The sequence below is a fragment of the Macadamia integrifolia genome, unplaced genomic scaffold, assembly GCF_013358625.1.
Source record: "Macadamia integrifolia cultivar HAES 741 unplaced genomic scaffold, SCU_Mint_v3 scaffold1377, whole genome shotgun sequence".
Classification (NCBI taxonomy): domain Eukaryota; kingdom Viridiplantae; phylum Streptophyta; class Magnoliopsida; order Proteales; family Proteaceae; genus Macadamia; species Macadamia integrifolia.
Window position 1 is genome coordinate 46,565 of NW_024868182.1, and position 72,089 is coordinate 118,653.

Genomic DNA, 72,089 nt, shown 5'->3' on the forward strand with positions numbered 1-72,089 from the left:
TCTGATGTCGAGCTGGGCTCCACTTTTGAGGCTGAGCTAAGCTCTACCATGTGATGCCGAGCTGGGCTCAAACCTTGATGTCGAGCTGAGCTCTAGCCTTTGATACCGAGCCGAGTTGTGTACTCTGATTTTTGCTGGTTTCCTTTATGTACTTGATATGTGAATTGTACTTTTATTGTGTAAATATCATGCCTTCGGGCCCACATAGATATAACTATTGTATAACAATTCGGGTATCAAGTATTATGGGAATATTCACAGGTAAACCTAGTCTTCCGCTGATCTGATGAGTTTTTATTAGTTGTGTGTATGCTATGGTGGAATACAGTATCAGGTGATCCTGGCAGGTTTGGGTTAACCGGTGTTAACCTGGTCACTGGCCCGGTTCAGTGTGAACAGGGTGTGACAGCACCCGCCTGAGAGGACAGACCCTCTGGGCCAACCGGTGGGTCCAACCGATGGGCCGATCAGTGGGCTAACCTGCCTATCGGTCTTAGCAGGACCCTAGGACCCAACCGGTGGGCCGACCTGCCCGTCAGTAAGGACCGGTGGGTCTGACTGGTGGGTCATGACTGGTGGGCTATCCGACCCACCCGAGAGGCTCCCAACGTTATTTTTACGTCCGAATGGACCCCAAAACGGACGTGCGACCTCCTTTTAGGATTCTTAACGTGATTTTGTCATTGGGTCGTGTTAATTTTGATTCCAAAATGGTGAAATGCTAACCCCATTCACTTATGTTAGGTTCACCAACACGTACGCTTCTCGCATCGGATCTCACCCGTACCGAGCGTGAGTCCTTGTACACTACAGGTAAGTGGGGAGAGGACGTTTGGCCTTATGATAAGGCTTGTTTCCCATTCATTTAATTGTATCTAGACTAGTAATGTCATCTTGTGAATTATGTGTAACTTAGCCATCCTCATATTATTATGACTTGTGTGTTGTGTTTATTTTCTTAATGTCAAATGATGATGTGAATATGTGATGAATGATGACATCATTGTGCATAATGCATTAGTAGACTAGATGTCGTAGTCGGCTTGGAAACGAGTGCATTGGTGGCCCGTGGAATGGGACGCGGTGGCACTATGCAATCGTACTATGTCATATAGGAGCATGCGGTTTAGGATTATCATCTTCCTGTGCTACGACCCTTCCCAACAGGGGTTGAGCTGTTGGGTTACCATTTGGGGGGAAGCAGTGGCCGTGGTTGTCGGGTCACTGTGGCGGTTAGACATACGCCCGGCTGGTCAATAGGACAGTCGGCAACCCCGGTGGTATATTCAAGTGGGTCAATCGTACTGCTTTTAAATTACTGGAGTCAGCACCTTTATTTCTGTTATTTACTTTATGTTGAGAGATGGTGGTCGGCATGTTTTACTTTTCCAAGTACTCACGGTGGGCCTTCTCCGACAGCCCTATGGGCGTATCGCGGGATGGAGTTTGTGGCTCGTACCCGGAGTATGTGCACTGTGGTTGTAGTAGCACTAAACCAAGGACTTAGAAATGTTGTTTAGGTGGATGTGATTAAAAATGAATGGCATAGCATATAGTGCATATGGTTTTGATTTGTTGTGTGGACTGCTGTGTGGTCCTTCTTTCCACTTACTGAGCTAGTGAGCTCATCCCACGTGTGCACCTCTTTTAGATGATTTTGCAGGTCATCAAACTGAAGAGCACGGGTCGGGCCCCACGATTGAATTTCCTGAAGAGGATTGGTGGGTTCCCATGGAACTAGAGCACGGCACGGATTGCTCGTGCGAGGGCTGTGCTACGGGACTGTAGTTTTGATACCGAGCTGAGCTCTACTGTTGATACCGAGCTGAGCTCTTCTTCTGATACCGAGCTGAGCTCTACCTTTTGATACCGAGCTGAGTTGTACCCTTTGTGTTTTTGATGATCCCTTTTGTGTACTTGATATGTAAATTGTATTCTTTTGTGTAAATATCATGCCTACGGGCCCACATGTACTTAACTATGTATTACAATTTGGGTATCAAGTATAATGGGAATATTTACAGGTAAATTAAGTCTTCCGCTGAACTGATGAACACTCTCTTAGTTATGTGTATGCTGTGGTGGGATACTGTATTAGATGATCCTGGTAGGTTTGGGTTAACCGGTGTTAACCCGGTCACCGATCCGATTTTGTGTGAACGGGGTGTGACAGTAAGGGTGATGGGGGATATGACCGTGGGTGGTATGATGGAGAGCTTGGTGGCGGTTAAGGGGAATGATGAATAGGTGATGGAGGGACATGGATTATATGGGCTTCTGGTGGCGGAGGGCTAGGTGGTGGTTGACCCATGACTCCTAACCATAATTAGCAAAAACGAGAATGGAAAAAAAAAATGGAACACGGTACGGGTTTTAAACAGTAAAAATTTTTGAATGATACGGTCAGAAAATAGAAAAAGGTAAAAATCAGAAAACGGATGGTACGGTTTTAAACATGTAGATTTCAAACAAACGGGACTAAAAAAATGGTAGTATATTTATATAAATTAAATAATTATTATATAAATATCTGCATCTAGTGTTCAAAACAATTACAATATCTAACATTAATGCCTATACATCCCATGTCTCATTATAAGTTTTAAGACATATCATTGAATATCATCCAACATCAATTCTAAATTTATATACCACACATGCGCAAAGTCTTATTGAGCAATGTAACTAATTTATGGTGTTGTTCATTGTTGTAAACATAGTCAACACACTCTCGAAGTGATATATGTTCAGTTAGAGTTAGGAGTCATCACTTTAAAAATATTTTTTAGCAAATACGTCAGTTTATAGCTCAATTTCAGGGTCTATGAATTGAATTTGAGTTGAAGGTAATACCATGAAAAATATAGCCATTGCGTTAGCTTTAATTTGGTGAAAGAATTAGGTCAATCAAATTATGTAATGGATGTCGATGAGGAGAAAGTGGCTCCAGAGGAAGATGAGGATGAGGATGAGGATGATGACTATGTTCCTCCAGTGGATGAGGAAGAAGAGATGGAGGATGAGGTTCCCATTGATGTAGCACCACCATCTCTAGGTGGAGCTTTTGATTTTTAGAGCATGATGGACCGGTTAGGGGCTCTACAGGCAGGCCAAGAGCGGATCTTGAAGAACCAGGAGGAGGGTGTTGCCCGTGAGAAAACACTCTGAGAGACTCAGGTAAGTATGGAGATGGAACTCCAGGACCTATCCGACGACGTGGACTTAGCCTCCAAGGAGATAGCGGAGAGCCTAAAACACCTTCAAAATGATGTGGAATTGGTGAATCGTCATTTCGATTACTATGATCGTCGCCTCAATATCAACTCTAGGTCTCGGGTGGAAGAAGTCATGGATTTAGATGACGATTAATTTGTGGTACAACGAGTTTGAAGGATATTTTCTTGTTTTGGGAATTATTTTTTTTATTCTATTCTTCTTCTTTTCTCTCCTTCCATTATGTTCTTCTCTTTCGTCTTTAACTTTTGTACTCTCCTCTTCATACATGCAACATGATGAAATTTTAACTTTTATATCTTTTCGACTTTATGTGGAATCTTTTATATTTACCCAACCCCAAATCCTATTATAGATTTTACAGGGTTTGAACTTGCAAGCTGTTAGTGATTAGAGCATCACGCTCTGATACCACCATTGTCATGCCCCGTTTCCATTGAACCGGACCAGTGACTGGGTTCCCTCTGGGTAACCCAAAACCACCAAGATCATCTGATACAGTAATCACAACACAACATGCTACATATAATATGAAAATATAATTATTTAATTTAGCGGAAGAGTTGTCATATATACACCTGTAAATTTCTCCACTTACTCTTGATACCCAAATTGTTATACATATTATATTTACATGTGGGCCCATAGGCATGATAATTACATAAGAAATAACAATTTAATTATCGAGACCATAAAAAGAGGAATATATCAAAAAAATAAAAAGGAAGAGCTATGTTTGGAAATAGCTACTGTTGCCCCGTAATGCAACTCTCGCAAGGGCACCCGGCACTGTGCCCAAATCCCTCCGGGACTTAGCAATCTCCCATTGGAGATTCGTTAATGGACCCTGGCTCTTGTTCCTCTACCGGGAGACCTGCAAAATCATCTAAAAAGGTGTACACAAGGGGTGAGCTCACTAGCTTAGTAAATGGAAAGAAAAACTCACACAAGCAATTGCATTTCAAATGATCCTATATGCATGACGTTCGCTTTAGGCCTATCCACCTAGGCAACATTACTAAGTCATAGGTTACGTGCTACTCACAACCACAATGTGTGTATGACCTGGATATGAGACGCATTCTCCATCCCGTGATACACCCATAGGGTTGTCAGAGAGTGCCGGCCATGAGTACTCAAAAAAATAAATTATAGCTGAACCACAGCAGAAATGTAAATCGTGGCCGAGCCATAGCAAAAAATAAATGCAGTACGCTCGGCCCTCTGAATGTATCATCAAGGTTTTCAACTATCCTAATGATCAGCCAGGATTACTTCTAACCATCATGGCAGTCCACGATCGATGCTTCCCCTAGTGATAACCCAATACCTAAACCTCTGTTGGGAAGGGTCATAGCACGAGGAAAATGTCAATCTTAAACCACATGCTCCTATATGAGATAGTACGACTGTATAGTACTTCCATGTCCCATTCCACGGTATACCCAATGCATTCGTTTCCAAGCCGACTACGGCATCTAATCTAGTAATCACATGTCCAACATATCACTATTATCCATCATTTGAAATTATCCACGCTCCTAATTCAAAACCATTGACAAGTATTTGGAAATTCAAAGATACAACAATACAATTCATATATGCATCCTATAGTAGACAAGCAGATGCATGTAAATGGCATTCATAGATGACATGATGATATAATAAGATGAAGATGATGCAATAAACATTCTAAAAATTAAGATCAACGTCCTCCCCCTACTTACCATTTCACATATGAGAATATGCACACACGATACAAATAAAATCCGGTGCGTGAAGACGAGAGTCTTGAAACCTAACATTTAAGGGAAACTTAGAATACGTCCATTCCGAACCATAAAACAATGATAGATGTGGTCACAACATGTTTAATAATGCAAGGAAGGTTATCGATGAATTCGGGCTCGAATAGAGCTCATTGGACCACAGGTGGGTCATAGGTTGGTAGGAGGACCCACCTATGCAAGCTGCCTAGGCAGACAGCACACAGACACACACCGACGGGTGCTACCGATAGGTCTAGGTACTTGTTGGTCCTACCCGCTAATAGGAGCCTAGGGCAAACCCAAAACCAATGGGTCTAGGTACCCGCCGGTAGGACCCTATAGCCTAACCAAGGCCGTTAGATTATACTGATGTGTCTAGGCACCCGCTAGTCCTACCCGTCAGTAGGCTCCGAAGCCCAGGTAAGACTGGGGGGTCACACTGGTGGGTCTGGTTACCTACCGGTGCTACCCAACAGTGTTCAGCGGGTTCTACTGTCCTACTTCTCTTCTTCAACCCACCTTTTGGGAATCCAAGGGGGTTGTTTCCATCACATTTCCCTCACATTTAAGACATTATTCACAAGAACACATCATAGATCTAAGTTTAAATCAAGGTTTTGGGAAAAGAATCATACCTTAGCTCAAGAAACCCTAAAGCTTTAAGATCCTTTCCCCAACTCCAAATATCACAACAATGTTTTCAAATCTTGGTTTCTCCTCCTTTAAAAACCTATAAAGAATGACATAGAGTCTCTCATAACTCTTGATTTAACCACATAGGAGGGTTTTACCAAATCCAAGGGTTTATAGCACTTACCTACCTCAAATTGTAGATCTCAAGGCACCGAACGCTTTTCCGGCGTCTGAATGGCAAGTTATGGCATCAGCAACAAGGGGGAAGCACTTTCCCTTACTCTTCCTTCCCTTCTCCTCCTTCTTTTCTCCCTATTCTTTACTCCTCTCCACTAACCCTTGCTGAAATAATAAATGTGAGAGAAGTAAATGCTATTTATACCTTGGGTTATAAATATATACTAAGGCGTGTTTGGTTTTTCCATTCTTTGGCCTAAATCGCATCAAACCACGATATCGGGTGAAGTAGCCGGTAATATCAGACACACATGACCTCACTACGACGGGGAACCCGAAACATGGGTGCCCACCCAAGTTGGGCTTGCTAGGGCCCACGTTTCCCTACAGGTGGGTCACATTAGGGGGTCGCCCCACCAGTGACCACTCACCTGTTGGCCAAAACATGGCCAACCTTGCTGGATTCCAGTGGGAAATGGGGTTCTTAAAGCGTATCTCGCTCCCACCACTTGTCGTGGACCAAATTCTCATCATTAAATACGATAGCATACCTTCCCTATTCGTACATAGCCTTATGATATGTGCAAGGGCATGGCTTAGGCATGCGAACCACATCACGTACCAGCTCAATCTTGTCTGATCATCTTGCATTTGATGTCACCCTTGTTGTCATATACCATAGGGCATCTGCATCAACTCTTGCCAATTTCGGACCCTACATGACCAAACCGAACCAACCGGTCAATAAATCGAGTTTAGGGAGTTATGCTTTACATTTTATCCTATGCAAATTTAGCTAATTCCATCCTTGAAATTCTGATATAAGTCTAATTAGGGTTGGAATATAAATTTTGCGATTGTGAACACTAGTGTCCGACCCAAATTAAGTGACTAAATAGGGAAATTGATCCAATTATGCAGAAATGACCCAATTCCTATTTAATGTCTGAAATTCCTGTAGAATAGGATGTATAGATTTGGGTTTAGCCAATTTAATCTTAAGGATGGGTCAGTTTAAAGCCTAAACTCTATCTTCAAACTCAATATGCATGAATAGAACCATGGACTGAGAAATTAAATCCAAATCTGGGTTTTGATGTATAATACAGCCCTTGGCAAAATCTGATTCTACAGAAAAGAGGGAACCGACAGGTCTGACTGGCCAGCCGATTGGAGTTTTAGAGCCCTAAATGGCTACTGGTTGGGTCTAGATGCACCCTATACAAGGATGGGGCCAATTGATATATGTTTAGTGAAACTCAACCTTGTGCAGATGACTATGGTAGGAATCCCAGAGCCCAAATCCTATCAGTGAATTGACTAAGAGGACTCTGCCATAGGTAGCGAATGTACATAGGAAGTGTGAGACCATACCCCTTTATAGAAAATAGTACAATAAGGGAGATGACTATATTGGAAATTAGCCCAGTGAGCTGAGGTCTATGATAACCCATGGGTTGCCTTCGATGGGTGTCTAATGACCCTAGCACCATGTGGCTTGGTCTATTTGGACAAATAGAAACCCCGAGATTGTACGGATCTGGTTAGTAACCTACATAAGGGTTAGGCAGCCAAATTAATTAGGTAGGTAAGTTGTTGGGAGAGATGTTGGTCAAGAATCTGTGCCTCTGTCCAACTATTAGTTTAGATTCCGATAAGGGAATTCAACAAGAGTTTAGGAAGTTGGGCTATCCTTGGACAATGAATACTGAAACTAACTTAAAATATTAATTGTTTAAGTAGGCACCTAAGATACTCGGCAAGGATACGCGTGGATGGGAATTCAATGAAAAGGCATCAGATTCAGGAATTAGGTGAGTGGGTGATTTTTTTTACTTTACAAAGCCTTTCTATATACTTTTATGTTCTGCATGCTCATGTGTATGTGATGGAAACCATGTTTTGGATTTATTTTGTATAAAATTATATATAATGCACATGTGGCATGATTTTACTAACTTTGATGTGATCAAGGTTTTACCGATGTGTAGAATTATAGTTATGTGGTGATGGTTGTAACATTGACGGTCTGAGTCACCGTGTGGCCGAGGTTCTTTCTGATACCATGGGCTCAGAGGTCAGTCTTATAGCTATGGCCACAGATGTGTGTATGAATGTTATGGATGCATGTAGATGTATATGGTTATGATCATATGTCACACCCCGTTCACACAAAACTGGACCGGTGACTGGGTTAACACCGGTTAACCCAAACCTACCAGGATCATCTGATACAGTATCCAACCACAGCATACACACAACTAAGAAAGTGTTCATCAGTTCAGCGGAAGGCTTAATTTACCTGTAAATATTCCCATTATACTTGATACCCAAATTGTCATACATAGTTAAGTACATGTGGGCCCGCAGGCATGATATTTACACAAAAGAATACAATTTACATATCAAGTACACAAAAGGGATCGTAAAAAACACAAAGGGTACAGCTCAGCTCGGTATCAAAAGTAGAGCTCAGCTCGGTATCAAAAGGTAAAGCTCAGCTCGGTATCAAAAGGTAAAACTCAACTCGGTATAAGAAGAAGAGCTCAGCTCGGTATCAACAGTAAAGCTTAGCTCGGTATCAAAACTAAAGCTCAGCTCGGTATCAAAGCTGCGGTCCCATAGCATAGCCCTCGTACGAGTAATCCGTGCAGTGCTCTAATTCCTCAGGGACCCACCAATCCTCTTCAAGGAATTCAACTGTGGGGCCCGACCCATGCTCTTCGGGTTGATGACCTGTAAAATCATCTAAAAGAGGTGCACACGTGGGATGAGCTCACTAGCTCAGTAAGTGAAAAGAAGGACCACATAGCAGTCCATACAACAAATCACAACCATATACACTATATGCTATGCAATTCATTTTAAATCACATCCACCTAAACAACATTACTAAGTCTTTGGTTTAGTGCTACTACAATCACAGTGCGCGTATACTCCAGGTACGAGCCGCGAACTCCATCCCGCGATACGCCCATAGAACTGTCGGAGAAGGCCCACCGTGAGTACTTAGAAAAGTAAAATATGCCGACCACCAGCTCTCAACATAAAGTAAATGACAGAAATTAAAGGTGCTGACTCTAGCAATTTAAAAGCAGTACGATTGGCCCTTTTGAATATACCACTGGGGTTGCCGACTGTCTTAATGACCAGCCAGGCGTATGTCTAACCGCCACAGTGACCCGACAACCGCGACCACTGCTTCCCCCCAAATGGTAACCCAACACCTCAACCCCTGTTGGGAAGGGTCGTAGCACGAGAAGATGATAGTCCTACACCGCATGCTCCTATATGACATAGTACGATTGCATAGTGCCTCTGCGTCCCATTCCACGAGCCACCAATGCACTTGTTTCTGAGCCGACTACAGCATCTAGTCTACTAATGCAATATGCATAATGATGTCATCATTCATCACATATTCACATCATCATTTGACATTAAGAAAATACACCCAACACACAAGTCATAATAATATGAGGATGGCTAAGTTACACATAATTCGCATGATGACATGACTAGTCTAGATACAATTAAATGAATGTCAAACAAGCCTTAACATAAGGCCAAATGTCCTCTCCCCACTTACCTGTAGTGTACAAAGACTCACACCTAATATGGGTGAGATCCGGTGCGAGAAGCGTAAGATTTGGTGAACCTATCATGAGTGAATGGGGGTTAGCATTCCACCACTTTGGGGTCAAAACTAACAAGATTTGGTGGAAAAATCATGTTTAGAATTCTAAAATAAGGTCGTACGTCCGTTTTGGGTCCGTTCAGACGTAGAAATCACGTTAGGAGTCTCTCAGGTGGGTCAGACAGCCCACCTATCTTGACCCACCAGTTAGACCCACCGGTCATGACCGATGGGCAGGTATGCCCACCGGTCGGCCCATCGATTGGGCCCACTAGTTGGCCCCGAGGGCTCTGCTAGGATCAGCGGGCAGGTTGGCCTACCCTCTCAGGCGGGTGCCCTCAGGTGGGCCATTTGGCCCACCGGTCTTGGCGGGAAAATGTCATTTTTCCCCAAACTTTCCCCAACCCTTGCAGAATCAAATGGGGCTTTTCCAAACCCATTCTCCACACATTCAAGGTCTCATAAGATGGTTCTAACCTAGATCTAGGTTAGATTTAAGGAATGGAAGCCATCTTACCTTCTTTGCCCAAGAACTTGTTCAAAGACCCCAAAATCACTTCAAATCACCAATGCTCCTCCAACCGTGGAAACACTCCTTCAAATCCTTCAAAATCAACACATAAACCATCTATTAAACCTTAGATTCATCATCTCAAGGGGGATTTATGAGACCTCAAGAAACTCTACCCAAATCAAGGGTTTCATTTGGGTATGGTGAAAGTTTAAGGAACCTAGCCTTTTGCTCACCTCTAAACGTAGATCTCGTATTGGAGATCACTCTTTCGGATTCAGAATGGGAAGATCAAACCTCGGCGCCGCTGAAATCCATCTCTTCTTCCTCTTCCTTCCATTTTCTTCTTCTTTCCCTTCTTTTCTCTCTCCTCTTTACTCTTCTCACCAAACGCCCGAGTGTCATAAATGAGGAAAAAGGAAAAACATAATGATAGCTATTTATACCTTTTATGACATCTTGTAACCTCATGGGTGGGTCACTCAGGTGGGCGGATGTGCCCACCTGTGACCGCCCACCTGAGGGCCGAAAATTGGTCACCAAGTGGGATTTTGATGGAATTCAACTCTTGGCACGAATCTCACTCTCGGCATAAAATATAATATATGTATGTGCTTTAAGATACGGCTACGTACCTGCTTTATCCGTACATGGCCTTATGATATGTGCATGTACACGGCTTGGGTACACCCGTCTCCTCTGGCACTGACTCGGACTTGTCTGGCCAGCTGGTGTTCAAAGTCACCCTTGCCATCATGGTCCACAAGGAACCCGCCTTAACTCTCTCCGGTTTGGGTCCTGCATGGTTAAATCGGGTCAACCGTGTAATCAGACCAGGTTTAAGAAGTAGGGTATTACATTTACCCCCCCTTTCTGAAAATTTCGTCCTCGAAATTGGCGTACCTAGTTGTTCAAAAAGATAAGGGTACTTGGCTTGGATTTCATCCTCTTTCTCCCAAGATGCTTCTTCAAGTGAATGATTTGCCCATCGCACCTTTACGTAGGAAATGGAGCGGTTGCGAAGGGTCTTCACCTTTCGGTCCAAAATTTCAGCTGGTTGCTCTGTATAGGTCATATCAGCTTCTAGATATTCTGGTTCCACGGGTAATACATGAGAGGGATCATGAACGTATCGCTTTAGCATGGATACATGAAATACGTTATGAACATCCCCGAGTGAAGGTGGCAGAGCAAGCATGTAGGCTACTGAGCCAACCCAAGCTAAGATCTCAAATGGGCCAATGTATCTCAGGCTCAACTTCCCCTTTCTATGAAATCTTTGCAACCCTTTTGTAGGAGAGATCTTGAGAAACACCTTTTCTCCTTGCTGAAATTCAATGTCTTTCCTGCGGTTGTCCGCATAGCTCTTTTGACGTGACTGAGCTGCTTTAATCCTTTCCCGAATAACATCAACCTTGTCGCAAGTCATCTGTATCATTCCAGGTCCTAACATTCGGCAATCTCCTACCTCATCCCAATACAGAGGAGTCCTGCACTTCCTACCATATAATGCCTTATACGGAGCCATCCCAATTGTAGCTTGGTAACTGTTGTTATAGGCAACCTCCATAAGGGGTATATAATCTTCCCAACTACCACACATTTCCATCGCACATGGCCTGAGCATGTCTTCTAATAAATGTATGGTTCGCTCTGACTGACCATCAGTCTGTGGGTGAAAAGCAGTACTCAAATTCAATTGTGATCCTAAGGCATGCTGGAAGCTTTTCCAAAATCTGGAAGTGAATCTTGGGTCCCTATCTGATACAATGCTCACTGGCACTCCATGCAAGCGCACTATGTTATCCATATAGAGTTGTGCTAATTTGTCCATAAAGAACTTGGTCTTGATGGGAATGAAGTGAGCAGTCTTAATAAGCTGATCGACTATCACCCATATCGCATCCATCCCCTTAGGTGTACATGGTAGTCCGGTGACGAAGTCCATTGTGATCCTATCCCATTTCCAGTCTGGTACTGGGAGTGGTTGAAGAGTACCATAAGGTCGATGCCTCTCAGCTTTTACCTTCTGGCATGTAAGACAAGTCGCTACATATAGAGCTATTATGACTTTCATGCTTAGCCACCAGTAATTTTGTTTGAGGTCTTTATACATCTTTGTACTTCCTGGGTGGAGTGAGTACTCGGAGCTATGTGCTTCTCGCACTATCTTGTCTTGTATATCCAAATCATCGGGTACACACAATCTGCCTCGAAACATCAATGCTCCATCACTGGCTAAAACAAAATCTGGGTCGTTTATTGTTCGATCTTGAACCTTAACTCTGATCCGTTGCAATTCAGGATCCAAAGATTGTTTCATTATTACCTCTTGCCTAATAGTCGGATGCACCTGTAGAGCCGCCAAGGATACAGTCAACCATTTAAGGTTTTCTGGTTGACGTTCAAACTCTAATGTTGCTCCTTCATATAAGAGAGCTTCATCCATTAGCGTCGCCTCTTGTACAAGTGGTGGGCTGACTGCTAAGTATGAGAGTGACACAGTCTGTGCCTTCTGACTCAACGCATCTGCCACTACATTAGCCTTGCCGGGATGATACTGAATGTCGCAGTCATAATCCTTCATGAGCTCAAGCCATCTCCTCTACCTTATATTCAAATCCTTTTGGGTGAAAAAGTACTTAAGGCTTTTGTGATCACTGTATATCTCGCACTTCTCCCCATACAAGTAATGTCGCCAAATCTTAAGGGCAAAAATGACTGCGGCTAGTTCCAAGTCATGAGTGGGGTAGTTCTTCTCATACTCCTTTAGTTGTCGGGAAGCATACGCTATCACCTTTCCGCATTGCATGAGAACACAACCCAATCCAACTTTGGAAGCATCAGTGTAGACTGTCATTCCACCTGTGCCTTCAGGGATGGTCAACATAGGGGCCGACACCAATCTCTTCTTCAACTCCTGAAAAGTCATCTCGCATTCCTCTACCCAGTCAAACTTCACACCCTTTTTTGTCAACTTAGTCATTGGTGCTGAGATCCAAGCAAAATTCTCAATGAAGCGCCGGTAGTATCCAGCCAAACCCAAGAAGCTTCTAATTTCAGTGACATTTTTAGGGCTTTCCCACTCTACTACTGCTTTCACCTTATCAGGATCCACCTCGATTCCGCCCTTAGACACTACGTGCCCCAGGAATCCAACTTGCTCAAGCCAAAATTCACATTTGCTGTATTTGGCAAACAATTGTTGTTCTCTCAACCTCTGTAACACCATTCTCAAATGTTGAGTGTGCTCCTCTTCTGTCTTGGAGTAGATCAAGATGTCATCAATAAAAATAATTATCCATTTATCGAGGACATTGTGAAATACTCGATTCATTAAATCCATGAATGCTGCCGGTGCATTGGTTAACCCAAAAGATAACACTAGGAACTCATAGTGACCATACCGAGTCCTGAATGCTGTCTTGGGTATGTCGTTGTTCTTTTATCTTGAGCTGATAATAGCCTGATTGAAGGTCTATCTTTGAAAATACCTTGACACCCTGCAGTTGGTCAATTAAATCATCAATGTGTGGCAATGGACACCGGTTCTTAATGGTTAGTTTATTCAATTCCCGGTAATCAATGCACATACGCAAGCTGCCATCCTTCTTCTTAACAAACAATACTGGGGCACCCCAAGGTGAAACACTTGGGCGAATAAACCCCTTCTCCAACAATTCTTACAAGTGCATCTGCAACTCCTTCAGTTCGGCTGGTGCCATCCGGTATGGGGCTTTAGACAGCATCAGATCATCTGGAAAGACGTCGGGAAACTCTTTAACCACCTTTACCTCTTCTAAAGGTGTAATCCTTGCATCAACATCAAGTACCGATGCTAAGTAGCCCTGACATCCATTCTCCAACAATTTTACCGCTTGAAGGGCGGAGACGAGGACCTTTCTCACCCGTTTCATTTTGTCTGCTTAGTATACTAATTCTCTTCCTTCATCATCTGTCACCCTAATCAGCTTTTCAGCACACATCACATTAGCTCGATGAGCCGACAACCAATCCATGCCCAGTATAACATCGAAATTCTGCATATTGAACTTAATGAGTTGTGCATCCAATTTCTTCCCACTGATTTCTACTGGGCACGACCCATACACCTCCTTCAACTGTGTAACTTTACCAGTAGGCATACTAACAATCATCCCATGATCTAGGGTCCTGGATGGCATACCAAGTTTCTCAGCAAATCTCTTAGATACGAATGAATGTGTAGCTCCTGAATCGAATAAAACATAGGCTAGTATGCCCGATATAGATAGGACACCTAGTGTAACAATGCATATAATTTCAGCAGGTCATCAATATTTAACATAAGGAAATTCTTAAATTTAAAATGTACCTGCTACCACTTCCGTGCTGGCCTCAGCTTCCTCAGCTGATAGGGCATACATCCTTCCCTGCGATTGATTCCCCCGAGTTAAGGGAGGTCGGTACGCAGAGGGCTGACTGGAGGGCAAGGCTAGTCTGACCCGACAGTCTTTAGTATAGTGCCCATAAGAATGGCAGTTAAAGCAATGGATCTGAGACACCAAAACTGGGGCGGGGCCCCTCTGCACTTGACCCGTTGAAGATGGAGGTCGGGGCGGCCTCGGAACTGTAGGTACCGCACTAGTGTTCGGGTGAAAAGATATAAAGCCCGAACCACCAGCTGGTCGAGAAGGGTAGCCAGATGGCCTATAGGGCTGCCTGTATGTAGGCCCAGAACTGTACGACCCACGGTATGCCTTGGAGGAGTTGCCCATATCCAGAAATGGATTTGTTCTCTTCCACAGTCCAGGTGTGAGGGACTGTTCTCCCTTCTTCTTATCTTCCATAGTCTTGGCCTTCTGCACAATCTGGCCATAGTCTGTCAAGTCTAAGACCTAAAGTATAGACCCAATGGATGCCTTTAGGCCCTTCAGAAATCTTACAGCCTTTTCTTCAGCTGTCCTCATATGCCTAAGGGCAAAATGGAACAAGATCTCAAATTACTGCTAATACTCAAGGATAGTCTTACCTCCTTGAGTTAAGGCCATAAATTCCATCTTCTTGCAGTCTCTGAAGCTATGTGGGTAATGATTGTCCAAGAACAACTCCTTGAACTGTTCCCAGGTGGGTTCCGGATGTGCGATCAACAATATGGGCTTAAAGGCTTGCCACCAAGAGTTGGCCTCCTTCTTGAGTTGCGACCCCGTACAAATGAGTTTCTATGCATCAGTGCACTCAATCACCTCAAATATTTTCTCCAACTCTTGGATCCACTGGTCCGGCTCCAGAGGATCGCTCCCCATCTTAGAGAATACAGGTGGCAAGTTTCTCTTGAATGACTCCACTACCTTTGATGTATTATTCGTCGGCGGGTAATTGGGAGCATAAGCTAGATAGTAAGGGTATGGAGGGGGCACCACATACGGAGGAACACTGAATGGCGGAATTTGAGGGATACCTCCCATTTGTGGCCCCGTATCAGACCCTACAGGCGGGTCCTGTGGAGTAAGTATCCGGGGAGGTTGACCTATTTGAGAAAGGTCCAATTGTTGTTGTATAGCAGCCATAAATGCTTACTGATGCTGAAGCATTTGTTGCTGGAAAGCCTGTTGTGACTGCTGGATTATGGTATTAACATCCCCCGGAGTAATAACCGGTGGAGGGTCCGGAAGTACAGTCATAGATGGGTCCCCTTGTGCCCCACCCTGACCAAAGGTCTCTGGAGGTTGTGGAAGTGAGGTTTGCCCCACAGAGCGGGACCTTCTGGGATTAGGTGGTCGACCGATCGGACGAGGACCACGCAAGGTACCTCATGCATTGCTACCGGATCTAGTACGTACCATCGTATCCCTGTACTTGAAACATATCATACACCACATTGGTTAAACACCTTAGAATTGATATCGGCACATAATCATATGCCAACGCACAGGGTATTATAGTGTATGAAGGTTTTGCAACTAGCCATAGATTAATCCCGAAATTACGGTGCTAGTGCTTTAACAAGTCGGATGATGGTCCCACTCGACCATATGGTGCTATCCACATACCCCCCCTTTTTTTTTCAGGTATGTTATTACAAGAATAATAATAATAATAATAATACCCCCACCTTTCTCTTTTTATTATATATATATATATATATTTTCAAGTTTTCTCTCAACCGGTGGGCTGCCACCGGCGGGCAGGTTGGGCCGTCGGTCAGCCCGTCGGTCCAAATCTTCAACCGGCGGGCTGACACCGATGGGTAGGTTGGCCCGTCGGTCAGCCCATCGGTCCTACCCAAGCGGAAAATACCAAACGGGCTTTTAAGCCCCTGTTCATCATTTGTTCTCACGTTTCTTCCTCACTCTCTCTCTCTCTCTCTCAGGCGATTTTTGAGAGCTCCTTGACACTTCCACTCGCGATCTCACACAACGATCCGGCGGTTTTTTAGAAGATTCAACTCCTCTACTCAAAAGTAAGTTTCTTCCTCATTTTCTTCTCAGAACATGTACTTTGGGGGTAAAACTCATGAGTAGTCTTAAATCTCAATTCTTTTCCATGTTTCCTTCCATAGAACAGTGATTTCATGTAAATGTGATGTTTTCTTCGTGATTTATCTCTAGTTTCAGGATTTACTTCTCAATTTTTGAGAGAAAACCCCAACCGTGCCCTAGTTTTCTCAAATTTGGGGATTTCTTCAATCTCTGCTCTTTTCTTCCCAATTAATAACTCAAATGCAATACCTTATGTTTGATTTGTACTTGACATGTTGTAGAGATCATAGAAGTCACGTATGCTTGAAATCCCATTTCTTCCCATGAAAATCCATCTCTGTGTTGGGTTTCTTTGATTCTTTCCATCCCTTCATACTTGTGGATTCCTTTCACCTCAATATCACAATAGTAGATGTTTTTGCATATTCTAAATTGTAGAATGATGGCATTTCATCCATGAACATGTAAGCTTCATGCTCCACTCTATTGTGAGTCTTTTCATTTTTTTCCTTAGATTGAACTTGCACAATGAGAATTGGGGTTTTTCTATCATTCTTTACTTGCCATGCTTTATATGCCCTTTCTGTCACATTGCTATTTTGCCATAATCTCTGTCTTGTCACTGGCCAGGTATTTCGTTCATAGACTTTTTATCATTCCTCACTTGTCACATTTTGTCACATTCTATTTTTTCCATGATTTCTGTTTTATCACTTACCATGCATTTCATCCATAGACTCTCTATCATTCCTTGCTTGTCACATTTTCTGTTTTGTGAGAATTGGGTTTTGGGGTTTCCTCCTATTGCTCACCCATCTATTTATTCCCTTTGTTATTCCTTTTTCCTTACTCACCATTCTTTCCTCTTTTCTTGCCAGGATGTCTTCTCGCAAGGGCAAGGAACTCGCATCCTCTTCTACTCGGCATAAGACCACCGCTTCCAAATGGAAGAGTGCGGGGACTAGTTCTCCAGCCCCCCGCACAGGGCGACCCGGACCTACCCCTATTGATCCTTCCGACTATGACGAGGAACTCTTCCGCTGTTCAGAGGTAGCAACCAACTAGCAGGCCTTCCTGAAGAGGTCTGTAATGATGGAGAAGACTGTGGTAGTTGACGACTTCCACAAGGTTCAACTTTAGGAGAGGTTCACCGCATTGGGTTGGCAGTCTATCCTCCACATAGACCGTCCATGCTACGAGCAGCTGGTTCGTAGATTCTACTGTAACCTGGAGGTTTCCTACCAGTACGGAGAGTATGCGATAATTAGTATGGTGAAGGGGGTGGACATTCAGCTGACCGTGGACACCCTGGCTAGTATTTTGGGTATTTCTTCAGCTGGGCACCGTTTCTACAGTCCTCCCAGGAGTAAGCCCATGGGCCCGTTCATGAGTTCGGAGACACCGAACCACATCTATGAGACCATCTGTGGCAGCAGGGAGCGTCCAGATTTCGAGATTTTTCCTAGAGGTTCGTGTGTTTGCCCGTTTGGTCCAGTTCAACATGCTCCCCAGAGGAGGTCACCGAAACCAGGTGGGCTTCATGGCGGCCTTCTTAGACTTCTGCATTTATAAGGCTTTAGAGGGGGGTGACGAGCACTTATGCTTGCCTTACGCCATCCTTAAGACCATGGAGCACCATACTTCTCACCCCGAGGATGGAGGATTTCCATATGGCAGGATCCTCACCAGGATTTTTGAGTTCTTTGGGGTGGACCTGAGTGGTGAGGAGGGGAAGATGCCAGCAGATAAGTTTGACAGGGGGAATCTATTGAGGATGGGTCTCCACACTCTTATGGATGTACCTCAGAGAGCAGGAGCTCAGAGAGGTAGGGATAGGAGGGCTGCCCCTAGGGAGGATGTTCCCATGGAGGAGGAGTCTAGTGAGGAGGATGAGGACTATGTTCCTTAGGGTGGGGAGGATGATTTTGTGGACGAGGATATCCTTGAGGAGGTGCCTCATGAGTCGAGAGGTGCTGATTCTGGCTTCACTAGAGCTGCAGGCCCATAGCATAGAGCCCCACCACCTGAGAGTGGTGCATATGATTTTGAGGGCATGATGTCTACTATGAGGGCTTTGAAGGACGGGCAAGATCAGCTGTTAAGAAGACTACATGAGAGTGCTTCTAGGGAGGAACGCATCCTGGAGAGGCAGGCTACTTTGGAGAATTCCTTTCTCAGACTGGGCCAGGACTTGAATACAACGGCCAATGCCATTTCAGCAGATTTTGGCCGACTTCGGAGGGATGTACAGCTAGTGAACTCGAGGTTCGACTACTACGATCGTCGACTCAACGTTAACTCTAGACCTCAGGTGAACGGAGTAGTAGTATTGGACGATGACGATGACGATAATCAGTGAGGACTTAGCTTGTCCACACCAGCTTCTCACCTGTTTCATGTTGTTGATCTTATTGTATTTTTTTTCTTTTCTCATTCTTTGTACTTTCTCTGTAACTGGACTTATTTGTGGGGTGATGTGTTTTGATGCTGGTATGTGGTGAATTTCTATGTTTGAATACTTGTGTAGTTTAGTTGTGGTGTCTTTTGTTAATTTTGGTCATTGATATTTATATATATGTTGTTTATCAGGTTTTTGTGTGGAAAATTTTTTTGGAAATCTCGTTTTGCACCGTTATGCTATCGAAATTTCGTTAAACTCATACTCGATGGGTTATGACATCTATTAATTAATCTTTCATTTTCTCTCATGCATGCCATGAATGCAATAACTAAATGCAACCATTTTTATTACTTTCTTTCTTTGGCTTTTATCTCTTTAAAGTTTTTACATTAACCCAATCCCATTTCTTATTATAGATTCTATGGGGTCTAATGGTATGCTGTGAGTGGAATAGAGCATCACGCTATGATACCACCGTTGTCACACCCCGTTCACATAGAACCGGACCGGTGATCGGGTTAACACCGGTTAACCCAAACCTACCAGGATCATCTGATACAGTATCCAACCACAGCATACATACAACTAAGAAAGTGTTCATCAGTTCAGCGGAAGGCTTAATTTACCTGTAAATATTCCCATTATACTTGATACCCAAATTGTAATACATAGTTAAGTACATGTGGACCCGCAGGCATGATATTTACACAAAAGAATACAATTTATATATCAAATACACAAAAGGGATCGTCAAAAACACAACGGGTACAGCTCAGCTCGGTATCAAAAGTAGAGCTTAGCTCAGTATCAAAAGGTAAAGCTCAGCTCGGTATAAGAAGAAGAGCTCAGCTCGGTATCAACAGTAAAGATCAGCTCGGTATCAAAACTAAAGCTTAGCTCGGTATCAAAGCTGCGGTCCCGCAACATAGCCCTCGCACGAGCAATCCGTGCCGTGCTCTAATTCCTCTGGAATCCACCAATCCTCTTCAGGGAATTCAACTGTGGGGCCTGACCTATGCTCTTCGGGTTGATGACCTACAAAATCATCTAAATGAGGTGCACATGTGGGATGAGCTCACTAGCTCAGTAAGTGAAAAGAAGGACCACACAGTAGTCCATACAACAAATCACAACCATATGCACTATATGCTATGCAATTCATTTTAAATCACATCCACCTAAACAATATTACTAAGTCTTTGATTTAGTGCTACTACAACCACAGTACGCGTATACTCTGGGTACGAGCCGCGAACTCCATCCCGCGATACGCCCATAGGGCTGTCGGAGAAGGCCCACCGTGTGTACTCGAAAAAGTAAAACATGTCGACCACCGGCTCTCAACATAAAGTAAATGACAAAAATTAAAGGTGCTTACTCCAGTAATTTAAAAGCAATACGATTGGCCCTCTTGAATATACCACTGGGGTTGTCGACTGTCCTAATGACCAGCCGGGCGTATGTCCAACCACCGCAGTGACCCGACAACCGCGACCACTGCTTCCCCCCAAACGGTAAGCCAACACCTCAACCCCTGTTGGGAAGGGTCATAGCACGGGAAGATGATAGTTCTACACCGCATGCTCCTATATGACATAGTACGATTGCATAGTGCCTCCGCATCCCATTCCACGGGCCATCAATGCACTCGTTTTTGAGCCGACTACGACATCTAGTCTACTAATGCATTATGCACAATGATGTCATCATTCATCATATATTCACATCATCATTTGACATTAAGAAAATAAACCCAACACACAAGTCATAATAATATGAGGATGGCTAAGTTACACATAATTCGCATGAAGACATGACTAGTCTAGATACAATTAAATGAATGCCAAACAAGCCTTAACATAAGACCAAACATCCTCTCCCCACTTACCTATAGTGTACAAAGACTCACGCCTGGTACGGGTGAGATCCGGTGCGAGAAGCGAAAGATTTGGTGAACCTATCATGAGTGAATGGGGGTTAACATTCCACCACTTTGGGGTCAAAACTAACAAGATTTTGTGGTAAAATCATGTTTAGAATTCTAAAAGAAGGTCGTACGTCCGTTTTGGGTCCGTTCGGATGTAGAAATCACGTTGGGAGTCTCTTGGGTGGGTCGGACAGCCCACCTGTCTTGACCCACCAGTCAGACCCACCGGTCATGATCGGCGGGTAGGTCAGCCCGCCGGTTAGCCCCGAGGGCCCTGCTAGGATTGGTGGGCAGGTTGGCCCGTCGATCGGCCCATCGGTTGGGCCCGTCGGTTGGCCCCGAGGGCCTGCCCTCTCAGGCGAGTGCCCTCAGGCAGGCCATTTGGCCCACCGGTCTTGGCGGGAAAATGCCATTTTTCCCCAAAATCTCCCCAACCTTTGGGTAAGATGGCTTTTCCAAACTCATTCTCCACACATTCAAAGTCTCATAAGATGGTTCTAACCTAGATCTAGGTTAGATTTAAGGAATGGAAGCCATCTTACCTTCTTTGCCCAAGAACTCGTTCAAAGACCCCAAAATCACTTCAAATCACCAATGCTCCTCCAACCGTGGAAACACTCCTTCAAATCCTTCAAAATCAACACATAAACCATCTATTAAACCTTAGATTCATCATCTCAAGGGGGATTTACGAGACTTCAAGAAACTCTACCCAAATCAAGGGTTTCATTTGGGTATGGTGAAAGTTTAAGGAACCTAGCCTTTGCTCACCTCTAAACGTAGATCTCGTATTGGAGATCACTCTTCCGGCGTCGGAATGGGAAGATCAAACCTCGGCGCCGTTGAAATCCATCTCTTCTTCCTCTTCCTTCCCTTTTCCTCTTCTTTCCCTTCTTTTCTCTCTCCTCTTTACTCTTCTCACCAAACGCCCGAGTGTCATAAATGAGAAAAAAGGAAAAACATAATGATAGCTATTTATACCTTTTAAGACATCTTGTAACCTCATGGGTGGGTTACTCAGGTGGGCGGATGCGCCCACCTGTGACCGCCCACCTGAGGGCCAAAAATTGATCACCATGTGGGATTTTGATGGAATTAGACTCTCGCCACAAATCTCACTCTCGGCATAAGATATAATATACGTATGCACTTTAAGATATGGCTACGTACCTGCTTTATCCATACATGGCCTTATGATATGTGCATGTACACGGCTTAGGTACACCCATCTCCTCTGGCACTGACTCGGACTTGTCTGGCCAGCCGGTGTTCAAAGTCACCCTTGCCATCATGGTCCATAAGGAACCCGCCTTAACCCTATCCGGTTCGGGTCCTGCATGGTTAAATTGGGTCAACCGTATAATCAGATCGGGTTTAAGAAGTAGGGTATTACATCATATCCTAGTGCTATAACCTCTTGTAAGGTATTGGCTAATCCCACTCAGTGGTAAGTCGCAGAGGACTACTACGCTCGGATACGGCGTATTGTATCCTGAGAGGTCATAGCATGGTACGATGTACTCTACGCATAACTGTCAGATAGCATGGGTGTGGGATTCTGGGACCATGGATGTCAGGGGTTACTATTTAGGGTTTGGCTAGTGGATTGAGGTTCTTTCCGGGACTGGTTGAGTCCTACTTGTAGCTAGCTTGTATCTCTGAGGCTCAACGTATTGGGAAGGAGATACCACCTACGTTGCTTATAGCACTTATACCTATACATATTGAGACTTAGTAATTAGAATGGATAATTATAAATAAAATGGATCATGTGGTTGTGCATCTATGGATATTACTTTGAGTGTGTGTTGGCATCATGATGTTGTGTGTACTTGCATGCTCACCTCTCAATGGGCTTGTGAAGCTCATTCCTTGTGGATTTATGTTTTTCGATGGTGGAACCTGAGCTGGAGTGGATCAAGACTCAACAATGGTTGTGAGGTTGTGTCAGTGAGACATGTGGTGGAGAATTGAGATTTCCTTTGCTTTGAGGTTTTATTATTATGCTTGTAAGATGTGATTATATTATGGTAAATGTGAGTTATACTTAAATTGTGTTTGTAATTATTAGTTATCATTATAATTGATCATCATGGGTTATGTAAAATATAAATTTTCCCTTATATGCGTACTCTTATTTTGGTAGAAGACTTTGTACTTGTGTAAATTCATCTCTACATTAGATCCTGGTGGTTCAGGCTGGTTAGTACGGTAAGGTATCCAGTGCCGCATACTTTGGCTTAATGTGAGGCAAGGTTTGACACAAGCTTCCTTTATAGGATCTATATACTCAAGGTACATGATCCTTTTGATATACCTGAAAGTACGGTATCAAAGGGGTAGCGTCCTTGCCCATTACTTGAGATGACACATGAGGTTAAGCAACTAGCTACGGGGGTGGATGGAACCATGTTGTGAGTGTGTACAAAAGTGTAATGCAAAAGGTACTCATGAACGATCTCAGAATTCCATAAGGTGCGGGGACCTCCCTGAGGGTGCTAGCATGATAATGGACATCCTCATCGCACGATTGTGCTTTAAGAATTCTTGTATAGGAAGCTGGTATCATGTGATCTCAGAATACTTAGTACATCATGCATTGACCTCTCTGAGCACGATAGGGAGTATCCTCGCCACATGATTTCACTTCGACCACGATGCACGATGCAGGATGCACGATGTGGTTAGTGAACACAGTGACATACATAGGTTAGCAAACATATTTTCATACAGATACAATAAGAGGAATATTCTTGCATTTAATGATAGCATTTAATGTTGGAAGTTTGGGAATCCCCAATGGAGTTGCCACTATGGAGAGGGTGGTCGAAGCTTGATGCTTGTGCTCTCCTGCAGGCCTTCAAGCCCCATGTCCTTTCCCGAAGACACGTGGGGGACCTATTTCGTGGGGCTATCTGCCTCAGGTATATTCTAAGAATCAAACATTTGGAGTCGCCACCTAGGGTTAGGGCTTATGACCCGTGATGTGGGCCCAGTCCGTTGGGATGGACGAGAGATTGACTCAGTCTGGTCCAAAGATTAGGGCAAGTGCCAAGTTATGAAGTTGGGAAGGCGTTAGGCACCCACTTCGCCTGGTTGAACCGATCTTCCTATTAGATGTTGGTTTTCAAATATTCCCCTTCTATGTCCTAACCACATGCATGACCATACTATACAATATTGTACATGCTATTTCAATGTAATATCTACATTATGACTACTTTGTTTAAAAAATATACCTAACCTCAACCCCTATTCCGGATCAAGAGGGGACGAACCCCGGCTAATGCTCGGCGGCTCTGGTATGGATCCCTGGATCAGATGGTACTGGCCTCGGCTGCTTACTCCACTCCTTCGGGCACCCTTGAATCAATCTTTCAAAATTCTCTCCCAAGCACATCATACAACATGATTACTAATGGAAGTTTCATGCATGGGTCTTTTAAGTTGGCTGGGCAGAAGTAGTTTATATTAAAGTGTGCCCCCATTCCAGTTGTGTACGGAATGCTCGACCTAATTTCTCACTAGGGATACGTAGGCAACTCGACATGTGCGATTGTGCTCTCGACAACATCAAGAAATTTGGGACATTGGTCATAAAAGGAAGGAAAATTTTCTTGTACCACCCCTTATATTTCCATTTATATCTGATGCCACTCTTGTTTTGTAAAAATATCAAGTACATCCCGTTAGAGGGAAATCGTTAAATGATGATGTGGCGTGAATAATATTTCATAATGACAAATTTGCCCTTGAGGAAGGGTAAACTTACTATTTTATCCTTTGTTGTAAAAATCCCCAAATCAACCTCCTTCTCCAGTGCAATCGAATGTTTAGAGCTTCCCTTGCAAAGACCGACAATCACGCCGGCGATGATAGGTTTAGGGCTTCCCTTGCAATCACCAACGATCACGCCGACAGTGATTAACCTTCACCAATGATGACGATGACAACGTCACTATACAACCCCAACGATTTTGCAATCTGAGAAGATTTGGGTTAGTCACTTTCTAACATATCAAATCTCAATAAGAGATTTAGGTTAGTCACTTTCAATTTTAGAATTTCTCCTAAAGCTTGCCATGATATCATCTATTCATTCTCTTTTGGTTAAACATTGTCCTTTTTCTTACTGTGTTCCAAGCTTTAGTCTCAGTGAAGCTTGTTTGAAGAAATTTTAGGGGTTTTATCCTTTAGTGAAATACTTGCTTACTTATTGATTCGGTCATGGACTCATGTGGTCATGAAAACAATTTGAGAAACATAGTTACTATGTGGTCTTAATGATCAAATAGCCTTAGAATGGCGGGTATAACTCTGTTGGATCTTCTGAGGAAAAATCCGTCATGTTTTGGCCTAAACCCTGCATTCTTATGCGTTATTCTCTGTTTATGCTTATGGTGCCATTGCTTCTGTTGCAACTGGAAGCCCTGTTATGTGTTTATATTGAAACATAACAGGGGGCATAAGGGTCTAGGGTTGGCCCCAGGATCCTTGCTCTTCATTTAGTTCTTAGGACATGCTTGGGATGAGACCTAACATAACATGTCATTCCTCACTTATCCGATAACGGTCATTTTAGTCTTGCCCCTAATATTTTAGCTCCTTCAATCCTCGGCCTCTGTTCAACATGGCTATATCCCCTCAAACCACTTTCTCGAAGCTTGTCATTGACCAATGCAACTCCCAAATTAACTTCAATTTGTTCATTCCCTACTTTACCTTCCTAGTTTTGTTGTATTAACTTTAATTTGTTCATTCCTTACTTTACCTTCCAAGTTTTGTTGTACATCCATCTTAACATCCACATCTCAGCTACACATAGCTTCTCTATAACATTTCTTAATTGTCCAAACATTTCACCTCATACATCATAACCATTTGAACAACATTCCTATAGAATTTTCCCTTAAACTTTAAAGGGATACGTTGGTCAAACAACACAGTTAGAGTAGCATTTCCCCAAAATACCAGTCCAATTGCGACTTCAAAACCAAGGTCCCAGCTCATACAAAAATGCATATACAATTGCAACATGTACATTAACACAACTTTCTTTCATTAATAAAAATTCTGAATTTGTAAATTGTAGTGTATAGGAAAATATGGGTTGTAACGGCTAGCTTCCACAGCTAATAATAAGAATTGAAAGAAATAAACCATCTCAAGGAAAATCAATCTGTTCTGGTACTCAAATAGAAATCTCCAGTGGTTAAGAATACGTGTTTCCTCAACTGCACATCCACTGCTGGCTGACCGTCTATACAGTCTACCGAGATCTGTGAAAATACAAAATAAATAAATGGATAAATAAAGCAGTCCTTGCTAAAGAAAGAGGACAGAAGGAATTTCCTGAGTTAAGAATGAGCATCTTAACCAAACCTTATCATTGCCATTTTGGAACTCTGACTTCAGGTTATGGTAATCCCTTGACAACAAATAGATCTGTAAACCTTCTGAAAATTTCGCATTGCCTGCAATCATCAAAAAACAGCTTATAAGGAACAGAGAGACAGTACATCTAAGATTAGGTTGCTCTAATTTTGGCACAGCTGTTGGAAGAAAAATAAGCATACAAACTAAACCTGAATACAATGCAAGAACAGCATCAGAATTGAAATTTAGCGTGGGCCTCGCTAATCTGATAATAAATGATAATCCACACACACCATGGAAAGCCTCCTCGCAAAGCAAAACCTGCATGATTTGAATAATGGGAATAAACAATGAAGTGACCCAAGTCACCCAATTAAAGTCAGAGCCTATATGGAAACGGAAGTGAAAACTGTGTCTAATAATGCTGAGTAATAATTAAATTAAATTAAATATTAAGTTCCCATAACGAAATAGGAAGCAATTATTCCACAAAACTTACGGCAGTGGATTGAGTCTTGAAAGAAGGAAGAAGTGGAGAACCAAGTGTGTCTCTGATATAAGGCTCCTGCACATGGAATGTGTATTTAAAGATTGAATCTATCAGACCTACTCCAACATAGTGATACATAATGTGCAATTGTGATCATTCTGAAGGGAATTCAGTAGATTTTCTTCATGCCCAAACTAACTGTTGTACTTGCATTCCATTGACATTTCTACAACTCCTTCCTTTCAAATAACGAGAAAAAAAAAAAAATTCATGCTTTTACAATGTAATTGGATGAAGCTGTTTTTCATAAATATCCACAATTATCAGATCATGACTAAGGCCCTCTTTGGTATCATTTTTCTTTTTTATTTTTGTTCACAAAAATGGTTTTGGTTGCATTTGGCATCATTTATGGCCCTTGTTTCTATTTAAGAAAAAAAAATTGATAAAACACAAAAACCAAAAAGAGATCAAGAGTCATTTATGTGTTTTGGCCAAAATTAATTTTTAGTTATTTTTGCGTTGAACTTTATTGAGCACGTGTTTATTAAAATCCCAATATGGAGGGGTAAAGTAGTCATTTGATTTTTAATTAGAAATCCAAGCCCCTTGCCCCCTCTTCTTTAGTTCAAAGTAAGAAAGAGAGTTATAAGGAAGATGGGTGAAGGAACATCTCTTCACCCATTTCTTCAAAAAACCATTTTGCACATTGGGATACCAAACCATTTTTATGTTTTAATTAAAAAACCGTTTTTTGTCAAGTAGTTACCAAACCATTTTTATGTTTTACTAAAAAATGGTTTTCATTAATGATTTTGTTAAATAGGTAAAAGTAAAAAAGAAAAATGATACCAAAGAGGGCCTAAATTAGAATATAACAGTAAAAGAGTATTTATTTTGATATCTCAATATAATAATAATTAAAAGTCCCTATCATGGAACTGATTACTTGGTACAGCATCAATAAATTGATATTCTAAATATCAGAAAATGTAGATGTGCATAAAATGGAACCAGTTAATTGGTATAGCATCATTAAATTGAAATTGTCGTCGACTAAGTGCTACAAAGGCAGTAAGTAAACACCATACTTACTTGTGAATTCAAGACATGATGCAGCTTGGTTTTATTGTCATCAAGGGATTCGAAGTACATCTCTACAATGTCTGTCAGTTCAAGCCCAGCTTTCTTACGTAATTTTTGGACTCTATTAACAACCTATAAAGTTGGAAGTTTAGCATAGTCAACACAAAATATGTTAGGCCATTGTATTTCAATGAAAACTGTACATGAACTATTAAAAGAGAAAATAAAGAATTAAATCTCCTAAAAAGCACATTACATTATGCAAAATTCAATAATCAAATTATAAAAAATGTTCAAAAAGTACCTCTAGGAGGTTTATGTTATAACTAACTCTTATGATTATGTTATCCAACACTACGAATATGAGTCAAATTGTAACAATCATTTTTTTTTTCAAATTTGCTGCACATTAGCATAAACCCTACATTCATAATAGGACATTGCAGAAAATAAAGCAATTTTAACTGGTACATGTGTCCCTCATGCTATTCAACTTATACATTGGTACATACAAATAGAGGTTAAAAATTTTCAAGACTGGAGGTTAATGAAAATTTCATAGTGAAATTTAGTTGCATGGCATAACTGAAACTTTGTGAAAAAATTGGTAAGATGTGACTGTTTAAGGTAGGATAGCCAACATCCAATTAGGAGAACCTAATCATTTCCATTGGATGGGGTAATGACTTGTATTAAATATGACACCAGCATACTGTATATACAATAATGAAGAGAAAATTCTAGAGTATTACAAGGACCATTAAACCCCTTAAGACCTAAGGAGAATCTGACACTTTCCCTAAAACTCATTATTACAACACTCCCCCTTAAACTAGTGCATAGATATCACATATGCCCAACTTGCAAATAATAAGATGAAGCATCTTACAATTAAGGCCCATTTAGTAAATACATCAACCAGTTTTTCACTACTAGGAACAAAAGGCAAAGCGATAAAACCCATATCCAGCTTCTCTTTGATGAAGTGTCGATCGATGTCCACATGCTTGATTCGATTATGCTAGACAACGTTGTGAGAAATATTGATGGCAAATTTGTTGTCACAAAAGAACTTCGTAGGAAGGGTACCAAGGACAGCCAAATCTGTGAGAAGACCATGAAGTCATAAGAGCTCACAAATTCCATGGGCCATAACATTAAACTCTACTTCAGCAATTGACCGGGGCAACGGCTTGCTTCTTGCTTCACCAAGTACATAGTTGTCATGGCGTCATGGCGACCCAAGGCGATAGAGGGGGGCTAATCGATTTGGTGGTGAATCGCCCGCTATGGCATTGCCAAATCGCCCATGTGTTATTTTTTATATCCCCTATTTTGTAAAATTAGTTTGTATGTTATAATATATACCCTATGACTTAAAAAAATAATCAACATTAAGCAACATCAAGTTATAAAAAATCAAGAGTCACACTCACATCAAGTCTAAGATTACTCAAATCTAACTTGTTATGACAAATGTTCCGGTCAAACTTATTTTAAAGTGCGCGAATGCTGTTAAATCGCCTGAATGGAAATAATTTTATGGACATCGAAACAAAAGATTATTTTATCGGACTTTTGATTTTTAGCAATGTTCTACCATGATTTTTTTCAAAATTGAGAAAAACCTTAGCATTCGAAAGTTGAAAATCATCCTGCTACAAAAAAATTATATATATATATATATGTTTTTATTCTTGGACCAGGGGTTGACTTTTTATCCTTTTGAAATTTGATTTTTAAACTACTTTTATTGGATTCAAATAGGGGGGTATTTGCTTACTTATGAATAATATCTTAAGTAAATGAAATAACAAAATATAAAATCATTTACTTAAATGGTATTTGGCATAAATAAGTGCAAAAAATATAAGGCGATATACAGTGCAATAAGGCGATAGTCGTGATGCAGTTGCACGATCAACTTAAAAAAATATATATAAAAAAAATAAAAATAAAAATAAAAATAAAATCTTTTGATTTTATTTTACTTTATTTTAGAAATAATTTCCTATGAAATTAGCTAGCTTCTAATTTTAGATTAGTTTCCATTTTCAAGTAGTTTCCATTAATTATTTGATTTTTCCTTTATATTAGTCATGTAATAGAGAAGAACTCAGTTTTAGATTTTGAAGAATAGAAATTTGATTGAGAGTTTTTGGTTTTGAAACCATGGCTGCCGATTCCCCCTTCTTTCTCTGAAATTTTCCCATCTCTTCTCTTCCATTCTTTTACTTCCCCTTTATTTCTTCTCCTTCTTTTAATTTTCTGGTTTTTCTTCCCTTAACCCTGTTCTGGGCGACATTACCATATCTGAAAGGAGGCGTCACTGCAGCTTTGTCTCCAATCGATTGACTCTAGGATTTGGGTCGAAGGTAGCCTATACCTAAGTGACTTACCCCTTGGAGTTCCTGATCTTACGTATCTTCTATGGTGAGAAATCAGAACAACAAACAGACTGAACCCTAGCTTCCGCTAGATTCAGTTGCAGGTTTCACTACAGGTCTGATTAGGAGCTTTTAAGGCTTGTCGAACTTGGGTCTACACTCCTCTTGCTACTGCAATCCATTCCCGGAAACCTGAGGTCGAAATTTATTGTCCAAATCCTTCTTGTTCTACCGCCAGCCCTCCTCTCTTAGCACTGGTTCAATTTATCGTGGAGAAGAAGAAGATCAGTTTTTAAAATTACTGGCTGGACTTTATTTCAGGTTATACTCCCTTTGTTTAAAAATTCAGAATAAGCCCTTATATTAAAGTTTTTAGTTCTAGAACTACCCAACTGCCTAATAATTATTTCTAAGGCCCTGCTTGTTCCTAAATTTACAAGATTGCCCCCCAACCATTAAATTTGAGATTTTGTCATTCTTGTGGGCCCTAAGCGATCCAATCCCTAATTTTGGGAACCCAGATCCGCATCAAGTGGTATCAGAGCAAATTTTCCTGCAATTTTCTAACCATGGCAAATCACATCACCAATGCTGAGTTGCACAAATTGTATCGTGAGTTAGCCGAGAACCAACAGAAGACTGATGCTAGGCTTGAGATGACTGAAGCCAAGTTTGATAAGTTTATGGAAGAGATGATTGCCTTTATGAGGAGGTCCGACAAGCGAGCTGAAGAAGGATCCTCTACATTACCCCCTCAGCTCAACACTTTACGGATCGAAGACACACCTCAGAGGCAGCAATCTGATCCAGTTGTTCCCCAGGATGTTACCCGGCAATTTTCTGACAGAGAGTATGGCATCAAAGTTGAGGTTCCCGAGTTTAGTGGTGAAAAGGGATCTAAGGAATTTCTTGACTGGCTTACCAAAGTGGAGAGAATTTTTGCGTACAAGTCTCTTCCAGACGTGAAGAAGTGTGAACTCATCATCACCAAGTTTATTGGGTATGCATGTTCATGGTGGGATGATGTACTACATGCAAGGTTTGTCAGAAGACTTGGACCCGTTATCAATTGGGAGGTTATGAAGCAGATCCTGACTGAAAAATTTGTTCCCCTTAATTATGAAAAGGTAATGTTCCATAAATTACTTAACTTGCAACAAGGGAACAAAGATGTGGATTCTTACACCCTCGAATTCCACAAACTGTCTTCAAGGTGTCGGCTTCAGGAAACAGACCAGCAACGGGTGATGCGATATATCAGTGGGTTAAGTACTGAGATTCGACTTGAGTTGGCTAACACTGATTTCAGGTCTGTTGATGTGATAGCAGCTCATACGAAGACAGCTGAAGAGAAGTTCATTTATTGGAAGGGTATGCTCAAGACTTCTTCAGTTTATAGACCTCCCCCACGTATGGAGGAAAAGAAGCCTGAAGCTCGCAGAGTCGAAGAAAAAAGGTCAGAGATCAACAAGGACAGTGTTGGGGTGAAGAATATCATATGCCATAGTTGTGGCGAGAAGGGTCACTATTCCAACAAGTGTCCCAATAGGACTCGTTCTGTGAATGTAGCAGAGAAGCAGCCGACAGAGAAGAGTGAAGATGAATCTCATTTATATCCTTATCCCCTCGAGGACGATATTGTCGATTGTGGAGATGAGGATGTAGAAGTACATTCAGCTAGTCTTTCATCTTTTTCGAATAGACTAGTTGATAAGGCTCCTCTCTTCAGACAGAAGGGTACTCTCCTGCACGGCTCCGACCATACAGATGTTCATGCAGTTGTTGATACTGGGGCAGAAGCAAACTTCATATCTGCTGAATTTGTTCGAGCACACCACCTTCCACAGAAGCAGCTTTTCAAGAAGATTCATGTGCAAGGTTTTGGACCCACAGCTCGAGAAGAGGCCACTGCAGTTGTTCGAGTACACTTACAGTTTGGGCCGATACAGTACCATGTCACCTGTTTGGTCACCCCATTGGCACACTACAACATTCTTCTAGGGCGACCTTGGCAGCGACATGCAGGCATTCTCTATGATGGCGCACGGAACACCATCAAGGTGAAGCAAGGAGGTCGTATGTACTTAATGAGGTCACACGCATTATCAGACATGCCACGTCGTCGACTGACTCCTGCTCTAGTGACACGTCAGCCTATCCTCCATCCTCTTGGTGTTATGTTCCCATTTTCTGCTTCGAGATACGTGCCACCTCATCAGCGATCAACTTACAAGGGTATCTTGGGAGCACGACCTAACTCGACGGAGTCGAGTTCTTTTAAGACCGGGAGAGCTGATGCAATTGCACAATCGACTTAAAAAAAAAAATCTTTTGATTTAATTTTATTTTGTTTTAGAAATAATTTCCTATAAAATTAGCTAGCTTCTAATTTTAGATTAGTTTTCATTAATTATTTGATTTTTTCTTTATATTAGTCATGTAATAGAGAAGAACTCAGCTTTAGATTTTGAAGAATAGAAATTTGATTGAGAGTTTTTGGTTTTGAAACCATGGCTGCCGATTCCCCCTTCTTCTTTCTCTGAAATTTTCCCATCTCTTCTCTTCCATTCTTTTACTACCCCTTTATTTCTTCTCCTTCTTTTAAATTTCTGGTTTTTCTTCCCTTACCCTGTTCTGGGCGACATTACCATATCTGAAAGGAGGCGTCACTGCAGCTTTGTCTCCAATCGATTGACTCTAGGATTTGGGTCGAAGGTAGCCTATACCTAGGCGACTTACCCTTTGGAGTTTTTGATCTTACGTATCTTCTATGGTGAGAAATCAGAACAAACAGACTGAACCCTAGCTTCCGCCAGATTCAGTTGCAGGTTTCACTACAGGTCTGATTAGGAGCTTTTGAGGCTTGTCGAACTTGGGTCTACACTCCTCTTGCTGCTGCGATCCATTCCCGAAAACCTGAGGTCAAGATTTTCTGTCCAAATCCTTCTTGTTCTACCGCCAGCCCTCCTCTCTTAGCACTGGTTCAGTTTATCGTGGAGAAGAAGATTAGTTTTTAAAATTACTGGCTGGACTTTATTTCAGGCTATACTCCCTTTGTTTAAAATTTCAGAATAAGCCCTTATATTAAAGTTTTTAGTTCTAGAACTACCCAGCTGCCTAATAATTATTTCTATGGCCCTGCTTGTTCCTAAATTTACAAGATTGCCCCCCAACCATTAAATTTGAGATCTTTAGTCGTTCTTGTGGGCCCTAAGCGATCCAATCCCTGATTTTGGGAACCCGGATCCACATCAAGTCGCCTAGGCCCAAGGCAAATTGCATGGATGCCAAGGCCAAGTAACCAAGTCACCACCAACAAAGGTGCAATAACTAGTAGTAAGCCTGTGATCATCAGGAGAACCAACCCAATCAGCATCCGTAAAGGCCTCCACCCTAAGGTGATCATGAGGGGAAAAAATGATGCCACGTCATGGGGCAGACTTTAGGTAACGAAGAATACACAGTACCACATCCATATGTGTCGAGTAAGGATCATGCATTACTAATCAGGCTGACAGAAAATGCTACGAAAGGGCGTGTATGAGAAAGATAGATCAAGCGCCCCACTCATAGTTGTCACGGCCTCAAATCGATCTAAGGCGGTGGAGGGGTGGCTAATCGATTTGGCGATGAATCGCCCGTTATGGCGTTGCCATGGCGGTCAAATCGTCTATATGTCATTTTTTTTCCCTATTTTTTAAAGTTATTTAGTATGTTATTTTTGTATTTTCCCTATTTTCTGAAGTTATTTAGCATGCTACAAGCCTACAATATATTCCCTATAACATATAAAACCAAAATTAAGCAACATCAAATCATCAAATCATCAAAAATCAACATAGCCCTGTCAAAATAACTCTGCATTTTACAAAAAATCGACCGCCTAGTGAATCAGGCGTACCTGACGTCCATGGCAGTGCCATGGCGATGCCTATCAGCCAATGGCGACCGCCATTTGTGAGTCACATAAATCGTAGCACTGCCATGAACTTCATTTTCAGCCAGGACACCAAATCGCCGCCCTAGGCGTCGCCATGACAACTATGGCCCCACTAATCTCTGATATCTCCCCTTGTCCACATAATCACCTTCCTTGCTACTCAGGTGACTGTTAGATTCAATAAAAGTATCCATCAGCTTGCACTTTAACATTCCTATCTCAGAAAGAAGGTCAAGCACATATTTCTGCTGAGACAAGTAGATCTCGCGAGAAAACCTAGCAACTTCAATGCCAAGGAAGTAATGAAGTTGTCTTACATCTTTGATCTCGAATTCCTCACCCAAGTATCTCTTGATGCTAGAGATCTATAAGATCATCACTAATAACAATATCATCTAGAAAAACTATCAATATAGAAATCTTCCCACCAAATCTCTTGATGAACAGAGTGTGGTTGGCATTGCTTTGAGAGTAGCCTGTAGCAACCATAGCCTTGTGAAAACACCTGATCCATGCACAAGGGGATTGCTTCAGCCATATAATGCACGCTTCAGCTTGCATACCTTCCCTTGTGCTTTGGAGAAAGTGAACCTAAGGGAAATATCCATATACACTTCCTCCTCAAGTTCCCTATAAAGGAAGACATTCTTCACATTTAGCTATTGAAGATCCCAATCTAAGTTAGCGCCACAAGATAAGATAACACGGATTGTGTTTATCTTAGCAACTAGAAAAAATGTCTCCTGGTAGTCAATCACATAATTTTGAGTGAACCCTTGCAAAAAGTCTAGCCTTGTAATGATCTATTGTATCATTAGCCTTTGTTTCACTGTGAAGACCCACTTACACCCAACTGTCTTCTTTTGTGAGGGAAGACACACTAGATCCCATGTTTCATTCTTTATTAAAACTTGCATCTCTTCAACCATAGCTGCTTGCCATTGTGAGTCTACACTCGCTTCCTGCCAGGTACGAGGAATGGACACAAAGGATAGACAAGACGTAAAACAATAATAAGAAGGAGAAAGTGACTCATAAGAAATAGTTTTAATAATAATATGTAAAGTACAGGACCTAGTGCCATTGCGAACAAAAATAGGCAACTCAAGAGACAGATCAACAAAAGGAGAAGGATAATTACTTAGGTCCAAGGGGACAAGATTAAGCTCGAGAGGAGATAACCAGCGTGATAGGGTAGGTGTTGGATGTGTAGTGGTCTGAGTTTGTTGTCTGGGACTATAAACATGCATCTCTGGTTGAAGCCGACCTGAAGTAAAAGAAGTAAGAGAGTCCCCCTCCCCCTGAAATAGGACATCAGCAAAACTAGCAAATTCAAAAGGCAACGACACATCTTCCACAATTGAAGGAGACTACCCCTAGAGAGGTGCCACCGTGTAGTAGGACGCAGATTCGTGGAAGACAAACATCCATAGTCACAAACCAATGCCGAGTATGAGGGTCAAAACACTGATAGCTTTCTGAGTAGAAGCATACCCCATAAAAAAATACATCGGAGACCACGAGGATCAAATTTCCCATTAGGATGATCTCGAGCATAACAGACACTACCAAATACCTTGGGAGGAACAAGAAAAGCAACAGAGCCTGGAGAAGATCAAAGGGAGCAGAAGGTTAGAACCCGAGAAGGCATATGGTTGATTAGAAAGTCTGCAGTGGGAATCGTGACACTCTAGTACTGGGGAGGAACATGTATCTCAAACATAAGAGAGTGGGCTACCTCACAAAGGTGGCAATTCTTCCTCTCAGCAATGCCATTCTAAGCCAGAGTATTAACACAAATGGTTTGATGGATCATCCCATGATATGAAAGGTAAGACTGCAAGGACCCCTCGAAGTATTCACGGCTATTGTCACTTCAAAGGATCTTAATGGTAGCCACACCGAACTGAGTCTAAATCATCCGATGAAACTGCTAAACATAATGGACTGAAAACAATGGAATGTCTCGTCCTTGTTTCCCATCATATAAACTCAAGTGGTACGAGAATAACGGTCAATAAAAGGGACAAACTTATAATAACCATTGACAGACACATAATAGGATGGACCCCAAATATCAAAATGTATCAATAAAAAAGGAGTGGCACTTTTATTTCCAGAAATAGAATAAGTGATCGAAGTTTGTTTAGCTAATGCAAATGCCTCACAAAAAACTGACTTGAAGTACAATGCTTAAAAGATAGAAAAATCCTAGCTAAAGTTCCCAAAGGAGGACATCCCAACCTGCAGCGCCACTGTAGTAACTTAGATATGGAAGGTGACAAAGGATGTTTGAAGAGTGACCAGATATTAACACCAAGTCATTATCAAGCAGATACAGACCACCATGCACACTACCAGAGCCAATCGTTGTCCCTATCACCAAATCCTAAAAAACACAATGAGACGAGAAAATTTTGACTTTACAATTAAGACTGGAAGTAAGACTACTAATGGACAATAGGTTAGTAGGAAAAAAGGGGACATACAACACAGTAGAAAGGGATCAAGGAGTACAGCTAACAAAGCCCTTTCCCAAAATAGTGGAATGAGTCTTGTTAGCTAACTTGACCTTACCATTATAAGGACAGGTAGTGTACTGTGATAAAAGAGAAAAGCATCTTGTCATATGATCGGAAGCCATATAATATATAATCTAAGGGGTAGAAGGGACAGACATAGTACGGCCACTAAAAAGAGATACCTGACTAAGAAGGGATATTATGAACAAAGCTCGCAGTGGCTGATGCAGGAGAGCCCGGACGTGTCAAAAGGCACCAGAGGACAATAAGCTCATCAAATGATAGCGAGGTTGCTGAGGTGCTAGGAGCAAAGTCAGAATCTGGACCTCAATATGGTTAGCCTGATCAGGAGTACCAGCATGACACTTCCCTCGCCCTTTGCCAAATGTATCAGTAGTATGACCATTAAGCTTCTAACAATGCTCCTTGGTGTGACGCTCCTTTCCCACAATAATCGCATTCTAGTGGAACTTTGGTAAAGGAGCCACCAGACTGTGGGACTATGCTGAAGGACTGAGTGCCAAAGACAAGTGCAGATCTCTCGATGGGAGGGCAATATGATGTGAAAGCATAGTGGTACAAATGTCCTCAAGTTGGATCACAGCATAGGCTTGATCCAAGGTAAGAAAGGGAGTATGGCTCAGAAACTGGGATCGCAACTGATCAAACTCTACATTTAAACCTACCAGAAAGTCATATGCTCAGATCTTGTCCTCTCATTTCTAAAATCTGGTGACGTCCGCAGGAGTGGAAGGAGTATACTCCTCATAGAACTCCAGCTCATTCCATAGTGTGCATAGCTCATAGTATTACTGTAATAGTATGACCTCTCTCTGCCTCGGATCCCTTACCTTCTGGCGTAGTTCGAACTTGAGCCTCATTCCCCACCTTGGAGTAAATCTCTTGTACAATCTTCCAAATCTTCCCAGTGGAGTTAAAAAGGAGATAGACACATAAAAGTTGTGGCTGCATGGAGTTGATAAGAAAGGCCATAACTAGAGAGTTGACATACTTCCAATTGTCAATCTCAAAGCTTGTGGTCGAATGCTTCAAGGTTCCAGTGACATACCCATAATAGCCACGAGACTTGATGGAGATGAGGATGGAGCGTGACCATATAAGATCGTTTGTACCATCAAGCATGATAGCACAAAGAGGAAAGGTGGAAGAGCTGAGGTGTCTCCACTAATAAAAGAGCTGGTAGACATGGAAGAGGCACCAACTGAAGGTAGAAGCACCAAAAACTACTAAAAAGCAGGAAAAACCCTGAAAACCCTCAAAATTGATAAAAGGTGAAAACCCTAACAAATCGATTTTGGGGAGATCTGGAACAGAGTCCTGAGATCGTAAAGTGGCTAGAGCATACTGCTAGAAGGATAAGGAGCACCAACCAACATCAAAACGATTAGAGCATCAAATAGGGATAGAGCACCATTGCATAAAAATCAATTTCAAGGGAAAAAGAACCCTAAAAAAGTCAATGTAGATGGGGACTGGGTCTCTCAGATCATTGTGGAAGAGAGTCTGAGAGACCAGAGAAGAAGAAAATGAAGGCTAGTGACTCCCTTGGTGGTCTAAGGAACTACCACAGAGAGAGAAGCAGAAGAAGAAAGATGGTGGGAGGCACGGATGGAGGGAGAGAGTAACATCGAGCAAGAGAAAGAGAAAGAGAAAGAGATGGGAGGTTGGATCCAAATGCTCTGATACCATGTTGGAGGGGGTAATGACTTGTGTTAAATATGACACCAGCCCTCTTAAAATGGGAAATGGGAGAAACCCCTACGGTAAGGATTCTCTCGTTCTTGAAATGTTTGAATCAGAATTCATTATTTTTTGTCAACTACGTTATACCATCTCTGCATTTGATTGTTATTCACTTATTTGTTACTTAATTTTGTCAATTAGGTTGTACCATCTCGTTCTTAAAAAGTTAATTACACTTGGGCACCTTGTCGCCTAGGCTCCTCCCCCCTCCACCGCCCTAGGTTGCCCTTGGCCCAACTCCTTGATAACTACGCATCCACCAAAGAAAAAAAGATTTATGCAGGACCTCCTTTTCTCTTTTTCCTACTTTTTTGACTGGGCCTGGTCTTCGCAATAAGACATATAAGGAAACCTAACCCCCTGGGCATCCAATGCACCTTGTTGCCTAAGTAACACCTTGAAAACTATGATCTGAATTTATATTGGAGGAGTTAAAGAGACATAGACACAAGTGTGTGTGTGTGCGTGCGCATAAGAAAGATAAAAAGAGATGACATGTAATTTACCTCTCGAGCAACTCCTGCATCAGACAATGCCTCATCAGAATGCAGGTCCAAAATCACCAAAACATCACCTAGAGATGAGGAGAAAAGCATATGTTAAAGCTAGTGAAAAACTCAAGCTTATAAGAAAAGAATCTTAGTAATCCCTTACCATCTCCAGCTGCATCAAGCTCCTTTTCCTCATTATCTGGACGCTTGAATTCCCGAATAACCTGAAAGTTGAAAAATGCTTTCCAGTAAAAAACTATGATGATTTTTCAATTGGAATTAAAGTAATGGGCAGAAATTGACAGAAAACATGCAAGGAACTTTTAAGGATAAGTGTTTGGACAGAACTGGCAAGCATGAAATGAGTTGGGGAATTAATGGCTGGTACATAGATGTGTCATAACCCTAGTTGTCAAGGTATTGACTAGGCGTCTAAGGCCTTTTCAAGGTCAAGGCGTGTTGTTGCCTTACCGGATGCAGAAAAGGCAACCGCCTTGGTAACCTGGGCGTCACCTTGGACGCTTTGGCCTACCTTGTGACCTGGGTGGATGCCTTATTGTATTGTGTGCTCTTTTATTTTTTATATAGATTATGTTTTGTAAGTACAGATTCTGTTTTTAACCGCCGTATTGGTATGTGTACAAGATTATGAAACCATAGTTGTCAAAGGCTTCCACCTAGGCATCCAGGCTCTTCATGGGTCCAAGTGGACAGCACGCTTTGTAGACACGTGTTTATGTTGATTTATTTTTACTTTCATTCTTTTAATATGCTTATATTACATCTTATACTTCGTTTACTACATCTTGATTTTCTCATATTAGGTCATTGCTAGCATAATTATATCATATTGCATTAATATGGCTTCTATTTTGCATGTAAACATAATTATATAAAATAATCATAGCTACATTACATCTAGTCAGCCATATACTGCACACCCAGGGCACCTAGGCGCCCCTCCAACGCCTTGGTCACCTAGTTTCGTTGACAACTATGTATTAAACATTGTGATACATTGAATCATGCTTAATGCAAACTTACATGGTCACATGTTCTATAATTCTTTTCTTAATAATATGTTGTTATTTTCTTAGTTTATTGCTTTGTTTTGAGAAATATGCTTATATTATAGGGAAAACCTTGTTGTAACCCAAGCTGGTGAAAATTTTGTAACCTTGAATCAATATAACAAACTTTTTTTTAATGACGGTGAAAATCCTAACATTTCACAAATGTACTCGAAAAACATGCAAGACAATGACAACTTTTGAAAATGACATAATGGTAAGTCACTTTCAAATTATTTTGAAAACCCTTTTTTCACCACTTCAGTTACAACAAAGCATTCATTGGTTGTTATATGCTGATTTCCTCATGTTAGGTCAGTATTAGCATATTTTGCATGTACTATTCAGTACACTGTATTATTTAGGGAATTTTATTTCCCATTCAATGTATTGCAAAAGATTGTTAGAATTGTTGGTGAAAGGATTGCATCAAGTACTAAAGGAACATGTCTCTACTACAAGTCTACAACACAATCAGGAAACGGGAATCATAACATGGAAACAAAACATAATTTTAAGTGACAAGAAAAACCATTTAACATAAAGATCATGATTACTAATTCAAGAGAACCTACCCTTTGGAAGACGAGTGCCAATTATCAAATGCAATAATAATACCATAACAGATCCACTGACAGTTTTCTTCTTCCAAGCTAGAACACAGATTTAAATTCGAAGATCACATGAAACAACTGAAAAATGCTCTTCGTAATAAGGAAGCAAGGCCTATGTTTTGCAGACAGTCAAACAGCATAATGCAATCTTCCACCCCAAAATAGTAAGCAATGTAATCGTTCACATAATTGATAAACAGAGAGGAAAACAGAATGTGAAGAAGCACCTTGATATCAGTACTCTTCAAACAGTGTCCAGCAAATGTAACTTCTCCATGTTGCTCAAATGTTAAGACATCTGCCTGAGACATTGCCTTGATTTCCTTAGCAACAGTTCCCATAGCTTTTCCTAGCCGTTTACCCAATACACTAAAACAAAAATCCAAGAAAGAACAAAGAATTATGCAGGAACTCATGCAAAGGATCATCAATGAAATAAATTCAATGCTGATATACCTGAAATCAGGCTCCGCACGTAAAGAAGCATATTTCAGAGGATCATTGCATGGAACAAGTAACCTAATATTGAGCTCTTCAAGCACATACTGCATTGTAAATGGAACTTCAATTAGTGGAAAAAATAAAAGAATATAAAACATGGAACCCAGTAAGCAAAATAAACTAACAGGAAAATAGAAACATTGATGCCAGTTAGGCGAGGGCTTACTTGGGGTTAATTTGTGAAATTTGAAAATTTATTTATTTCCTTTAATTTAGAGTAGGGTATCGATCATATCGATCAAGTTAGTTGGGTTAGAATCAATCTTTATTTCCATTAGTAGAGTTGGATCTTGATTCTGCTTTAGAGTAGGTTCCTCTTTTGTTTCAGCTTCAATTAGGAAAGTAGGTTTACTATTAGTCTTTAAATATCATCTTGTACCAAACGATTTAGTTGGATTTTGAAGAATTATAGATTGAACGAAGTCTTAGTTTGAAACCATGGTTGCTGTGAGCTTCATACACCTACTCCTCTAATATTCTTCTCCCCTCTTCCCACTATTCTCTTCTTTCTATTTTGTTTCTGATTTTTCTGCTGTTGATCTTTCCCCACCTGTGAATCCCTGTTCTGGGCGGTACATCACAGCCCAAAGAATCGAAGGGATCTCCCCCAACACAAGTCCTTGCAGCTTCAAACTTGGGGCTAGCTTCACCACATTAAAGCAACCCAACTGCAGGCTTTTCTTGGCCAGAAACAGCCTCTACTGTGAGCTAATACTCCAAGACCAGACCTGGAACACTGTTCATCGTTAGACCTGAGTTGCAGGTGCAACAACTCCCCTTTGTGTGCTGTTTTGCGGCACCTATCTGTCGGATTCAAAAGATCAGAGGGCTTCCAGCCCTCGCCTGAAATTTCAGACATAATTGAGGAGAACCGAAGAAGTTGTTTCGCAAGCCTTCAAGCATCGCTGGTCTTCATCCTTGGTAGTCGTAAGGTTGAAGAAGACCTCCCATCTTCACAAATTAATTCCCCTTTTGCCCTTTCATATATAAACTTCTATTTAATTATGGAACTGCCACCCCCTTTAAGACTTTGTTTTATCTACCCTCATGTCTTATAGTTGAGCCATCTAATATTTGTGTGGGCCCATAAGCGATCTGATTCCGATATTGGAACCTGGATGCGTATCAAACATACTAGCTCATGATCACAGAAGACTTTATGGTTGTATTGTATAAACAGACAAACAGTTACAACATAAAGCGCAGAATGATTTCAGCACAATAAGTGATGATAGTAAACAACAAAATAACATAACCATAACAAATTGGTCATGACTCTGCGCCTAAAAATGCTTAATACAAATAAAAAAATAAAAAATAAAAAGAAGGAAAAAGAAAATAACAGGTATAAATTGAGTTATAACAGCCATAATTAATATCACTAGTGCCTTGCAACGGATCAGTAGAATGCATAGATGCACACTCATTACTGTTGCATTGAAACAGCTACTGCTGTCAAAATCAAGCTCAGCTTAGGAATGGTCCAGCAAATCATAACCAATGGCATCAGCATTCAGCAGTTGGTCAATATGGTACTACTAAAGATTTAAATGAGATATTTAATGTGTCAAATCAAATGCCCATATATATAAATGTAGTATATTAGAAAATTTTCCTTGGAAGAGGCAGAACACACCAATCAATAGTGAGGAAAGGAAAAAAGAGAAGATTGGAAATTCCAATGAATTTAAATATCAATCCAAGCAGGGCAAACAAGAAGCAGGAAAAGGATATCAAAAAGGATATTCCACATTTGTCACCTCTTCAGGGACTGGATTCTCTGATGGAGGGACCACCCGCAATAGAGCATGGTCAAACTAAACTTTGACGCATACTCTCTCAGGAATCATGGTCTATCAGAAGTTGTTGGTGTAGGCAAAGAACGCTGCAAGGATAATCTCTTTGGCTGACTCAGGCAAGATAAGGGACGATGACTCAGTGAGGGCTGAGCTTCTTTCCTTACGTATTGGTTTAGATGCTTCTGTTAGAAGAGGATTTAGTAATATCTTGGTGGAAGGTGTTTCAACTGTTGTGATTGGGTCATTATGAAGGATAAAGACAATCCCAGGAGATATCTCACCTTCTTAGACAAATCCGCCATATGAGTCCGTCAGTTAATTTGTCATTTCATAAGTGGTGTCAAAAGCTGAACTGAAACGATGAGACCAACCCAAACCGAACAAAAGCCTTAATGGTTCGGATTGTTCAAGCTATTCAAAGTGTTTCAGTTATGGCTAGGTCCGGGCTAAACCAATAGGCGCTCGATTGGCCCAACTATTAGGACAAACAGACCAAATCGACCATATACCTGAAACTGGCGTACTATAACATGACAATAGTAGTCAAGGCGCTGCTTGGCATCCAATCGGTTAGTTAGGGCCTGGGCCTAGGCGATTGTCGCCTTGGTGTAAGGCACTAGTTAAATTTGAATCTTGGCATAACAAGGTATCGAACCAGGTTTGGCACTCATTTATGCCAAATATCATTTAAGTAAATAAATTATCTCTCCATTTACTTAAGATATTATTCATAAATAAGCAAACAACCTCTCAAATTAATCTCATAAAAATAGTTAAAACTTCAAATCCCAAAAAAGAAGAAGAAAAAAAAAAAGCCAACTCCCTAGTTCAATAACAAAAAATTGAATTTTCAGCCGTAGGGCCGATTTTCAACTTTCAAACGCTAGTTTTTTCTCAAATCTAAAAACTTCATAAATCTTTTTGTTGTAATAATGGGTTTTAGGAAAGTGTCAAATTCCAACAGGCCCTCAAGTCCTTAAGTGGTTTAATGGTCCTTGTAATATTCTAAAACTTTCTCTCCGTTATTACAAATAAAGAAGGCTAGTGTCATGTTAGACACAAGTCATTAGCAAATCCAACATGGTATCATAGGGTTTCCTCCCATCTCCCTTTCTCAATTTTCTTCTCCTGCATTTCTCTCTATGTGGTAGTACCTTAAACCACCAAGAGAACCACTAGCCTCCATCTCTCTCTCCCCTGGGCTCTCAGACTCTCATCTACAATGATCCGAGAGACCCAACTCTTAATTCCAAGGTGCTTTTTACCTATTTGATGCACTGATCGTCTTGATGTTGGTTGCGATTTGTGCTACTGATCCTTGCAGTGGTATATACTAGCCACTTTACCATCTTAGGACTCTGTTCCAGAGCTATCCCCAAAATCGATTTGTCAGGGTTTTCACACTTTATCGATTTTTGGCTTTTTCCTATTTTTTGGTGGTTTTGTGTGCTTCTTCTTCCTCTAGCTGGTGCCTCTTCCATTAGCACAACCCCCTTGAGTTACAACCATGTCTACCAGCTCTTCTACTTTCACTTGTGGATATACCTCAGCACTTCCCACCTTTCCTCTTTGTGCTATCATACCTGATGGTACAAACTACCTTATGAGGGTCACGCTCGATCTGTATCTCCATCAAGTCCCATGGCTATTACGGTAACCTCACTAGAACCTCAAAGCGTCCGACCATAGGTCTTGAGATTGAAAAGTGGGAGTGTGCCAACTCTCTGGTTATTGCCTTCCTTGTCAACTCCATACAGCCACATCTTTCACATAGCTATCTCCTTGACTCTGCTTCGAAGATCTAGAAGTCTGTTCAAGATATTTATTCCCAGACGGGGAATAATGCTCAGGTTTTCAAACTGCGCTAAGCGGTTCGTGACTTGAGAATAAGAGGGCTCACACTGTCACAGTACTATTATGAGAAGCGCACAATCAACTGCACTAGACTTTTATAAGGAGTATACTCCTTCCACTCCTTAGGATGTCACATGATTTCAGAAACAAGAGGACAAGATCTGGGTCTATGACTTTCTAGTAGGTTTGCATGTGGAATTTAATTAGTTGTGGTCCCAAGTACTGAGTCGTACCCCCTTTCCTACCTTAGATCATGCCTATGTTGTCATAGAACTTGAAGACAACCACCATACCACTATGCTTCCATAGCCTATTGCCAGTCCCACTGAGAGATCTGCACTTGACTCTGGCACTCAGTCCTTCAACGCAACCCCACAGTTTGGTGGCTCCAGAGTTCCATGGGGGAAGGAGCGTCACACCAAGGAGCACTGCTGGAAGCTTCATGGCAGTCCTACTGTTACAACTGGCATAAGGCAAGGGAAGGGTAGTGCCAGTATTCCTAGTCAGGCCAACCATACCGAGGTCCCAAGCTCTGACTCTACTTTTAGCACCTCAACATCCTCGCTACCATTTGATGAGCTTACTGTCCTCCGGCACCTTTTGACACGTCCAGCCTCTCCTGGATCAGCCACTGCAAGCTCTGCTCATTCCAACCCTTCTAGGTCAACTATCTCTTTCTGTGGCCATACTATGTGTCCCTTCTACCCTTTGGATTATAGACTACGCGGCTTCCGATAATATGACAGGCTGCTTGTCTTTTTTCACAATACACAATCTGTCCTTGTAATGGTAAGGTCAAGTTGGCTAACGAGATTTATTCCACTATTTTAGAAAAGGGCTCTGTTAGTTGTACTCCTTAATCTTTCTACTGTATTGCATGTTCCCTCTTTTCCTACTAACCTATTGTCCATTAGTAGTCTTACTTCTAGTTTTAATTGCAAAGTCACATTTTTTTCGTCTCATTGTGTTGTTCAAGATCTTGTGACAGGAGCAACGATTGGTTCTGGTAGGGTGCATGGTGGTCTGTATCTGCTTGATATGACTCAGTGTTGGTATCTGGTCAGTCTCTTTAAACATTTTCTACGTCACCTCCCATCTTTGAGTTATTACAGTGGCATCGTCAGTTGGGACATCCCACCTTTGGGAACTTTAACTAAGGTTTTCCCTCTTTTAAAAGTCGTAATTTGAGTTAGTTTTTTTGTGAGGCATGTGTATTGGCCAAACAAACTCGGATCACTTATTCTTTTTTTCAGAAATAAATGTACCACTCCTTTTTCATTGATACATTCTAATATTTGGGGTCCATCCCGTTATGTGTCTGTATCGGAGGTTTGTCCCTTTTATTGACTATGATTCTCAAACCATTTGGATTTATATGATGCGAACCAAGGCGAGACCTTCCATTGTTTTCAACAGTTTCACCGGATGGTTCAGACTTAGTCCGGTACTACCATTAAGATCCTTCGTAGTGACAATGGCCATGAATACTTTGAAGGGTCCTTTCAGGCTTACCTTTCCGCTAATGGGATGATCCATCAGACTAGTTGTGTCATCACTCCGGCTCAGAATGGCACTGCTGAGAGGAAAAATCGTCACCTTTGAGAGGTAGCCCGTTCTCTTATGTCTGAGATGCATGTTCTCCCCAGTACTGGAGTGACGATTCTCACAGCAGCCTTTCAAATCAACCGGATGCCTTCTGGAGTTCTCACCTTCCGCTCCCTTCTGGATCTTCTCCAGGGCTCTGTTGCTTTTCCTTTTCCTCCCAAGGTACACGACAGTCTCCGCTATGCTCAAAATCATCACACTCACGGGAAGTTTGATCCTCGTAATCTACAGCATATTTTCTAGGGTATGATTACTCAAAAAAGAGATCCATCTTTTGAGTTGCCTATTATTGTTCATAAAGGCACTAGGTCTTGTACTTTACATCCTATTGCTAAAACTATTTCTTATGACTCACTTTCTCCTTCCTACTATAGTTTTGTGTCTACTTCTATCGTCTCTGTCCATTCCCTATACTTGGCAAGAAGTGAGTGCAAACTCACAATGGCAGGCACTATGGTTGAAGAGATTCAGGCTTTCAAAAAGAATGAAACATGGGATCTAGTGTCTTCCTTCACAAAAGAAGACAATTGGGTGTAAGTGGGTCTTCACAATGAAAAGGCTGATGGTACTTTGGACCGTTACAAGACCCGACTTGTTGCCAAAGGCTTCACTCAGACTTATGAGATTGAATACCAAGAGACATTTACTCCAATTGTTAAGATGTACACAATCCGTGTTATCTTATCTTGTGCCTCCAACTTAGATTGGGACCTTCAACGACTAGATATGAAGAATGGAGGAAGAGTATATGGACAGTCCCCCTGTGTTCACTTGCTCCAAAACCCAAAGGAATGTATAATGTATGAAGCGTACATCATATGGGCTGAAGCAATCCCCTCGTGCCTGGTTTGGGCATTTTTCACAAGGCTATGGTTGCTACATGCTATTCTCAAAGCAATGCCAACCACAATTTGTTTATCAAGAGATTTGGTGGGATTGTTATATGGATAGTCTATGTAGATGATATTGTCATTATTGGTGATGATCTATGATCTGGTAGAGATATCTCGCCTCAAGAGATACTTGGGTGAGGAATTCGAGATCAAAGATCCAAGATAGCTTCGTTACTTCCTCTTCTGCCATAAAAAAATAATACTTGGAAAGGCAAGCTCCTTTCCATAATACTTGGAAAATGCTCGCTAGGTGCATAACTGTTTAAATGCATTTATGAATGCTTGCGACTATGTATGAATTAGAATATTCAGATTTCCATGGTCTTGAATATGTTTATATGGTTTCCCATTTACTGTAGTTAATTATAGAAATATCCAAAGAACTAATAGAAGATGAGTATGAAGTTGGGTCACATGCTGATGTCTGATGATGGACCCAGATTTCCTGGACTGCCAAAAACAGAATGTACTGTAACTACTGCAACAAATTCAAATATCAGGACAATAGGAAATTCTGTTTGGGATGAATTTAATGTAATTGAAAGTAAAAACTATAACGATGGGAGGAATAGAGAAGAATCCTTAACATGTGAACGAGTCTATAGGGCTGAGAGTAGCATTAATGGAACCTTATGAGACTTTTTTTAGGTAAGTACGAAAATAAATAACAAGGGGAAAAGGGAGAGGGAATAGACAAGACCAGAAGGCCTAGGAAAAAGAGGATACACCCCTGGGGGGGGGGGGGGGAGTCAAAATAGACAAAGGAAGACCTTAGGAGACAACAATGAGTCTGTTCCTTGGGGAATCAACAACCAATCAATGAGGAGACAGCGAGTTTGGAGGAAACATCAAAGTATATGGCATTCCAAATCTTGTCAAATGATCTGGAGTTGGAAATCCATCTACGCAGATTGCGTTCCAATCAAATGTGGGTAATGGTTGCCCCAAAGGTGAGCATCGCAACAATTTCGCAAATAGAGCTATTACCAAAGGTCATGTCAACCCATATCCATTCTCTCTCAAGTGAGAAGGGCCTTCTCCTGGCAGGCCAACGTTTGGCAAGGACACGCTTCCAGATGGTGAAGGTGAAGGAACAATAAAAGAATAAGTGACTAATATCTTCTATACCATTCCAACACAAACAACAAGCAGGGGGAACAGAGATATGGTGATGAATGAGAAAGGACTGTGTAGGGAGGCAATTGAAGAGAACTCTCCAAACAATGAACCTATGCCGAGGCATGTGGGATTTGAACCAAACAATCTTATGCCAAGGGGTGGTGGGACTAAAAGAGTGGACTAGATGCCAAGCAGAGGAAGAGGAGAATTAGCCAGAGGGGGATGGGGACCAAACAATTTTGTCATCTCCACCATCACCATTAGGGGAAAGGGTAGGGAGAGAGGACCAAAGGGCAGAAATGGTAGCAAAAGTAAGAGGAGGAGACCAGGAGCCATTGTAGATGATTGAAGAGACTAAAGAGTCATTTAAAAGATCAGAGTAGTAGACTGCTCTTGGGCCCACTTTCAGGAAGAAGACTCCATCTGGATGCCAATTGTCAAGCCATAGGGAGGTTGCAGAACCATTACCTATGCAAGAGTGAATGGCATCAAAGGCAATAGGTCTGACTTGAAGAATTTGCGCTAGACCCTGGAGACATCTGGGAGAGGGATGGTCCATAAGGAATCTTTGGATAGAATGGAAGAGTAGACCCAAGAAACCCAGATGTGTTTTTCCAGCTTCCAGAAAAGCTTCAGCATACCCACAAGGTTGGCATCTTTGATTCTTTTTTATCCCAGTCCTTCAGATTTGGGACGGCAAATGGATGACCAACGGATTGGATGGAGGAATTTAGCAGAATCAATACCTTTCCAATGGAAGGTGCAGAAGAGGGTTTCAATTGTCTTGATGATTAATTTAGGAATTTGGAAGACTCCTGACCAGTAGATATAGAAGGACTGGAGGACCTATCGGATCAGTTCTAGGTGACCCATGTAGGATAGGAACTTGCCTTTCCAGAGTTGCAGCCTTTTTCTGATTTGGCTCATCATTGGGGTGCAGCGGTGGGCTTCCAACTTGCAAGAAATCAAAGGGAGATCTAGATACTTAACAGGGAGGGATCCAAGAGAGAACCCTGTGAGCTGAAGGAGGCTTGCTTTGGAGTGGTTAGAAACCCCAAATAAAAAAATATGGGATTTGAGGAGATTGATGCGGAGCCCAGAGAGAGATTCAAAGAGGTGGAGGGTGGACATGATTGGTTAGATAGAGACCGGGTCAGTTCTAGAGAAGATCATGAAACCATCAACAAAAGCAAGATAAGTTAGCTTGAGAAATTTGAACTTGAGAATAGGAGAGATGAGGAGATCATCAGTACGGGATTGCATGGATCTAGAAAAAACCTCAAGGTCAAGACAAAATAAAAAAGGGGAAAGAGGACAATCTTGTCGAATGCTGATAGAGGATGCAAAATAACCAGCCGGAGAGCCATTCACCAAAACAAAGAACTTGGGAGAAGATATGCAAGAGTGAATCCAATTAACAAAGATCGGGGGGAAAGACATAGCAAGCAAGACTTTAGAGATAAAGTCCCATTGAATGGAGTCGAAAGCCTAATGAATGTCAATTTTGAGATGGGCCACAGGGGAGTGGGACTTCATACCAAACGTCCTCATAATCTCAAAGAATGATGTTATTAGAGATGCTTCTTAAAAAAATGAAGGCAGATTGGTTTGCACTAACATGGGAGTCAATGACAAGATAGAGGCGATTGGCTAGAATTTTGGTTATGAATTTGTATAGAAGGTTGCAAAGGGAGATGGGTCTGAAGTAAGACTTAGAGGAGGCCCCTTCCTTTTTGGGGATGAGACAATAGGTTTTATTGATCCTATGGACTTGAGAGGGGTTGACAAAAAAGCTTTTAATGGCTTTAGTAAGATCAACCCCAATGATATCCCAGCAGGAGGAGAATAAGCCCCTACTAAAGCCATCGGGACCTGGGGCATCATTGGACTTATGGGAATGAACAATTGCAACTCCGAATCGAAAGGGATTGCCTGTAGAGAGGGGATGAGATTAATGGGGATGAATTTATTGAGAAGCAAGGGGATGGAGGGGTCGGAGGAAGGGGGACAGAAGAGATCCAAGAAGAAACAGCCTCAGCCTTAATGGCATCCGAGTGAGAAAGGAGAGACCCATCTCTGGTGGTAAGGTGAAGGATGGAGTTGGATCTGGACTTCAAGGATTTGAGGAAATAGGCAGAATTCCAGGCTCTAACCATTTGATCCAGGATTTTTGTCTGAGAAATCTTTCTTTTTGGGAAAAGAGGAAGAGGATCAAGGATTAAAGTATCGGTATCAGTCAACGTATCGGTCAGCCAAAATTAAGATATGTATCGGAGGGTATCGTATCTGAGATACGCTAAAGATACGCACATAAATGGATAGAGAACACATTTTCATATACTTTTGCATCAAAAAACAATTAAAAAATGCTATATATAACATGTCGAGGGTATCGCACTGATAGACAAGTATATTAAGTTCAAAATGTTCAAAATGATGAGGTTTCTTACAGTTTTTTCTATTCTCATTTCCATTGCCACTGTGATGAACGTCATGAAGAGTGTCGTGGTGGTTCATATTCATAGCTAGGACCTTCTTCTTGAATAAGAGCAACTAAGATGATGATGTGCACTTGTCAAACATAGGCACAATATTTACCCCAGTCGAAATATCTATTGTAGTGGGACTCTCATTCATGGTAGAATCTTTTGTAGTGCTCTGGAGTGGCCAATGTCGGTCCTGCATAAGTCTCATATCCGTAGCCTCAAGAAGCACCTGAAAATACATGGTGTCCATGTCTGGATGAGGCACCAACGTGATCCGAACAAATGCTCATTGACTCCATGCTACTCCTCAAAGCATGGTTTTGTAAGAACTTACTATTCAAGTTGAATGATCTTAAAAAACAAGGGCCTTCCTCCACTTAGCAAGTATAAATCCACCTAAAGATTTGCTTCAAACGTTGTTGACTTCTTGTTTCCTTCAAATGTTGGAGCTAAGGCTTGAATCAAGTGAGAAGAAGGAGAAACGGAGAAAATTGGTTCTATTTCAGATAGGAGATCAAAAAGAAACTGCTTTCAAGCTTTAGCCCTTTAAATGGTGTATTGTACCGTATCGTACCGTATTGATACGATATAGTACGATACGTACCGATACTTAACAATATGTACGATACGTCACTGGAATTTTAAAGCAGAACCAAACATACGTATCGCGTGTATCATAGTATCAGAGTGATACGATACGATAAGATACGTATCGGCCGATACGAGATGATATCCAAGAAATTCCATGTAGCATATCGATATGTATCGTACCGACTGCTAACGATTCCGATATATATCGGCCAATACGGTATGATACGTACTGATATTTAAAACCATGGGGAGGATAGCTCAAGAGATGTCTCTTTCTCTTTAGAAGCAAGAGAAGGATTGAGGTGGTCAGACTGGAGACAGGATTGGATGGTTTCCAGCCTACTTCTGCAAGAGGAGACACGGGTGGAGATAATGCCAAAGGTGGTGGAGTTCCAACCTTTTAAGGCAAGTTCGACATTCTTGAGCTTCCAAGCAAAGGAGTTGAGAGGGGAGGAGTAGGATTGGACAGGCATATCCTAGGCTGCCTTCACAATTGGGGAAAAACCAATGTCCAGATCCCATATATCAAAGAATTTGAAAGTCTTAGGGCTGAAGGAGATGTAAGGCTGGATGAAGAGGGAAAAGAGACTCTGGTCAAATATTCTCGGAAGACTGAATGTGGCATGGGAGGAGGGGAAACAGGAAAGTCAGGCTTCATTGACTAGCACTCTGTCAAGCTCACAAGCTATGTGGTTGGTGCTAACCCTTTTGTTATGCCAGGTATACTTGATACCTAACCATCTGAGATCATTAAGACTGGTGTCCTCAAGGCAAGAGTTGAAATCATCAACAAAAGTGGGATTTATAGAGGAGGCCCTGAGCTTCACATGGCATGCCTGACAACATTAAAGTCACCTCCCCAACCCCAAAGGAGGAAGCCAACTTGAAAAGCAATAAACCTAATGGCATTTCAGAGGGGGATTCGATCTAAGGCCCTATTAAGGCCATAAAATGGCAAAGAAGAAAAGGTGACTTCCACCACTAGTGTTAGAGACAAAGTAAATGAATTGAGAAGAAGATGAGATTTCTGAAATTCGAATCTTTGCAAGGTTACAAAAAACCCAAATTCTCCCAAAGGGACTGAAGGAATAGTTAGAGAGAAGGGACCAAGAAGGAGCAAAATTGTAGTGGCACTCTGGAGAGCATTTGCTTCAAAAACCCTGGTTTCCAAGAGACAACAGATTATGAAAATATAAGCTTTGAGACGAGCGAATTTTGGCTTGCTTGGCTAAGGATTTTAGCCCACGGCCATTCCAAATGGTCTAACAATTGATATGGGGAGAGGGGGTGGGCAACAAGACCTCAGAAGAGTTGAGGTTGGCAAGACCAAGATGGGAGGGGGGATGACTCTTATTACGCCTTTGGTATTCCTTTAAAGGAGGGGAGCTAAGCATAGTTTTTAAGGCGTTGGTAAGGCGAAAGTGCTGATGCGGTCCTTTGGTAGTAAGGCAGTCCGCCGACTTACGAGAAGTGTGAAAAGGCAGTCCGCCGACTTACGAGAAGTGTGAAAGGCGACCGCCTTATACACTAAGGCACGAAAGGCGACGCCTTATACATGAGGCGGTCGCCTTATGTACTCGCTATTTTAAAAGTAAAATTTAAAATTGTTTTGTTGAAGATTCCAAAGTACATTTTCTCATTGGCAGGTGTATAAGTTTTGATGCACATGTGATGCATTGGATCGAATTTTTTTTTTTTTTAAACACATTATCACATCCGCAGGACTGACGACTGAATGCTTCTTGTCGTATATTTTTTTATCCACGTATATCTTCAATCTATCATAATTACTGGAAACATTTGAAAATAGGTTACCGTGAATTAGAACTTTATAACACCATACGTCAGAATATGCTGTCCCGCAATGCAAGAGTTGACGCACCTTACCTTATCCGGACCAGATCATCGGTTACTATTTTTTTTTTTTAAACAAATTTTAAAATTGCTTGATGATTCCAAATCACATATTCTAATTGGGAGGTGTATAAGGTCTGATGCACATATGATGCATTGGATCAATTTTTTTTTTTTAAACAAATTTTAAAATTGCTTGATTAAGATTCCAAATTACATATTCTAATTGGGAGGTGTATAAGGTCTGATGCACATGTGATGCATTGGATCATTTTTTTTTTAAATAAATTTTAAAATTTCTTGATGAAGATTCCAAATTACATATTCTCATTGGGAGGTATATAAAGTCTGATGCATTGGATCAAAAACCATATAAAAAATAAAAACCCTTACCATAAAAAAAAAATTAAATAAAAAAAAAACCAAAATCAGTAAAAATCGTGCCTCTCAGTCTGCTACTTTGCCTCCAAATCGCAAACCCCCAAGGCCCCAACGTCCGACGATCCTTTCTCCGGCGACTTCTCCTTCTCCTTCTCCTCCGACAGTCTTCGGTGACATCTGGCGATCTCTGACAAAGTGCTTTCATCTCTCTCAATCTCCGCTCCAAATCGCAAAACCCCAAACTAACTAACAGTGAGCCGCGGCAGCCTCCTCCTTCGATTCTTCTCCGGCGGCTTCTCCTTCTCCTTCGACAACCTTCGGCAACCTCCGGCGACCTCCAACGAAGTGTCCTTCCACATCTCCAAGTATGTTTTAGTTTGTATTTTTAATTTCTGATTTGTGCGATTTTCTGTTTCTCTTTTCTTCTTTCTTCTCCCTGCTTCTTCCTTCTTCTTTTCTTCTTTCTTCTCCCTACTTCTTCCTTCTTCGTATGATTAGTTTTTTTTTTTTTCTTCCTACGGTGACTATTGGCTGGTTGATAAGTGCAGGTTCAGGTTTTTTTTTTTTTNTTTTTTAATAACTTTAGGGCTTAACATATTTATTAAAATAATTTTGGAGAAATTAGAAGAAAAAACTTAGTTGTGTAAAGAAAATCTCACACAAAGGCTATGTGAATTTGAGCTTATGAATGAACAGCACAAGTTTTGACTCCACATTTGACTTTAATTTGTATAGATTGCGTTAATCTGAGCACTACTAATATTTTTCCTGGAGTATTTTTTTCTTTTTCTTTTTCTTATTTTGATTTTCCCATATCTCTTTAATGGAGGCATTTTCTTTTATTACCTTATTACCTAATAGGCTAATATTCCCTTATAGTAGTAATATTCCCTTTTATTACCTTTTTCTTATTCTGATTACCTTTTCACATTACAGTCTTAGACAAAGAGACAAGTTGAATCCACTCATCTATGGAAACAATTGGTGGTAGCAGTGGGGTCAAAATACAAGTACTGCCGCTACTGCACAATCAATGATTGATCCAAGCAAAGATCCAAAAAGGAGAGCTAAATCAAATGATCCTGGATGGAAATATGGGTATTGGCCTGACGTATCAGACAGAAATTGGATTAAGTATACCCTTTGTGGGAAGGATGTCAAGGGAGGAATAAAACGATTGAAGCAACATCTATTGGTGGCTATGGAGATGTAGCCAAGTGTGTGAAAACAACTGAAGCAATTGCTAAAGAGATGAGAGATGCAATCTTGAAGAACCAGAGGAAGAGGAAACTTGATTGTTTGGATGATTTGGATGTTAGTGATGGACCTACAAAAGTAACGGGACCACAACAGAATATAGTATCCGATTTGGGGGTCTCATTTCCTATCCCTAGCTCTGGGACAACTTCAAGAAGAAATAAAGCTATCATTCAAACACAATCCAAACAACAAGTAAGGGGTCCCATAGATAAGCATGTGAGGAGGACTCCTGAAGAAGTGGTTGCAGATAGGCGGGATAAAGGTTCATATCAGACAACAATGGAGAACCGAGTAAGAGGAGAAGAAGAAAGAGATAAACTTTGTTCTTACATTGCAAGGTGGGCTTATGAGAGTGGTGTTCCATTTAATGCTTTGAAGTTAAGGAGTTTTGAGGAATTGGTAGAGGCTATTGGTCAATATGGACCAGGTTTCAAGCCCCCTTCAATTCATGACCATAGGGGGCCTCTATTGAAGGCTGAAAAGGATAAAATTGATGAGTTAAAGGTGAAGTATCAAGGATATTGGAGGAAACATGGATGCACACTCATGTCTGATGGGTGGACAGACAAGAGAGGAAGGCACCTAATTAATTTTCTTGTCAACTGTCCGGAGGGGACTTTTTTTTTGGAGTCTGTGGATGCATCTAACCAATCACAAACAGTTGAAATGTTATTTAAGCTACTTGATAATAAGGTTGAAGAGATTGGTGAAGATAATGTGGTTCAAGTAGTCTCTGATAATACTGCCAACTATGTTGCAGCGGGTCGACTACTAATGGAGAAAAGGAAGAGGTTATTTTGGAGTCCATGTGTAGCTCATTGCATAGACTTAGTGAGGGCTAGAGTGACTAGATTTGCCTCTTCCTTTTTAACACTCCAGAGCTTATACAAGCACAAAGAATCTTTGAAAAAATTATTTGTTGATGAATGGTCCCGTTCTAAGCTTGCATCTACAGAGGCAGGGAAGAAAGCTTCTAAGACTGTGTTTGCTACGACATTCTAGAATGGTGTGATGGATTGTATAAGAGCATCACAGCCTCTTCTTCAACTCTTGAGGATTGTAGATGGTGATGAGTTGTCTGCTATGCCTGAAGTATATATGGCAATACAAGTGGCAAAGAAGAACATCAAAAAAAAATTTGGAGACGATGAAAGGAAATGGAAGAAAATCATAGTGATTGTTGATCACCGTCGTGAGACTATGATGAATGGATCAATATATTTAGCTGCTTTTTTCCTCAATCCAAACAAGTTCTTTAAGGCAATAGCAGATAATCCAGATAATGAGTTGGACTTAGCTCAAAAAGCAAGTGATGCCTTCAATGATGTTCTTGTAAGGTCGGTGCCTGATGAGACCTTGCAAGATAAGATCATTGTCCAGGTTGACAAGTATACCACTGTTCAAGGAAGTTTTGCAAAGGACATGGCGATTAGACAAAGGGACAAGTTGAATCCTAGTAAGTATATTTCCTTTTAAAGTTCTAATTAGTTTAGAACTTTTGTATGTTGATTTTTTACTTAACCTATATTTTTATATTATATATTTATAGTCTCTTGGTGGTCTCGACATGGAAGTACTGCTCCTGACCTTTCAAAGCTTGCATTGCGCATACTTGGTCTTTGTTGCTCATCTTCTGGTTGATAGCACAATTGGAGGACATTTAAATTTGTGAGTAATGACTATTGAGTTCTGAGTACAATAGTACATGTACTTCACTTAATATGGTTTTATTGAAGATAAGTAGATAATCTCATATTATTAATGTTTTTCAGATTCACACCAAGAAGAGGAATAGGTTAGAGCATCAGCGGTTAAATGATCTTGTCTACATTCAATATAATCGCCGACTTCAAGCAAGGTTCCAAGAAAGAAAAGAACAATGTAGAAACTACAATCCATTGTTGCTCGATGAGCTTAATTGGAGTAGTGAGTGGATGATTGGTGAATCAGAGGATGAATTAGTTCATCCTGAGAATGATCTCACTTGGAGAGATGTTGATAGAGCACTTGGAGCATCTTCATCATATCAAGGCCACAATAGACCAAGGAGGGCTCCAGCATCTACCAGTGGAACCAATCTTTGCTATACCCGGCGTGGTAGGAGGGTTGAGCTTGAGGATTCGTCAGATGAAGAAGTGGATGAGATGAGTGAAGAGGATATTCGTGATGATGAAAACATTGAGGATGATTATGGCATAGCTCCAAATGATGCAAGCCAGCAACAGAATGCAGATGAAGAAGAAGATTTTAATTTAATTACTGATTTGGATTGAAAGTCTATGAGTCTTAGAACTTTGACGTATTTTGAGTCTTTAAACTTTAAAGTTTTTTGAGTCCTTGAACTTTTAAGTATTTGACTTTCATTGTTTACTAAATTTTTAGCATTTTAGTTTATTTTATGTTTTTTCTTTATTGAAGTTTAAAGTTTTTTAGAATGATTAAGAATCCCCAGGTTAGTCACTTCTCATCCATTTAATTTGGCATCTCGATTTTTACTTTCAATGTATTTTAATTCTAAGTTCTTAATTACTTCTTTGACAGGAGTAGAAATATAGTGGATGACCTTAGGGCTTAGGCACTCATTATGACATCATAGAGGTAAGTATAATAAATACTTGTATATTTTATGTCTTATTTTCTTTATATTTATAATTTTGTTTCATAATTATGTATTTATATTATATGTTAATATGTTATGATGATTGATGATTGATGATTGATGATTGAATATTGATGATTGATGATTGATGATTGAATATTGATGATTGATGATTGATGATGATAAACTTAGTTTATTCACTTTATTGATTTGTTTTCTTGATGAATATCTTACATTGGTATGAATATAAACCTTTAATATTTATTTAGCATATAAGTAATAGGATTCAACTAGGATTTGAGCCAAATAGATTGGTTTTATAAAAAAAATTACACAAGAACGCTTTAGTCAATAAGGCGACGCTTTATGCCCGCCTTATTGCTAAGGCGCTCCGAAAGGCCCTCAAACGCCTCCATCGCCTTACCGTCTTAAAAACTATGGACAGAAGTATGAGGCTATGCATTGATTACCGGAAGCTTAACAAGCTAACCCTCAAGAACCGGTATCCTTTGCCAAGGATAGATGACTTGTTTGATTAGTTGCAAGGTGCCAAGGTATTTTCCAAGATAGACCTTAGATCGGGCTACCACCAGCTTAGGATCAAGGATAGTGATGTCAGTAAGACGGCCTTCAGATCAAGGTATGGACATTATAAGTTCTTGGTAATGTCATTTGGGTCAACCAACGCACTGGCTGCATTTATGGATTTAACGAATAGGGTATTCTAGGATGTCTCAGATAAGTTTGTGATCGTATTCATTGATGACATCTTAGTTTACTCCAAGAGTGCAGTGGAACATGTTGTTCACCTGAGGATAGTATTGCAACGTCTGAGAGAGAAGCAACTCTATGCCAAGTTCAGCAAATGTGAGTTCTGGGTGTCACAGGTGGCATTCCTAGGCCACATTGTTTCAGACAAGGGTATAGAGGTTGACCCAGGCAAGGTGAAGGCAATCCTAGAATGGGAGACTCCCAAGAGTGTGGCAGACATACATAGTTTTCTGAGAATGGCCGAATACTACAAGAGGTTTATTGAGAACTTCTCCCGTATTGGTACCCCAATGATTCGACTTACACGAAAGGGTGTGAAATTTGAGTGGTCTGATGCTTGTGAAAAGAGCTTCAAAGAGCTAAGGCAAAGGTTGGTATTAGCTTCAGTTTTGACTATTCCGACCGATACAAGTGGTATGGTTGTGTATAGTGATGCCTCCAAGCTGGGATTGGGTTGTGTATTGATGCAGCATGGGAAAGTCATTGCTTATGCATCCCGCCAGTTGAAGGATTATAAGAACTACCCCACCCATGATTTGGAGTTGGCAGCAGTGATTTTTGCACTAAAAATCTTGAGACATTACTTGTATGGTGAGAAGAGTGAGATTTACAGTGACCATAAGAGCCTCAAGTACTTCTTCACCCAAAAGGAGGTCAACATGAGACAGAGGCATTGGTTGGAGTTGATGAAGGACTATGACTGTACTATCCACTATCACCCAGGAAAGGCCAATGTGGTAGCTGATACACTTAGTCAGAAATCCCAGTCACTAACTCTTGCATCACTGACCACCAATGAGCATCTTATAGAGGAGGCCAAGAAACTAGACTTAGAGCAATTAGTGGAAGGTGTCACCTTGTCACTATAGGCATTGGTGGTACAACCTAGTCTGGTGGATAGGATCACTGCAACTCAGGGTAATGATGCAGAGTTGTAGAAGCTGATAACAGAATGCAAGGAAGGAACCCAGAAAGACCTGGATTTCTCTGTAACTGAAGGCAGGATTCTCAAGTTCAAAGGGAGGTTATGTGTGCCTAGGGATGGTGATTTGAGAGAGTTTTGAGAGAGGCACAGCTCTCCATACTCCATTCACCCTGGCAGCACCAAAATGTACAAGGACCTCAAGGGCTCCTACTGATAGAAGGGAATGAAGAATGATGTGGCCACACATGTGTCTAGATGCCTCACATGCCAGTAAGCCAAGGCTGAAAGGCAAAGGCCCCATGAGTTATTACAGTCACTACCAATTCCAGAGTGGAAATGGGAGAACATTACTATGGACTTCGTCACGGGCTTACCCTGCACTCAGAAGGGTATGGATGCCATTTAAGTAGTTGTGGACCGCTTGATCAAGGCATCTCACTTTATCCCAATCAAGGTCACATTTTCTATAAACAAGTTGGCAAAGTTGTATATTGACAACATCATTCGGTTGCATAGTGGACCAGTTAGCATTATCTCTGATCGATATCCCAGATTCACTTCCAGGTTCTGGACATGTGTACAGAGGCTATGGGCACACAGTTGAATTTCAACACAACTTTTCACCCACAGACCGATGGTCAGTCGGAGAGGACTATCCAAACATTAGAGGACCTACTTCGAGCATGTGCCTTGGACAAGAGTTATAATTGGGATAAGCATATTTCCCTTATTGAGTTCTCCTACAACAACAGTTATCAGGCCACCATCAAAATATCCCCATTTGAAGCACAGTATACCAGGAAGTGCCTGACTCCACTCTATTGGGATGGGATTGGTGAGCAGCATATTCTGGGTCCAGACTTGATACAGGCCACTAATGAGAAGGTGAATGTGATCAGAGAGAGAATTAAAAGCAGCTCAGTCCAGACAGAAGAGCTATGGAGATGTTAGGAGAAAGCATTTGGAATTTAGGGTTGGAGACAAGGTGTTCTTGCAGATCTCCCCAGTAAAAGGAGTAATTTGGTTCAATAAGAAGGGAAAATTAAGTTCTAGATTTATGGGACCTTACGATGTGCTAGAAAGGATCGGACTGGTAGCTTATAGGATAGCTCTACCACCAGAGTTGGAGGGTACTCACGATGTCTTCCATGTATCCATGCTGAGGAAACACATTCCCAACCCCTCACGTCTTGACTTATATACCCCGTGAGTTGGACGAGGATTTTGCCTACGTGGAGTACCCGGAGAAGATTGTTAACCGGAAGGACCATGTTCTCCGCAATCGCACTGTTTCCTTCGTCAAAGTCAAATGGATGAACCACCCAGAACAGGAAGCATCCTAGGAGTGGGAAGATGAGATGAAGAAGCAGTATCCTGGATTGTTTGGTTTACTAGATACGTTAAATTTCGAGGAAGAAATTCTTGTAAGGTGGGGGGATGTTACAGCCGCGCCCTGACCCGGTCTAATTTTATCTGTTGTGATAGGACTTAGACCGGAAGTGGGAAGTACAGCCGGATTTTGGCTCGCGGCAGCCCATTGCCAAAAGGGAAGAGATGACCCATGTTTGTGCATTGCGTGCCAGTCTAACTAGAGGAGATTTGTACCTTCCGATCCCAGATGGTAAGTGACCCAACTCCCCACACATGAATCCCAGCACATACCAAAATTGTCGGAGGACCATGAGAACGATCGAGGGTAACTACCCGTGCAAGACCAGCTACTAGACAGCAAGCAGTCAAGACAGAAAACTGTCTTGACCATTGGAAATATGCCACCGTAAAAACGCCTGGGCCTGAATCCGTGACCAGTCAGGTTGCTGGTTGGGCTCTGATGCCCGTGGGACCCACCACCCACATCGTGGACAGGCCTGATTGATTCTAAAACCTCCCCCCCCCACACCTTCCTCTTAACATGAGCACTTTATGGACCAAAGTGGTTGGGTCCGCGTTCCCCGGAAGTCAGATTACCTGTATAAACTGGACTAAGACCAAACCAAACAGGCCCTAAGGCCCAATTTGCCATATAAGTGGAAATAAGGAATTCATTTCCTTATTTCTCACTTGTGCAAATCGTGGGAGAGGAAAGGAGAAGAGAAGAAGAAGAAGAAGAGGAAGGAGGGAAGCTTACCTTGGCTTTCGGCTGCCGCCCCATTACCGGAACCCTTGCCGGAGGTAAATGCAACCTCTTCCACCACTCTCTCTCTTCATTTTAACCTAGGGCAAGCCAGGTGTAGGAGTAATCTTGGGCCTATTGAGCTCAGGGATTGCGTGTTCCACCTCCCCATTGCCATTGCCGAGCTCAAACCGAGTCCGGTGAGCTCCGACAACAAGATTAACCGAATGACCACCTAGGGTTTCGATCGTTCGATCAACATATCTCCCAAACGGCTCAGTGGACTCGGGATTTTAATAGCTAAAAATGATGCTAGGAACATCCCCCACAAACTCCAAGGAACAAATCCCGGCGATCAGGCCCGAGCAGGAACACCCCAAATCACACGAGCAGTTGCTGCACTACCAACAAAAAATAGGCCACCGGAAGCACTGGGGCTGTTTCCAGTGGGTGTTTCCTGTGAACACCCGAGCCTTATGAGCTCTCTGCCCGCTTCAATGGAAACAGGACTGATATTTCTGGTGGGTGTTTCCAATGACATTATTATCACTGTGAAACTTTTCCTGTACCCTTTGGGGGTGAGCCATGTGGGCCCCTCCCGATGTTCCCGACACATATTGACGTTCGGCTACCTTTGTGTCTAAGACAATGACGTGCACATACCCTGAGGCCAGAACTGAATCGGACGACCGATGGCCATACTTGAACCCTAATTCGCACATACCTAATTAAGGTGAGGGATGGTTGCTTTTATTTTGGGAATGTTTAATTATTTTAGAATTTGCTCACATGTGTAGGATTATATATGATTATTTAAATTACTCAAATGATAATGATGATCTATCCCATGTTAAACTTTTATGAATATGATATGAAATGTTTATGGATATGTATGGCAGGATACGGTGTGGCCGAGGTGGTACCAGTACCATGATCGCTGCGTGATTGTTGTATGCATGAGACAAAATCCGGTGCGGCCGAGGTGGTATCGGTACCGTGATTGCCGTATGTATGTTGCATTCATGCATTAATTATATGCATTAAAGTTAGTTGTAGTCATGGATTACACTTTGTGGCCGATGTTTACCGGTATCGTGTACTCCAGGACTATATTTGGAAATCGAAACGCTTCGTGGCCGATAGACATACCGGCGTTGCGTAGTCCATACTCAACTATTATTATACATGCTAGATTAGGTAAACAGTAATGGGTTACACTTTGTGGCCGAGGTGTTACCGGTATCGTGTACCCTAGGACTGTATTTGAAGATGGATTACACCTTGTGGCCGACATGTTCCCGGTATCATGTAATTCATACTAACTGTATCATTATGAAGGCATGTAGCATATTTATAGTTAGGTATCATTCCTTATGCTACGTCCCCTTGCCAACAGGGGATAAGGTGTTAAATAACTCATTTGTGGTATATTCGATGAACCTTCCCAGAATGTCACACCCGCGGTACGATGTGATTGTTGCCAGAGGTAGGAACCTGTCTGGCGTGGCCGATGATTGGTATCGATGCTGTGATTGCTAGGAGGGGGTTATCAGGGGTTTGTTGGGTGAACCACAGTCACATAAGGGGACCGGCAAGCTCCTAATCACGTCTAGAGTTTGTATCCTTACGTAGTTGATGGAAGTTCTGAGACGAGGGATACAGCCTAATAAGCAGTAGTAGAATTTACTAGACTTGGCTGTATTGTTAGGTGGATAATAAAATAAATGAATTGCATCACGAGCATCATTGACTATGCGTTTAATTTCTGTAATCATGCATCATAAATTACTTCTGCAACTGCTATGCTTGGATGTGCATGAACCCCACCCCTCACTGAGCGAGTTGGAAAGCTCACCCCACGTATACACCCCTTTTTTAGATGATGATGCAGGTACGTTCGTGCAATGACTTGTGATTTTCTTTTCTCTAGACCCGAGTATGGAGTGAGCGACTGGTGGACACCAGAAGCGGAGGAGCACGATCAGGACTGTGCTTGCGACCACTGTGCTTACGCCGCACCGTGAGATGTGCAGCGTACTTTTTATCCTTTTGATATAGACTATAGATGGTATATTTTGGGATTTATGTTTATAAGTCTTGGATAATTGTAACAAAATAATTGGTTATGGATATTATATTATCATTAGATATTTCTCTATTTTATTGATGATTCCACTGCTTTTGGTTGGTTTGTGATGTGAGATTGTGAAATGTTAAGGTACTGCAATCAGAGATCTTGTAGGTTAGTAAGACAGGTACGTGTCTTACTCACACCACTGGTATTCCTAATGGTAAGTTGGGACTACTAGGAGTGGGGTGTGATAAATGAGTCTGGGAGAGGATTTCAGAGGGATGCCAAGGGTCAAAACACAAGGAGGCCAAGGATCCATTGCTAATGGAGTAGAAAATGACGGAGAGGGTTAGGTGCCTAGAATTAGGGATGGTGAGCCAAATCCACGAGGAACCATGGGAGGCGGAGCCTATTCAAAGGGAGTCTTGTTTAAGGGGGTTGGGAATAGACCTAAGAGACCCGGATACTCTTGTGCTCAGCGGAGATCTTCCAAATGAGCATAAGGATGGAAGCAGAGATTGCATCCAGTATTCTACGAAGGCCAAGGCCACCCTCAGATTTAGGGAGACAGGCTTTATCCCAATAGACAGGCTTGAGGAAGCAGGAGGAATCAACTCCTTTCCAAAGGAAGAGAGGAGGGTGTTGATGGTTTTGGAAGAGGATGAGGGGAGGTAGAAGACTCTGGTCTAGTAGAGATATAAGGTTTGGAGGATCGATCTGATGAGGACAAGACAACTGGCGTAAGATAAGATCTTTCCTTTCCAAAGCTGGAGCCTTTCACGGATTTGGTCAATCAAAGGGAGCAGTGATGGGTGGAGAGCCCAGAAGAAATAAGAGGAAGACCTAGGTACTTGACTGGTAAGGAACCTTAGGAGAAGCCTAACTTAGTCAGAAGGGGAGATGCCAGAAAGGAAGAGGTTGGATTCAAGCAGATTTATAAGGAGGCTCGAAATGGATTCAAAGAGGTGAAAAGGGGTCATGAAAGAGGAGAGAGAAGAGTGGTTAGCTTTGGAGAAGATCATGAGATTGTTAGCAAAGGCAAAGCGGGTGAGCATAAGGGATTTGCATTTAGGGATAGGGGAAATGAGATGGAGATCAATGGAAGATTGGATGGATCTGGAGAGAACCTCAAGGTCCAGAGAGAAGAGGAAAAGCGAAAGAGGGAAGCCTTTTCTGATAACCATAGATGAGTAGAAGAAACCGGAAGGACTCCCGTTAACAAGCACGAAGTAGGAGGGGGAGGAAATGCAGGGGAAGATCCAGTTAATGAACCTAAGGGAAAGGACATCGTGGTGAGAACAGAGGAGATAAAATCCCAGCGAATGGAATCAAAGGATTTTCGATGGGAATTTTGAGAAGGGCAGGAGGGGATGGGATATCATATCAAACCAAGGACAATCTCATGACAAAGGATGATATTGTCAGTTATGCTTCTACCAGCAATAAAGGCTAATTGTTTTGTGCTGACAAGAGAGTCAATGAAAAGATGAATCCTATTGGCTAGGATTTTGGCAATTAATTTGTAAAGGAGAATGCAAAGGGAGATGGGACGAAAGTCAGGCATAGAGATGGCGCCTCTTTCTTAAGGATGAGAAAGAGAAAGATGAGAGGGGCAGAAGAAGAAGCTTTTGATGGCATGGATAAGGTCGGTGTGAATGATATGCCAATAAGAGGAAAAGAACCTCATATCGAAACCATTGAGCCCAGGAGCTTTATTAGATTTATAGGAAAGAACGACGGAGAGGATCAGATAGAATGCCATAGAACAAAGGAAGGAGGTGGTCAGGCACAAATTTGTTGAGAAGGCCTAAAGAAATAGGAGGGGGAGGGGAGGGCGAAAAAGGGAAGAGAAGTAGGAGGCTTCATCTTTGATATCAGCAGGATTCAGAATGGTGGATACATTAACGGAGATCAGCTTAGGGATAAAGTTTGAGTTGGTTCCAGCTTTAAGGGATCTATAGAAATAGGCAAAGTTGGAGTCGCGTAGCTCAGGCCATTTGATCCTGGATTTCTGGCGAAGGAAGCTTTCTTCCTACGCAAGAATGGCAATAAGCTCAGCAGAAGCAATTCTCTCTTCCTCGGCGAGGGAGGGGCTAAGGGAATCATTCTGAGACTGGCTTGAACAAGGCTAAGCTTTTCTTTACAACAGGAAACATTTGAGTTGATGTTCCCAAAGGAGAGAGAATTTCAGCTTTTGAGAGCTCCCTTGACATAGTGAAGGCAAGGAGGGGAGTGGCAAAAGAGTGGATAGGGATGTTCCAAGCATCTTGTATAATGGGGAGAAAATCCTGATGGAGAGTCCATATGTCAAAGAATTTGAAGGGCTTAGGGCTGGAGGAAATATGGGGGTGGATATGGAGGGAGATAGGGGAGTGGTTAGAAATATCTGGGAGATCAAAGCAGTCATGGGAGGAAGGGAAGAGATCAAGCCAAGATGCATTGATCAAGGCCCTGCCCAACTTGCAAGCAACGCGGCAGGGCAGGCAGGGCTGTCCTATGGTTGTTCCAGGTGAATTTGGATCTGGTTCATCAAAGGTCATTCATATCAATGTCATCAATGCAATCATTGAAAGGGTCGACAGAGAGGGGGTCCATAAAGGGAACCACCAATCTTTTCAGAATAGTGCCGAATGACATTGAAGTCTCCCACCAGACCCCAAGGGAGGGAGCCAATAGAGGGGGTAAAAGAACGGAGATCCAACCAAAGGCAAATCTGTCAAGGTTATGGTTCAGAGCATAGATGGCAAAGAGAAAGAAGGGGGAAGAGCAAGAAGTGAGGGAGATGGAGAGGTGGATTGATTGGGAGGAGGAAGCCAACGGAGTCACGTTAAGGAGGAGAGGGTTCCAGAGGATCCAAATTCTCCCATTGGGGCAGTGGGCATAATTGGAGAGGAAGGACCAGGAGGGGGCAATACGAGAGGCATTAGCTTCAAGAACTCGAGTTTTAAGGAGGCAGCAACAAGCAGAGCGGTACTCAAGAATATTAGAGCGAAGAGCAGCATGATTTACCGAGGAGTCCAAACCTCAGGCATTTCAGATTGTCCAAGGGGTCATTGGGAAGAAGAGGGGGGAGAACACTCAAAAGAGGTAGGGAATCGAGGAGCCGGGCGGGTGCTTAGACTTGGTATGATGGTGGTATTCTTTCAGTGGGGAAGGAGGGGGAGGAGAAGGTTTACTTTTTCTTTTTCCTTTTTTCTTGTGGATAAAATAAAGCCCTTGGAAGAGAAGGGGCCTGGGACGAAGGGGTCTGAGTGTTGTGTGAATGGAGGGGTTAGAAGCAAGAGAGAGGAGGGGAAGGATGGGCGTCAGCAGGGGGTCGATATGGATAGGGAACCTCTATTAGAGAAGGGGTAATAACGCCCAATTTGGAGGCAGGCTGGATGCCTGGGCTTACAAGAGTGAAACTAGAGTTGGCAAAATGCTGGCCAGGCTGGGTGCCTGGGCTTATGGGAGTGAGGACCGTGGAGGGATTGAGCTGGCCAGGCTGGATGCCTAGGCTTATAGGGGTGTGAGTAGAGGAGGCAAGGATGGCCAAGGCAGCCCCAATAGAGCCTGGGACTACTGCTGACTAAGTGGTAGATGGCTAGCCAGGCTGGGTGCCTCGGCTTACAGGAGTGAGCAAGGGGAAACATTTGGCTGGCTAGATTGGGGGTCTGGGCTTATAGGAGTGTGCCATAAGGAAAAAAGCTGGCCAAGCTGGGTGCATGGGCTTATAGCGGTGAGGACAGAGGAGATATGGCCCAACTCAAGCAAGGACCCTGGGAAAAAAGGATCAGTGTAGGTGAAAGGGGTTTGGACAGGGGCAAGAAGAGTCGTAGTAGCAACTTCCAAGGAGGGGGGCAAGGCAGGATACCAACCCAAGCAAGCGAGGCCAGGAAAACAAGAGACGAGGGGGCGGGAGGCTCGGGGAAGAAGCAGCAACAAGAGGGTTAAGGAGGAGGGCAGGAGATGAGAGGGGCAGGGGGCATGAGATATAGTCAAGAGAGGTGTCAGTAAGGGAGCAGAAAAAGTAATAAGGGGGAGGCTAGGTTGGTAGTGGCAACGACAGCGAGCAGGTGAGGAAGAAGGGTTGTCAGGTTGGGAAGATAATAGTCTCGGGTAGGAAGAAGGCCCAACAAGAGGAGAAGGGCTGGCCCAGAGGAAGGAGGGGGAAGACTTGGACCAGAGGAGAAAAGGGCCTGATCACAAATGGGAGGAAGGCCCACGAGGGGAAAGTAGGAAATGGAGGGAGAGCCCAGAAAGAGGGATGGGCCAAAGGAAATAAGAGGGCCCATAAGAGGGGGAGAGGTGACAGTTGCCCAAAAGAGGAAGAGGGAGCCTAAGAGGAAGGATAAAAAGGATCGAGAAGAAGTTGGGCAAAGGTGGAAAGGGTTCGGCCAATGTTAGACAGGGGCAAGCAAGGGCAAAAGTGGCAGTCGAGTGAGTCAGGAAGGAATCAAGGTTGACAGGGGTAGATCGAGGCATGAAGGAGTGCGACGCAAACAAACGAAGCACCAATAACAATGGGGATAGCATCATCGATGTCCATGGGGGCTACAGAGGACGTTGTCTACCAGCTGTCACCATCTTCGTCAGAGCCAGAGAGGCCCAGGAGGCCAAACCTGTTCGGACCAGCAGTAAGGGACTAAAGGTCTCTAAAGTCAGCCGATCTTAGTCTTGCAGAGGGGGGAACCCTTTCTCGAGAAGACAACACAGCCATATAGCATCTTTTCCGACGACGGCGGTGAAGCCTTCTCCCCATGGGGAGAGGGGAGAGTGAGACAGGGATATTAACTTCAAGGGAAGTGAGAGTAGAGCCTTTTGACGGAGGGGCCATCCAAAGAATTCAGGGGTTTTTTTTTAGGGAACTCCTCAACTGATTAAAGATAGTTGCCTTCTCTTTGGAGCAGTTTTTTTATGAGTGGAGCAAAATTTTTGCAAGATTAGGCACTGGGGTGGAATCCAATCATACTCCACCGATTGCACAAAGGAAAATCCCTCATCATCCATGATGGTTACAGAGGAGGTTAGGGGTAATCAGCATCCACTTCAATGCAAATTATGGTGAAGTGAGACATCCATGGGTTTAATACGTTGGTCAGAGTACAAGGGGCTTGCCAATGAAGGAGCCAACAATGCTGAGAGCTTGGGAACACCACAAATGCAGGGGCAAATTGGGGAGAAAGCACCAAATGGGAATTCTCTGAAAATCAACTTTAGCGAGGTGTATTTGTCCCACCGTTTAAGGAAGATGGGCTTCCTCCCAACTTGCAAAGGGCCTCCTTCAAAAGCCTTGATCTTGTCTAGCTCTTCCGAGAAGTTGACAAACGATCCATTGTCGAGGAGGAATGTAGATAGGGTGCCATGGATTCTCCATTGCGTATTAAGGGAAGCCTTTACGATGTGGAAAGGGGAGCGAGTGCCGAGGAAGTTGCCCACAGCGCAGTTATGCCATTTTTAACTTCAGCCTCGAGCAGGCTAGAGGGACAAAGGCCTACAGGTTTGTCGAGGTAGGAGGAAGGAGAGATATAAGAGAGGGGGTGACCTGCAATGGGAAGAGAGGGAGAGGGGGAGGGGTTCGAAGGAGTAGGTAGGCCAGAGGGGGAAGAAGATACAACAGCGGACCAGGATTTAGGATGGAATGGAACAGAGGGGGGGTGGAGGAGAAGAGGGAGCCGGAAAAGGATCAAGGGGAGAGGGTGTATGAACGGCAAGAGCCGCCGATGGTATATCGGACATGGGAGGCTAGGACATCAAGGGTATCTCTGGTTAATTAGGCAGTGGATCAAAAATATGTAGATCTTAACAGAGTCTATGAGGAAGATTAAAGAGAATAAATTTTGCTACACAAACTTGTAGGAGAGATATACAAAAAGCCTTGTTTGGTTCATTATTAAATTTTTCTTATTGAAATATGACCCTTAAAAAACTTGGAGGCAAAACCAAATATAGTATTAAAAATACAAGAAATAGTCATTTATTTAGATGGGGAACACCATTCAAAATTTATGGAACCTCCAAAATGCTGAAACTGTGTTTTATACATATAAATATATCCTAATCAAGGTTACTAAGGGTTGACCAGCACTTTATAAAGAAATAAAATAATATATCTTGCTAAAATAGTTCTTTTCAATTAATACTGACCCATATGGCAGATGATTCATCCTTTAAAATGTATCGTTGAGTAAGTCCTAAACCAGGTGAATATTTTTTCTTTAATAATCTTTCAGATGAATCAAGTATATAATAACGAGACACCATTCTTCAACAACTTCATTTTATAACTAGTTCTATCATTGATCACAATGACTTGTGATCCAGCTGACTTTCTGACCATTGTAAAATAGTTATGTATATTATAGAAGTGAAGTAATAGAAAAAATTTCGAGAAACTAAGTTAACTTACAGTTGATCAAAACATGTTTTAGAACTTAAAGGGTGAAGTACATTTTAGTAAAACGAACATAAGCAATTAACTCATAGGGTTTGTTTTTTTGACCAGAGGAACATCATTCCTCATGCTTTCAAGTTTCAGCAATTGAAAACATTCTGAATTTCTTGCACACAAACTAACTTTGTTGCCCTTTTCTTTTTTATTCTTTCCACCTCCCTACCCCCTCTTTCTGGTAGATATATAGGCCAAAGGATCAACACCCTGACACAAGTTCTATAAAATATCTTTCCCTTTTGGCTTTCATATTTTACATGTTTAAAATCATTTGTTGCAACAAGCTCAACAGTCAATTAGATAAGATAATGGGGAGTAAAGCACTGAGTAAATGATGGTAGATATCTAGGTTAAAGGTGAAAAGCAACAAAATTCTAAGAGAGACAGAGATCAACATAGTGAATGTGTATGGGATTCACCAATTCTAGTGAGTGCACCAGCTTCAAAGTGATTTTATAAGGATGTAACATAACTGGATCCTTATCCAATAGTTACAGTATCAAAACTTAAGAATGATCTTTTTCTTTGGGGTTCCGGGTGGAGGGTGGGGGTGGGGGAGGGGTTTGGGAGGAGGGGGATGATCAGTTTGTTCTGCAAACCACATATGCATATCAGAGGTTTTTCTAAGTCTAGAGAAGGGGATTTTTTTCCTCCCTTTTCCAACAATTAGTGTCTAGATAGGGGAGTTCATCAACATCTTCTCTGACCACTTAGAGTCCATAATTAAGGACTGAAAAGGATGGTGAGATATTACTGAGAGGGAGTTCACCAACATCTTATCTGAACACTTTAGAGTCCATAACTAAGGACTGAAAAGGATGGTGAGATACTTCCAGTTTTCTGAATTTTCTCAGACCTCTCCAAAAAATCCCCTTGTGGAAAGGGAATCCTATAAAACCTATTAATGCTTTGTTCATTTGATTGGATGAAATTAGTCAAAAAATTCATTTCCCTTGTATACTTCACGTTGTATCAGTTGGAGGAAGAGGAAGAATTTATGCATTTCTTTTGTCTTCCTTCAAAAAGTGAATTACTTCCCAGTTCATACTCCAAAAATGAGATGAAAATGGATTCCTCCACTTTCCAGGATTTTCTTACAAACCCCCAAAAAAAATCCAGGTAAAGTGACGTTTCCCTCTTCTCCATTCAAATAAACGGAGCCTAACAGAGCATAAATTGACATTCTAGCTTGGTAAATAACTACAGAAGCATTGGTTTCCTTTCGAGTTCAGACATGATCAAACTTAAACATGATGAAAAAAGATGTAGTACAATAGACCAAATCAACTAAGCATGGAAGCAAAATTTCGTTTTAACATTCAATTGTGCCAAGTTTCCATGTAAAATATACCTTCGATGAAATTTTAAATTTCAGTGCTATGATAAAACAAAAACAGAGAAGCAGCAAATCAAAAAAGGGTGAGTAATTATATTATTCAGAGGCAAAGGTTGAAATTTGGGCTGACTTGTAAACTGAACCAAAAAAAAAGATACCTGAAACCATGGGCATCAGAAAATCGAGGCCTAGGATCACTATTAAGCTTCTGAAGCGTTGCTCGTTTAACCTCTCTGTCACCATCCATAGCTCTAGTAACAACTATACCAACAGACCGTTTCCTTTTCATTTTTTTGTCCCACCCTTCCCCTGCTGCAGGAAGTCCACGGACCCTCTCTTCAACTTGAACGCCATTGCCAGCCCTGAGCACATCCCTATCCTTATCAGTGAACCCAGCTTGCCTTGAAAGAGTAGAATTCCGACCTTCTGACTGAGATGAATAAAGAGAAATACCTCAGAATAATCATGAAAATATATATATATATATATATATATAAATACCTAGGCAGAGATTAATATACCAATAAGCACATAAAATGTTTAAGAAACAGTCCCTGCTAAAACTAAATTGCAATAATTTGAACTTCTTCACTTAAAACCAAGTAGGTAGTCCATACAGGAGCTTTATTGAGTAAATGCACTATATGGTCCTTAAAACAACTAATTTGATCAACCAACAAGAAGCTGTATAAGTACCCAAAATAACGAATTTTCTGAGCAAAGTAATGAGCTTTTGTGATTGTGACATGGAAGATGAATCCTAAGAGAAGGTGCCAGTAAAGATCACATCTCCACAAATTTTTCAAATACAAACCCATACTTCCGCAACTGATGTACGAACTCTCTTATTAATAGCATTCTTAGTCCTCTCCTCCAGCCTTTGAGTTACAAGCTTTTGATGGATCTGAGCCCCCATCTTCAACAAATTTGTCCCACCTGACCTTTCGCTTGATGCGAGTTCACTCCGTTGTTTCTTCCTTGAGTTGAGGGCTTCACAATATTCGTCCAATT

The 72,089-nt window shown here is 41.8% G+C and overlaps 2 protein-coding genes across 3 annotated transcripts in view; both read right to left on the reverse strand.

Moving 5' to 3' along the window:
- Window positions 1-25,786: 25,786 nt before the first annotated feature.
- LOC122063601 (isoleucine--tRNA ligase, cytoplasmic-like) lies at window positions 25,787-53,932 on the reverse strand. The gene is made up of 11 exons (XM_042627304.1): window positions 53,825-53,932; window positions 46,157-46,474; window positions 40,947-41,035; window positions 40,718-40,859; window positions 38,970-39,030; window positions 38,822-38,889; window positions 27,712-27,834; window positions 26,626-26,691; window positions 26,336-26,447; window positions 26,133-26,224; window positions 25,787-26,029 (listed from the first exon to the last, which is right to left on the reverse strand). The coding sequence occupies exons 1-11, from the start codon at window positions 53,930-53,932 to the stop codon at window positions 25,925-25,927; spliced, it is 1,284 nt and encodes a 427-aa protein (XP_042483238.1). The 3' UTR covers window positions 25,787-25,924.
- A 16,982-nt stretch (window positions 53,933-70,914) lies between these two features.
- The window catches only part of LOC122063602, a 2,906-nt gene continuing 1,731 nt past the window's right edge, over window positions 70,915-72,089 (reverse strand). The window contains exons 2-3 of one of the 2 annotated variants that reach the window (XM_042627306.1): window positions 71,899-72,089; window positions 70,915-71,508 (exon numbers count right to left, since the gene is read on the reverse strand). The exon at window positions 71,899-72,089 is cut by the window's right edge and continues 35 nt beyond it. In XM_042627306.1, coding sequence (XP_042483240.1) covers window positions 71,179-71,508; window positions 71,899-72,089 — 521 coding nt within the window. In that variant the 3' untranslated portion in view covers window positions 70,915-71,178. Of the gene's footprint in view, window positions 71,509-71,892 lie in introns of both variants that reach the window. The other variant, XM_042627305.1, reaches the window with a different exon arrangement.

Excerpts from the sequence above, each read along its gene's own strand:
- LOC122063601 (XM_042627304.1), bottom strand. The coding sequence starts at position 53,932 with ATGTGGAAGGACACTTCGTTGGAGGTCGCCGGAGGTTGCCGAAGGTTG. Across the intron at positions 27,835-38,821 it reads ATGCAGGAGTTGCTCGAGAG|GTTGTTAATAGAGTCCAAAA; the intron begins GTAAATTACATG and ends CCAACTTTATAG. Across the intron at positions 26,692-27,711 it reads ATCATGTCTTGAATTCACAA|GAGCCTTATATCAGAGACAC; the intron begins GTAAGTATGGTG and ends TTCCATGTGCAG.